Genomic DNA, 72,089 nt, shown 5'->3' on the forward strand with positions numbered 1-72,089 from the left:
TGTGTGTAGATTATAGACAATTGAATAAGGTGACCATTAAGAATAAGTATCCCTTGCCTAGAATAGATGATCTTATGGATCAACTAGTTGGAGCTTGTGTGTTTAGTAAGATAGATTTGAGATCAGGTTACCATCAAATCCGAGTGAAATCCGAGGATATCCCAAAGACTGCTTTTAGGACTCGTTATGGGCACTATGAGTATTTAGTGATGCCTTTTGGTGTGACTAATTCAAAAACTTGTTGAGATTTCCGTTGAAGTACTTTTATTTATAATTATAGATTAAGTTACTTCCCTCAACGGACTCAAACACGGCAAGTGTACCGGCCGTACAAGTAGTAAAAATATCGTATCCACAGGGATTAGAAGGTAATATAAGCATTTATTGACTATTCGTGACTAAAGAATAATTCCAATTTCATAGTTTGTGCAGTGAATGCAAAGTTGTGACTATTGGAATGAAAGCTGTAAATAAATATTGTTTTATGAGTGGAAAAGGTAAGGAATGGTATTGTGGTATTGTGAGGTTGTGGGGGTCAGATTTCACCGAACGTAACACTAATGTATCCTTAATCTCTTGTTACATTCATTGTTCAGTCAACCATAAATTTACTCAGACCTAATTCCTTAGAGAAAGAGCCTAGGTGCAAAATATTGAATATCAATCCCTTGAGTACTCAATACCTCCACCTGCATTACTGGTTAGGGTTTTAAGACTACTAATGGGTCAAGCCCTATCCCTAGATACAATTCCCACTAGGCATATGTTCAAAACTAGTTTCAAGGATATTTTCCAATACTCAATGAAACCTTAAATCATGCAAAGGGTGATCAAGCCAAAGCAAGCATCAAGCATGGAATCATACACAACAAGGAATGAAACAAAACATATATAACATTAAACACAAAAGGATTACAATACAGTTTGTTGGTTACATCAAAACCCCAATACAATGGATAGAACCTCTCAAAACAAAGAGGGGAAAACTAAAATAGAGATGGAAGAGGAAAGGAAGAACCGAAGGAAAGACCCACACACGAACGGCTTCAAGCTCCGAGAATCCCTTCTACAGCTCCCAAAACGCGCCCAATGTGTGAATGAGGGAGAAAACCCTCGACATTTCCCTTTTATGCAGCCCGAGGAGACAAATTAGGGTTATTGCGCCCGGCGCGTTACACTTCGCGCCCGGCGCGGGCTTCCCCTGATGCTCAATGTACTCTCGGCCTTGAATTGAGCCCGGCGCAATTATAAATTGCGCCCGGCGCGAGGTTCCCAAAGACTGAGAGTACTCTATTTTATGCCCGCCCGGCGCGATTAACACTGCGCCTGGCGCGGTTACCTGCTCTGCTCCTAAATTCTTTTGTTTTCCACTCCTTTAACCCTTTTTTTCCTCAATTCTCTACTTGAATACCTGCATATACAAAAGAAACCAAAATGAGAACAATTATATGCAATGATACAAAGAATGGAAGAATTTGATCATTAAATCTTGTATAAGTCTCATCCAAAAAGAGGTAAAATTGAGACTTAACAAGTAAGCTAGATGAGATTCCCTTAGTGAGAGAATTTCCTGAAGTATTTCCTAAGGATGTGTCTAGTTTACCACCCGAGAGAGAGATTGAGTTCAGTATAAACTTAGTGCCAGGTACCGCACCCATATCTATAGCACCCTATAGGATGTCTCCTAAAGAGTTAGTTGAGCTTAAGAAACAAATAGAGGAACTACAAGAGAAACAATTCATTAGGCCTAGTGTTTCACCTTGGGGAGCGCCTGTTTTATTGGTCAAAAAGAAAGATGGAAGTATGAGATTGTGTGTAGATTATAGACAATTGAATAAGGTGACCATTAAGAATAAGTATCCCTTGCCTAGAATAGATGATCTTATGGATCAACTAGTTGGAGCTTGTGTGTTTAGTAAGATAGATTTGAGATCAGGTTACCATCAAATCCGAGTGAAATCCGAGGATATCCCAAAGACTGCTTTTAGGACTCGTTATGGGCACTATGAGTATTTAGTGATGCCTTTTGGTGTGACTAATGCACCTAGTGTTTTCATGGACTACATGAATAGGATCTTTCACCCTTACTTGGATAGATTTGTAGTGGTCTTCATAGATGATATCCTAGTGTATTCTAAGAATAGGGAGGAGCATGCTGAGCACCTTAGGATCGTTCTTCAAACCCTTAAGGAGAAACAGTTGTATGCTAAATTGGCAAAATGTGAATTTTGGTTGGAGAGTGTAAATTTTCTAGGGCATGTGATATCCAAGGATGGGATAGCTGTAGATCCTTCTAAGGTAGAGGCGGTTCTTGAATGGAAAGCACCTAAGTCAGTTTTTGAGATTAGGAGTTTTCTAGGACTAGCTGGGTATTATAGGAGATTTATAGAGGGTTTTTCTAAATTAGCTTTACCTTTGACCAAATTGACTAGGAAAAACCAACCTTTTGTGTGGGACTCTAAGTGTGAAGAGAGTTTTCAAGAACTTAAGAGAAGACTAACTAGTGCCCCTGTGTTAGTATTACCTGACCCTAGCAAGACTTTTGAGGTATTTTGTGATGCTTCCAAATCAGGTTTAGGTGGAGTACTTATGCAGGAGAGAAGGGTAGTAGCCTATGCGTCTAGACAACTTAAAACCCATGAGCAAAACTATCCTACCCATGATCTCGAGTTAGTTGCAATAGTATTTGTGCTTAAGTTGTGGAGACACTACTTGTTTGGATCTAGATTTGAGGTGTTTAGTGATCATAAAAGCCTTAAGTACTTGTTTGACCAAAAAGAATTAAATATGAGACAGAGAAGATGGTTAGAGTTTCTTAAGGATTATGACTTTCAGTTGAACTATCACCCAGGCAAAGCTAATGTGGTAGCTGACGCTTTGAGTAGGAAATCCTTGAGAATTTCTTCTTTAATGATGAGGGAATTGCACATGATTGAGGAATTTAGGGATATGAGTTTAGGGTGTGAACTAACCTCTAAGAGTATTAGGTTGGGAACCTTGAAGGTGACTAATAACTTGATAGATGAAATTAGAAAAGGTCAGAAGGTAGATCCTTTCTTATTGAGTCAAGTTGAGAAGTTAAATCAAGGTGTGGAAAGTGAATTTAAAATTGGAATAGATGGAGTATTGAGGTTTAGAGATAGGTTGTGTATTCCTAGTGTGCCTGAACTTAAGAAAGCAATACTTGAAGAAGGACATAGGAGTAGCCTTAGTATTCATCCAGGAGCCACTAAGATGTACCAAGACCTTAAGAAGATGTTCTGGTGGCCTAAGATGAAAAAGGAAGTGGAGGAATTTGTGTATGCCTGCCTGGTATGTCAGAAAGCTAAGGTAGAACACCAAAAACCTTCAGGTTTCCTGCAACCTTTGGATGTGCCTGTGTGGAAATGGGATAGTATCTCTATGGATTTCGTAGTGGGGTTACCTAAAGCTGCGAAAAACTTAGATGCTATATGGGTCATTGTAGATAGATTGACTAAGTCTGCCCATTTTATTCCCATTAACATTAGATACTCTTTGGAGAGACTAACCAAGTTGTACATAAGTGAAATTGTGAGATTACATGGGGTTCTTACTAGTATAGTTTCTGACAGAGATCCTAGGTTTACTTCTAGATTTTGGGACAGTTTACATGAGGCTCTAGGCACTAAGCTTAGATTGAGTTCAGCCTACCATCCCCAAACAGATGGCCAAACCGAAAGAACTATTCAATCTTTGGAAGACTTGTTGAGAGCTTGCATCTTAGAACATGGGGGTAGTTGGGATAGTTTCCTACCTTTGATAGAGTTTACCTACAACAATAGCTACCATTCCAGTATTGGGATGGCACCTTATGAAGCTCTATATGGTAGGAGATGTAGAACACCTTTGTGTTGGGTAGAACCTGGAGAGAATGCTATCTTAGGACCTGAGATAGTTCAACAAACTACTGAACAAGTTAAGATGATCCAGGAGAGAATGAGAGCAGCTCAGAGTAGGCAGAAGAGTTACAGTGATAAGAGGAGAAGGGACCTTGAGTTTAATGAAGGTGATCATGTATTCCTTAAAGTTACTCCTTGGACAGGAGTGGGCAGAGCACTGAAGTCCCGTAAACTTACTCCACGTTTTATTGGTCCTTATCAAATCCTTAAAAGAATTGGTGAAGTAGCCTATCAAATTGCCTTACCCCCATCTCTTTCAAATCTTCATAATGTCTTTCATGTTTCCCAACTCAGAAAGTATGTCCATGATCCTTCCCATATCATTGAGTCCGACAACATTCAGTTGAAAGATAATCTTACCTATGAAACAGTTCCTTTAAGAATTGATGATACGAGGGTGAAACAACTAAGAGGAAAGGAAATTCCTTTGGTTAAGGTAGTTTGGGGAGGACATTTTGAAGAAAGTGCTACTTGGGAGTTAGAAAGCAAGATGCGTGAAGATTATCCTTTTCTATTTCAGGAAAATTTCGGGGACGAAATTTCTTAAAGGAGGGGAGAAATGTAATATCCCAAAATTTTATTCAAATGAAAAGAGTTATTTATTATGTGAATAAGTATTTTATTCCCGTATTTTACTATTTACGTATACGTATTTTACTATTTACGTATACGTATTTTACTATTTATGTATACATATTTTTACTATTTACATATACGTATTTTACTATTCACGTATACGTATATGTGAACAGTAAATGGCTGCTAAGGAAACCACGAGGGAAGCAAGTTTCAATTTTTTAATTAATTTTAATATTTTAATGAATAGTGCATAGTAACTTATAATATTATTTTAATGAATAGTGCATAGTGCATAGTAACTTCAAAATTTCTATAAATAGGGGCCTAAGGTTTTGAAAATTTAGAATTCTAGAGAGAAGGAAATTCTGGAGAAATAGAGAGAGAAAGTAAGAGAGAGAAGGAGAAAGAAAAGGAGGTTCTGCTCCAGTGCCGTGTTTAAAGAGAAAGAGGAAGAGATTCTGCCCTAATTCCGATTCCTTTTTAAGGAAAGAGAAGAGGAGATTCTGCCCAAGTTTTTAGAGAGTTATTGCGCTAGTTCCAACTCCTACTTATCCAGGTAAGGGGGGAGTGGGAAACCTTGCTTGGGGGTGTGGGAATAATTGTTAAATAGTTTGTTTGTTGGATTGGCTCCCAATCTCTTGCTTGCTATTTATTTCTTTGAATATGTATTATTGATGTGATTTGTTTTATATCCTATTTATTTACATATTAGAATCTATTAATCTATTATTTGAATGGAAGGCTAAGCCTCCTAAGTATTTATAAATTTGTAATCTGTTATTTAAATGGAAGGCTGAGCCTCCTTATTATCTTATATTACCTTTTAAGCTTCCTACTTTACTTAAAAGATCTTAATATATTATTATTAATAAATATGTAATTGATGTTAAAAAAGAATAAGTTTTAGAATAAAAATACCTATGCGAACTTATGAAGATCTTATTATGACTTGAGTATATGAAGTATATATGAGACCTATGCGGACCTATGAGGATATGACTGTATGAAATATGTACTCATGACTTGTGACCTACGATCCATGAATGGACCGTTGAACTGTTGAACTATTGGACCGTTGGACTATTGGACCGTTGGACTATTGGACTGTTGGACTATTGGACTATTAAAGTTGGATTAATAAAATAAATCATAATTATGAAATATGAATCTTATATGTGTAATATGCTAAATGTTGAGTCTATGAATGTATGACATGCATCATATGCATATATTATTCCAGGTGTGCCGCTGAGGCCGCATACCAGTGATGCTAACAAGGTGTATGATCACCAGTGATAGGTGTGCCTTCGGGACACCAGTGATGTAACATGCTAACGAGGTGTATGAACACCAGTGATAGGTGTACCTTTGGGTCACCAGTGATAAATTCTGAAACTTCCGTATGGCGCCACATGCATACATTAGTGAGTCAAGTCAAGAAAATCATTATACATAAGCATATATGTGAGATTGATTATATATGTGAATTATATTGCGTGTGTGTGTGCTATTTAACTTTTATTTCTATACCTGCAACTAAGTGAGAAGTTTCTCACTCCTCTTGTTATTCTTGTATATGTTTATATTTATGTTGCAGGTAATCTTAATCATGAGGATGTTGGTAATGAAGTCTAGAGGCTTAAGTGGGCATGCTCTGATAGGATGTGACATCGGGCTTAGCTAGGCTTCTTTCTGGGATAATAATGTTTTATTTTCTTTCTTTTGAAATTTAAATATATTTGTATGATACAAAAAATTATAAATTGATTCCTAACTAGGAGGCACTGCCACCTTTACTGGGATTAATTTATAATCTTTGTTTTATTATGACTTCTTGAGTTTGGTATAAATGTTAATTACGAATGTGCATCTTCTACCTTATGATATTTATTATTTTATATCACTCTAATATACTTTTTAAATATAGTTAATGCTTATTAAGTAATTATGTTGGGGTAGAGGGTGTCACATTCATATTTTATTATATTTTGAAATGCATATATTACGTCAATTTTATTTTATAAGAATGAAATGTCATATTATCTTGCATTAATAAAAAAATTTGTATATATGATCTAAGAGTAAATAACTTTCAATCTAATAGTTGAATTTATAAAATTCACATTTAATATAAAATTATTGAACGATGTAATACTTAATAAAAGTTACATCAGTGTCGTTTGAACATTTCTCATATTTCTTATTTGAATATGCAAAAATAATTGATAGTGTTATGTATCTCATAAATTACACTATAACTGATATTGCATATATTGTAAGTAGATTGAGCATATACACTCATAATCCAAATGATGATTATTGAAAAAAAAAATTATGCCTTTTAAAAGTATCTAAAGATATTGTGAATTGTAGTTTATCGTTTATTAACTTTTCAACTGTCTAAAAAAGTTTTGTGATACAAATTGAAGTTCAAAAAATGATGAGATAAGTGAGTATATATTCACTTTAAGATGTGGTGTTATATTTTAGAAATCAATAAAACAAATATGTATAACATGATTTACAATGGAATTGAAATTCCTAATGCTTGAACATGCAAGTGAATAAGCATAATAGTTAAAGAAGCCTAATGACTAATATACAATTGTGGGGAGACTTACATCTCTTGTATCCCTTCATTGTGATTAATAAGTTACAATGGTTAATAGTGCTTATAATAAAAAAAGAAAAAGAAAAAAAAAAGATGCATATGTATGAGATAATATCTTGGATATGTAAGGAAATGTGCTAAAAGCCATGAATGGAGAAAGTATGATGGACACCCAATTAGTGGTCAAATGAAGTCATATGAATATTTTTATGCATTTTTTTTTGCTATGGAATGAGATAATGTTTGATATGAGGTTGAGTCATAAGCTCCTAATAAATACATAGTCCTTTATATGAGTCATATTATAGAGACACACTTGATGTTTCTACTTATGTGAGTTTGAAGACATAGGTTACCTTCCATGAAAGACTTAAGCTACTTTTTTAGAGCACTTATGAGCAATCCAAGATACATATATGTATAATAAAAAAAATTGCGAAACTATCACATTTTTAAGGGTAAAAGTGTGTGTTGTGGGGTTTCAACTTAAACTCATTAAATTTAAAAATAATTCACTTTTTTTATGCTTGATAACATAAAGTGTTGTCTCACTACACTATGTTAATTTAATTTTATGGACATTAACACCTAAACACATGAATTTTTTCTTATCTAGAATTTGTTGTATCCCTCTTTCACTTATGTCATTAGTGGAGGATTGTGGAAATAATTGAATATAAATACTAATTATTTCAATATTATTATTGACATATTAATTATTTTATCATTGATATTAAAAACATTTTTTAAATATTTGTTAAATGACTGATTCCCTCTACATTGTATAAAGAGGTAACAAAATGAATCTTAAGATAAAGAGAAGATGATTTCCTCATACTATGATGCTTGGGACATTATTTATAAGACTCTTATGAGTTTCAGTCTCGAGTGCACGTGTTTAGACACAATATTATGTAAACCTTGAAGAATAAAACCAAATTTTAGATTATAGATCCACCAAAATTTACTTTGAAGATAATGACTAGTCTCATAACATAGTCCTCTTTCGTTTTATTTTTCTAGTAATATTTTCTAGCAGTAACTACGTTGTACTCAAGGCCTGAGCCATTTAATGTGTGAATGATAATATCAGCATCATCAAGTGGTGAATTAATGATTGTAAGTTAATATGTTAACGAGTAAGAACTCGATGCCATGGAGATACTCATAGAAACACTTGTTTCTTTTAGTGAATTGGTACAGCCTCTCTTTAAGGTGAATGATCCGAGATCTTGTCTTGCTTCATACTTGCTTTGAATTTTTTTTCATTTCCCGAGTATAGTGATGTTTTTTTTTTTTTTTATCAACAGATTAAATAATTGATCGTGCAAGAAAGGCATTTCAAATTTGATACCATAAAAGAGAAAACTATCGATGGGATTCTCGATTGTTTTAAATTGATACCACGATGTACATTTATAAAGCATGTTTAGTTCTATGTAGATTGATTTATGTTTAGAAAATTTTGTTTTTTATTAAAAAATAATATTTTCAAAGTCGTCACGGTGAACCAGTTGAGGTGCTTTTTCATCATAGAATTTCTCATACTCGAGCTTTATATTTTATATCAAGCTTAAAGTATTCTTTTTATAATATTTTTGGGTGATTCAAACCCAAAAACCATTTTGTATTTAGAAGAAAGAGAGATCGAAGGAATAAGGTTTTTTTTTTTTTTTTTTGAATGTGACTCTTAAAGAATGCAAAACCTGGGTATCTTATTAAATTATGGAATAAGAAGTAAAATGGGCCTTATTTTTATTATTATTAGAGGAGTCAAGGTATCGTGTCTTGATAATTATACACAAACAAATATTAAAAATTAGAATATAAGAATTTTTTTTACGGTCTACTAAAAAGTGGAGATCAAAAAAGTGGTTACTAAAGTGTATCTCCTTTATAATAGGTATAGATTATTATTATTATTATTATTATTATTATTATTTTGATACTGAAAAACGTAGATATCCTATTAAATTTTTTAGAACAAAATGTAAAAGGGCCTTTTATCTTTTGTGTAACACGGGATAGAAAAATAAAAAAGGACAAAAAGAAAATATAGATAAAAAGTATTCTTACTTAATCAAATTTTATTTTTTTAGTCGCAATTATATTTCTTATTTTGAACAATAGATGAGAACATCTTTTGTAAGATAATTTTATATATGATAACATCTTCGTTTGCGAAGTTAAAAGTAAATTTTATACTTTCAAATCATTTTTAATAAGTATTCAACTAATTTGTTTTAAATATTATTAATTCTAACTATTAATTTAGTAAAATAGCATTAAAAATATTATTGAATACAATTTACACACTACTGTCAATAGATAATTAATATCAATTCATTTATTAAATCTTTTAAGGATGACTAAGGTTTCAAACTAATACTAACTAATCATATAAGAATCAACAAAAATTTAATAGTTACTCACGAAAATCAACAAAAAAACAAGTGCAAGTCTAAATAATATAGTACCCAACCTATACCATACACACGTATATTTTGTAATTAATATTTTAAATGTTTTTAAAATTGTTGGATGTTGCACGTGTTATTAATACTTTTTGTTTCACTAATTTTTTTATAATTAAATTAATATTAAAAAAGTTTCTTGTTAGCATTAAGATACACTAAAATAATTCATTTACCTATAATGATAGTAACAAGTCTAAGTATATAATTCATAGACATATAAACAGTGTTAAATCAATAGAATTGTCTTAGTTGTGGAGATTGAGTTAAGATAGAATACATAAGTATTAACTTGACTCTTATTGTCATCTTTATAATTCTTTTACTAAAGAATATAAAAGTGGGATTTCTTGAGCAGTTTGTTCAAAATAAAAAATTAAAAAAAAATACTTTAAAAAGAATAATTCTTTAAGAAATGAGTAGGAAAAAAAAATATAAAAACGATTGTATTTTTTAAAAAGAAAAACATAGTTTAGATAAATACATATAAAATAAAAAATAAAAAAAACTGCTTATTTTGATTTAAAAAATTGTTTTTCCCCAGAAAAACTTAAACTGGTATGGACATGGATACTAACTTATTATTCACATGAAATTTAAAGACAATTTTTTGAATGTAGTTATATTAATACAACTTTGTAAACACTATAAATTAAATTTATAATTTAGCTTTGTAATACAACAGCCTTACGAAGATACATTATAGTTTGTGTTGGATAAAACATCCAAACATAAATCATAACACTTAAAAATTAATTTTAACCCAAATCAATTTGTCAATGCTCATCAAAACACATCAAATGTGTGAATCCTTGAGTCTTGCATTTAGTAGAAATAAAAATCTCCTTTTGTAACAAAAGTAAACAAACATTCATCATATCCTACGCAATCCAATCCACTAACGTATTTTATATGACTTCAAACCAATGCAATCATCACTCCTTATTCTTCTATGCTACACAGTTCTATTCAAATTATATCATCAAAAGCCTAAAGTTGGTTGGCGTGCCTTTTTTGGGAGTGCACAATGACCCATCTAACTTATGATGGTGCATAACAATATGCATATAGACATTAATCGTTTAGTTAGGCATGTTTGAATAAACTTCTCACACAAGAACTTCAAAAAAAAAATTTCTTTCTTTCATGTGAGTTGGTCGAAAGTGAAAATCACTTCTATTTACAGCTCTTAATAACTTGTTTGATGAAATTAGAAGCTTTTAAATTATTTGTGATACCTCTGCATCTTTCTATTCATTTCTGTTTCCTTTTCATATATAGCCAAACATTTTTTCTATTTCCTTCTTTCTATTCTCTCACTCTTTTTTTTGTCATCCTTTATATAAATTTCACTTAATATGAAGAGAAAACAATATGCACTAAGCAATGGTTTTACCTTCAAAAATTACTTAAAAACCATAAAGAGAACACGAGAAATGTTATTAACAATTTAACATACCATCCCACAATAATTTCTATTTTTAGATAAATTTCATATACACTCTACTTATTAACTTGCACTCATTTTTCATTTAGTGACATCTGCATAAAACTTATCTAATAATAAAAAATGTTAAAGGAATCATTTGAACACAGCATTCGGAAAAAGAAAACATAACAGCCCAGCCAAGGCACGGTTACACCTTAGAAGTTGCTTAACTGAGCACCATGAATGTGCATTCCAAAATAAAATTAAACCAAACTATATGCATTGTAGCACGAAGATATGAAGGAAGACAACATATATATATATAACATTAATACCATGCAATTTACGATTTCTGCTGATGCCATTCACATCAGAAGATCAGAAATACAAGGAAGGTGAGACATGATTTCATTATAGAAATATCCTTTGATGCTGTGGTCTTTGATTAATCAGACTGACCTACATAAAATACTGCCAGAAACAAAGGGGGGAGGATCTAGAATCCCAAACTGCTCTATAAAATAACGTCAATGAGTAACCTAAATCAACTAGCAGGAACCAAGATCAAAAGTAGGAATCAAGATAATGATATTGGTGCTTCCTATTATACTGTAGCAAGCTTGCATAAGTCCGATCCCAGATTCCAATATACATACACTCATCATCAGGACTCAGAGAAACCCCAGAAATTTCCCCAAAGAAATCAATCTCTTGACGTTTTCTGTAGTCTGCCTTTGTACTATAAACATGCACAAAATCTGCAGGCTCAGCAACCACCATATATTGGCCATCTGAAGAAAATCGAATAGACCGGGTCGCCCCTAGGTTACCCTTGAGAATGGCGATAGGAGATGACAAGTGTCTAGCATCCCATACTCTGCAAGTCTTGTCCTGATTCCCGGTTGCAAAGGTACGTCCATCCGGATGCCATGCAGAAGCAAACGAGTAATCTCGATGACCGACCATTGTGCCAACAGTCTGAATAATCAAACAAGTCCCAAATATGTTAGTGGAAGTTTCTTCTGGTTTTTGGTAGTGTAAAGCTACAAAGTAACTACATGGTGTTCAATTTCATTGCATTCTTATTTTGCAACTTTATCTCCCTTTACCGACCCTTTTCATATATAGCATGCATTCACCGAATCACTATCCCCCATTGAGATGTTTAATTTAATAGTGACTACCCGTATCACAACATATATGGTCAACTAAAGTTTTGCTCATTTCATATTTTCTCCTTGTATGATCAATTTAAACTTAAGACAGGGAGACCAGCAATACGCGTACAAACAAATTATGTTAATTTACCGGTTTCAATTTGATCAAATTAATTCACAAAATATGGTAACCAAAGGCATGCTTCCAAAAATAACAAAGAGCTAGGGACTTATTTTATCGATTGCTTTCCAGTTTTCTACCAATAATTCAAGATTAAAAGAAAATTTCAAGTTCACAAAAAAAAAAAAAGACTAGTCTTTTTTCTCTAGCAATTGCAATATCTAAAAGCCAAATAGGAAACTTAACCAGCTTCACAACCATATACAATAATCATAGACATAAATTTAGGAGAAACAAAATTAAAGGATTTGATTCATTAGCAAACGCATCAACTAAAAGGCCATCAAAAGATAGTAAAAGAATATTCACCGGGAAATAAAGAAGGAAAAAAATGTACTCGAACAGAAATTTCCAATAAATGCATGACCAGAGGAACTATGTACCTTCCCATTTTGTGGATCCACTAGCAATCCATCTAGGTTATCTCCAACAACAGTCATAAGCTTACGGTCTGGACTGATTGACGTGTGCTGCATCAAGAGCAAATAGTTAGGAATCAGGGCAGTATATATAATAAATTTTTAAAAAGCTAATAAAAAATATCCAATCAAAACTTCATTCTCTTGGATTTAGAAATGACGTAGAAAAAATAATAGTTGATAAAAAATGTTATTGCAATAGCCAAGCTTGAAGCAAGAAAATCAATTTAAGACAATCCAACAGTACAAGTTATTTGAACGATAGAAAAACCAGTCAACTTCAATCCTCTTGGCTTTACTTGATTATGCTCCCTTTTTGTCTAATCAAGACATGGAATTTGGAACCTGGATTGTTCTGATACTTGTCAAATTTTCATGCAAATCTTATTTTCAATTCTCACTCATTCTCCTACAAGGGAACGATTTCCCCTAGATAAGTTAATTTGGAAATCCAAAGCTTCTTCTAAGGTCAATTTTTTTTTTGTGCAGCTTCAAGTCCGACTGCATTGTTAAGCTGTGAGCTACTTCTGAAATCATCTTTTTGGTATTTTTGCAAGAAATGAGTTTGTCCTAGTTGGTTCGATCAGTTTCTTCATGCTCACATTTAAGGATTCGGAAATAAGAATTAAGATGAAAACCAATACAATATGGCCATGTGTGGTTTGTCGGTGTATGCAAAAATTGGGAAGGAATGTTTGTATCTATAAGGTTGCGTCATGTCTTTCAAATTTTCTAGTGTGTGTGGCTTCTCTTTGGAGTTCAGGAATCAGCATCTAAGATATGCAAAGAGATTGTTCTTCTACACTTACTAGTTTTATAGTTATAGGACATCAGTTTTGTGCCTTTGTTTTGATTTTCTTTACCTGTTCTAAGAATTCTTATCTGGCATCTTTTGATACTATTTTCTCTTTCTATCTCTAATACAATATTTTTCTAATCAACAAAATAAATAAATAAATAAACACAGCAGTATAAGAGAGGAAAATTGAAATGAACTGAACCTGAATGGGAAAATAAATAGCCAACAGCAGTAATTGAAAAAGCAAAAGAAAATAAAAATAAATAAATAAATAAACTGCATCAGTTAGATTGCTTAGAGATGCTCACATTCACTGGCCAAGAGAACTGGAAGTTATTCAAAAGCTGAAAACTTTGTGTGTCATATTCTCTCACACCACAATCATTATTGGAAGCAATAAGATGTGTTGCGCCACTGCAAAAGTTTTGATGTTAAGCAATGTTCATGTTCCAAACTGACACAAACAAACTTGGTAAGAAAAATACCTCAAGCTTTCATATATATCAATTGCATTTGTTATAGCATTATCATCATGTGTTGTCCGTGTACAAAAGCTTACTCCCTTCTTATCCAAACGCTGCATTCAATATAGACATTATAAGCTGCATCCAACATAATCCTAATAGGATAAACAATAGAAACAGAGAGAAGTAGAGGCTTGTGTAGCAGCAATAATTCCTACTACATACCCAATAAAATGAATAAACTAATCTATGTGCTAATTAATAAATATATATTGCTGAGCTAGGCGGCAGCAAGACAGCAACAATAGGAGAAAGAGAAGAAAAATCACCAAGGTCATATAATCATGTATGAGGATTCAAGTACGGTAGTACTACATACACAAGAACAACCCATACAAAGACAACCTACATATACTGACGCCATCTTAAGCATTAGCTTGACAGTTCTTATGTAAAGAGCATAAAAAACTAATAAGGCAAGTCCTGTGAATTAAGGAAAATTTGACCCCCAAAATCAAGGGTTATTAACTAGGAATTAACCTTACGTGATTAAGTGGAGCTTGGTTGAGAAGTGTTTGTGATAGAAACAAGAAATAAGAGTAGAAATAAGGGAGAACAAGCTCCCCACAAGCAGAGGTAGCCATTTTTTAAAGTAAAAACAAGGTGATACTTTTGTAATTATTAGTAGAAATAGAGAATGAAAAACAAAATACATTTGTTTGAACCATACAGGCCTTTTGTTTTCCAAGATTCAATCTTAACTCTAGATATTACTCACCAAAGTCAAAGCTTAACAATCTTTAACAGGGAATTTACCAGAAATGAAAATCTAACAAAAATGTCTCCCTCTTTAGTAAATATAAAGATAATATAAAAAAAAAAATAAAGTTTTAATAAGATTAGAGTGAATTTAGACTCAAACTTTTAGTAACTCAAAGCAAAGGAGTAACCCTTCCCAATGCAGGCACAAACATGGGAAAAAAATGGCAGAGAAGACATAATTTCCTCATTTTAAATTATCATACTGGCATGTAAATATAATAACAGCACAAATCATGTGGACTCACCTTACAAGTAAGCTCTCCTTGAAACCCACCAGCAACAAGAAGATTATCCTTGACAGCCAATGTGCTAATCTGGGTCTGTGAAAATCCTTCCAACAAATTTCCTGCATATCTCTACAAGACCAAAGAATGATAGTTATGTAAAGCAAAGGAATTATAAATGCATGCTCAAGTAAAGCATTATTGAAGCAATTTAAGATTGTGTTCTTCTATACAATTAATTATAATTAACAGTTGTAATTGTAACTAAATTGTTTACTCAAATGAACCATGTTATCTTCTCCAATTCATTAACAACACATGCATATTGAACAGCTGTAGATTTCTAACGATAAAATAATGTAGATTCCACATATAAGTCTTGCATTAATAAAGCATGAAAAACACAAATAACACTCATCTTCTATCTTTATAATAGATAAAAAGGATGTGTAAGAGAATGCATTACCTCAGTAGGGGCCACATGCCCTGCAAAATTGATTATCTCGGACAAATTACCACTTAACGATGACCAGTGATTAACTGAGTAGTTGGAGATGAGGTAGACATCATGTTTTGAAGTTGCCCATACTAAGTTTCTCAGCTGCATCCCACAAAACAAATGTCATTAAGCTAGATTTTTCTTCTTCTCTTCAGTAAAAATCTTTAGGGCTGAAAATTAATAAGAAAGCACTCAAACCTATTATGTAAGACCATAAACTATACAGAGAAACATTACTTCTGTGTTCAATGCAAATGGACACATGCTTGTTTTATATACAACAAAACAGCCTCAATCCAACTTCTACAGTATCGTACAGTCAACGGGTTAGACAACAATGTCAAATTGAAGATTCTCCGGTCCAATCTGTTTTCCTCAATTTCCATGAATAAAATTAGTGTATAAGAAGTACAGGCACGCCGTTTTGGTCAAATACATAAGACAGGCAACCACCAAAATAACATACATCCAAGCACACACGAGTTAGCAACTGCTTATTAGCCATACAAAACATACAAAGGAACAAGAAGAAAATAGCTAGGTGCATGAAGCATGTGAAAAGTCAACAAACCTGAAAATGAAGGATGGTAGGCTTAACCATTCTTGTATTATAGAAGAATTCATAGTAATTTCCACCCTTCTCCATTTGCTTGCACTCCTGGGACCCCAAATAGATAAATAAATAAACAAACTTTGAACATCAAAACATTAGTCAAACAAATTCTGATGCTATTTCCCTGCTCCCCAACAACCCCAAATAATTGACACAAAAAAAGAGGCAAAGGTTAACACAAAAGGAAAAAAAAAAAAAAAAAAAAAAACCTTGTCCACAGCTTCCCCAGACGTAAGAATATTCTCAAAATTCCTGTATTGCTCAAGCCTTGTCAACCTGTACCTCTCTCTGGATATGTTCAACCTCTCCCATGGAATTCCCTGAATGTCCTTTCCCTTTCTTGCTTGAGCAGCTGATGTATCAGTCACCTTAGTAAGCTGTTCCAATGACCAAACACAACAAAGACATAAAAAATCCAATTTTTATCAGTTGAATGAATACATAACATAAAACAAGTCAAAAACAAAGCAGACCCTAAAAGAGAAAAGGAAAAGGAACACAACAAACCATCTCATATTCATCAAGAGAAGCATCCCCAACACCCCCACCATGGTTTTGGTCATCTATGTCGTCAAAGAAATCGTCTTCGTCCATGTGATCAAAAGGGTACATGTCATCGTAGGACATGATGGGTTTCGTGCATCAAATTTCAAACCTTGCGTTGATTGCAGCGTGTTGCTTCTGGGATTAGGATTAGGATTAGGAAAGGTGAATGAAGAAAAGAAACGAACACGGTTACCCCTTCTCCTGCATCTTAATTTACCAATAAAATAATCTGAGCCAAAGAAGGAAGGAAGCAATGAATGGAATAATAAAAGCCTTTCTGTAACGTGCGTTTTTTAAATTAAATATCAACATAATAAATATTTTATATCTTAATAAAAAATATTATAAAATATAACATTTATTAATATATATATATATATATATATATATATATATATATATATATACACACCCATTAACAATGTAATTTTTCTTTACATTATAAACAGTTCATAAATAATTCACGTTATAAACAGATTATAACGAAGCCGTTTATAACTTAATAAGAATGTTTAGATTTTATGTTTACTCGCATTTTATTTTATTCTATTCTATTTTAATTTTCATTCACTTTTTTTTTGTATAAATGAAATTATATGAGCTTTCTTTGTTAAAATAACAAGATGATAAATTTGATAATTTTAATAATATCACTTAAAAAAATTTCATAAACATGTTCTGTATAATATTTCAAAACTGAAAATAAAAATTTTATCTATAATTACATAATGTAATTTTTGATATTAAGAATCATATTTAAAGATATTTTAAGTTGATTGTTAATATAAAATATTTTAAATGTATTAATTTAAGTTGATTGATAATATAAAATATTTTAAATCATTAAACTCGCATTAATTTCAAGCAATTAAAAATGTCTAATAAATTATATTATTTTTCTTAATCAATGCCGTTATGATACTATTTTATAAGATCTCAAAAGAAATAATAATATATTTTATTTATCTACACTAAAAATATCTTAATCAATAGACAAAAATTAACTTTTTAATATGTAAATTATTAAAGTAAATTTGGTTTCTCTTACTAAAATATTTTTCTATACATGATCTGTAATTGAATTTGCAACCATATATGTTAAATAATACACGTTGGTTATATTTGATGGATGTGATTAAATAATTGAATTAATTATATATATATATATATAAAAATGGTATGATATGAAATGATGGGTATCTTATAATTACAAAGGGAGGGAGGGTATTATTGCATTGCGAATTGCGAGTAAAGGAACATTGTGTGGACGAAAAAGGAGATGATGACAACCTCGTGGGACACTCGAGTTTCTGTCTCGTCTTCATCTCTTATAATATATACTTTATTATCTTCCACCGCACTACCTAATACCATGTCCCCACTCATCTATTATAACTTTCTTCTTCTCTTCCTACACTATATTATCCAACATTTTTTTTATATAAATAATTATTAGGGAATGACATCACGGTCCAAGACACTAAAGTCTTTGAATTTAAAGACAAATTACCTCTCGAATGTGATATACCATATCTTGTTTTGCTCGAATAATCTCTTTCAGTTTTTTTTCATAACTAAAAAATATAATTTTCTTCCACTTGATGAATCATTGTGGAGATAAAGTGATACCTTTCCTAGGTCGGGACCATATCTCAATCTTTGATTAAATCACTTATAGTTATACCAACACTTTTTATAACTCTTTAGAAAGTTGATAATTACTTGTAGTAAATAGTAATATTTGCAATGAAGCTAAAAACTACTGCTTAGAAATAAATTAAACAATATATTCTCTACAAGTTTTGAAATATAATAATAAATAATTTAATTAAATATTAAAAATAATAAAATAAACAATGTTTATATGAACAATAGAAAAAAATAAACTTCAAATTTAATCTTTTTTTTTTCTTTCTGATTTTATAATCTAATCTAGAAGATAAGCAAATAAATGAATAAGAAAAACTTCACGATCTTGAAGCGGCTAGACCCATTTATCGTAGCCACAAGGGCCCAAAAGAGCTCTCTATCTGCTACCGACAGAGGGGAGTGCGTGGGCTGGTCTCAATAGTAACAAAAAGATTCATATTTTTAATATAGACAAAAACAAAACAATACTGGGCTTTGAATTTAGTCAGGCCCGGTTTGCAGAAAGTCAATAAACTAAACAAAAACAAAAATAAACCTAACCCTAAAAATCATTTTGATCCCTTTTGTAGAAAAGAAATAGACAGATGATAAATAAAATGAAAGGAAATATAAAATATAAATGAAAATAGGTAAAAAAAATTTAAAAAAATGTTAGATTTAAGAAAAATAAAGAGAAAAAAAAGTAAGAAATTGAGAAAAAATAACCGGTACATCGTAGTATTTTAATTAACCTTCTTTTTCATTTCTCGTCCACTAAACATATTTACTTTTCTTTTTTTTTAGTTCTCACATTTAAAAAATTAGTATATTTACCTATGAGATGCACAATATTTGATTTAATATATATTTTATAAATAATAAAATTATTGAAAACATAATTATTTTATTAGTTTCATGTTTTAAAGTATATTTTATTTATATTTTAAAATTATCATTATCTTTATTTTATAAGAATATAAAATGTTCACTATATGACATTTATAAATTAATGTATAAAATAATGAGTTTAATATATTTTTTTACTCTATGATAACTAATGGATACGTTAACAATAATATTATATTTTACATCAAATTATTGATAATAAAAATTATATTTTAAGATTAGATAAAATTGATTATATATATATATATATATATATATATATATATATATATATATATATTATGTGTGTAAATTCTTACACGCTACTTCTAATATTAATTTTATGTTTCATTTCTTTATACTTAATTATGTAATACTGAAAATATCATTTTGATATCTAACATAAGCCTACTAATAAAAACACCAATAATGCTCTCAAGAGGAATAACAATATGGGAAAAGTAAAACAGAAAATCAATTAAGTGGGACTTTATAAGCATGTAGTGTAACATTTGCAATGTGATGAATAACTTTTCATTTTTATTATAATTTAATGTATTAATAAAGGATAATTAAGTTTTATCTTTAAGTATTGTACGGTTTTGATCCCTATAAATTTTTAATTAAATAACTTTAGTTTTCAAATACTATAACTGTGCAATTTTAGTCCCTTTCATTGAAATTTTAATAATTTTAAAATTAATATATATATATATATATATATATATATATATAACTTATATATGTTAACAATTGTATAATTTTAAAACATTATAATTTTTATTCATGTATAAATAATGTATTTTTTGTTAATAAATAATTATATATATATATATATATATATATATATATATATATATATATATATTAGTAGTAGTAAAATATTATTGATAAATTAATATCAATAGTATGTTTCTAGATAAATTTATAATCCTATAAATATAAATTGATATATATTAAAATAATTTATAAAAATATAAACATATTAGGTGAGATGAATATATTTTAAAAAAATAATAAAAATATCAATACATTATGTCACCATTTATCATCACATCAACAAAAATTATTAAATTTTTAATGGGTGAAATTAAAATCACACAATTATAATATTTAAGGGATTCAAATTGCTAAATTAAAAAATGAAGAACCAAAATTACACAATCGCAATATTTAAGAAGTTAAAATTGTTCAATTAAATTTTGAAAGGCTAAACTCGCCTGACTGCAATAGTTAATGGGCCAAAAACACATTTAAATCTTAAATTTATTAAATAGTGTTATATATAAAAAGTTTAATTGCTTAAAAATACTAATAGACATAATTTAAAAAATATACATGTATATGTTATTATAAAAGTTGACATAAACATTTATTAATTATTAGTATAGTGATCAATATAATGTAGTAAGGATATAGTTTAATTTAAAAATAAGTATATTTATTTTATTTATATTATATATAATATATAAAATAAATGATGCATATATTTTTTTAAAAGAATTACAAATGTTTAACATAATCGTTATATTTTAAAATTATAATATAATTTAATTTCACATTAATTATTATTTATAATCTAAATATAAAACTTAAATGTAATTGATAAAAAAACTATTAAATTATAAATTATGCTATAGAAATAATATCATTAATATATCCTTTTACCAAATAATAAAATTAATTTTGATGTTAAAAATTATAAATATTTATATTTATTATTTAATATATTTAAATTTCATCAAATGTAAAGATGTTATAATAATGGAATAATTTGGTCATTTTCATATTTTATAATTACAATTTTATTTAATTTATCTTATATGTTATTGAATTATAATAGGCGCAACTATTTGTTATATTTACGTTTCAAGTTTTTAAAAGATTTAATATTAATAAAACATTTAATATATTCCATATTATAAGTTTTTTTTTTATGTAGGAGCTAAAGAATCAACAAAAGATAAAATTAAAATTGGAGAAAATTTTAATTTAAATATAAATTATCTGTTTGTGAAAATTAATTTTTATATTTTCAATAAATAAATAATATATATATATATATATATTAATATAAGGTTAATCAAATGAAATATCAATTAATTATTATATGATATATGAATAAATTAATTTTTAGTATATTATTTTAATTACATGCATACAATTTAATAGTCATCTTAAGGAGAATTATTGCATGGAGAACATATGAGAAAATTACGAATTTGTTAGTTATCATTTAAGAAAAATTATTACACAGAGAACTCATGGATGTGTTATCCACTTATTATAAGTGAGATAAGATATCTTTAACAAAATATAACGGATAGTAAGAAAATTTGAAAATGAGCTTGGCAGAATCTAAATGTGTAAAAAATTATTTATTTTAAAATTATAAAATATATTTACTAATTTATAAATTATTTATTTATTAAACATAAAATAAAATATATAATATAACAAATTAACAAAAATGTTTTTTTTATTGCTTATAATTAATAATAATTGTACAATATTTACTATTTTTATAACTGATTTTTTAATTAAATTAAATTTCTTAAATATTTTTATTAATATATATAACTAATAATTAATTATGATTTCAAATTATTGGCTACTGAATAAAACTAATTGCAACAATATTATATAATTTTTCATAATTAATGATACTAAAAAAATGATTACAATTATAATTTTATTAAAAAAAATTGATTGGAATTTAGTTATTAAAAAAGTTCAATGTTTAACTGATTATGTCAAAAAGTAATTGATTAAAAAATATACATTTAAAAAATATGATTTAGGTGAGAAGAAAAACAGAAAATCAATTTTTTTATTAAAAAAAAATATTAAGACAATTCCCAACTGTTTTAGACAAAACTATTAAAATAAGTCAACCTGATGCACCATAAATTTGAGTCGGATTAAACTAAAAAAAATTGCAAATTTTAATAATTCAGAAAATTAAACCAACAACACAACTGACCCAAGTTGAGTTACAATTTAAACCTATTAATTCATAAAACACGTGTAGTGCAACATCAGCAGAAACCCACTAAAAAAAGCTAATGGGCCAATTATTGAGTCCAATAATTGATGAGTGGAGGATTAGGGCTTGTTGGGCTTGCAACATGCTCCATCGTGCACTGCCACACTCATTCTGAAATTTTGGATACACGCACGTATACTTCTATTACTTCTCATTCAGATTATTTTATTAGTCCGTCCACAATGACATATTCCTCCGACAAAGAAATTGAAGAGTACTATACCATGATAGGCATTTAGTGATTAATGCTAATCGAGACTTTATATTGAAACAATTAAGTCACATATTTACTTGTTTTTATATTTCACTAAATACATTCAATCATGTTTTATCCAATTATCAAAATCAAGTATGGACCATCCTAGAATTTTTACATATTAATATTCTTTAATACTTTGTTAGTGAAACCAAAAATAAGGGACATATATATTTACAACATGATGAATTGAAAATGCTTGGACCACTTGAACCACTTGTTTGTTTTCCATCTATAAGCTTCCTTATTTCCTACGTACCTTTAATTAGTTTCTCCATTTAAAATACAATTAACCATTTATTATATGAGTTAACCACTTATACAGTGTCTGTATAAAATTTTTTATACTGACAATCAATCAGAATCGTTAATAGTATCTTTTTTATTTTAATTTAATTAAATGAGCAGATGAAAATGCACTATTAACAGTTATTAACAATTCTGATTGGCTGTCAATGTAAAAAGAAATTTACACTGACAATATATAGATGATTAACTCTTATTATATTATGAATAATGTTGGTCAACTTTTCGTATAATATAATTTACAAGTATCATCGGTGCCTGTCTTTGATGGCAACGTCTTGAATAAATTGAACAGCTATCAAATTTGGACTGTTTCCAAATCAATTCACACTAAACTTGTCTTTCTTATTTTTGGATATAATATAAAGTTAGTGAGCCGAATGATATGTTGAATTGTCTCGTCCTTCTCTATATGTTACTGAATTAATGTAGAATCGTGCTTCAATTCTCTCATACCATAATAAATCATGGACGCAATAACACCAACTCTCATTACTAAGAGCTAGTGACCTATACATATTGAAGATGGGAATGGGTCATGTGACCTAACTTAATTATTAAGGCAGGTCATAGACTTTAAAATAAGTACATGAAGGAAATAGTACATGTACACTGACATTGTAAAAATAAATATACGATAAATTAATTAAAATTTAGCATGTGTAAAAAATATAATTAAGTCAGCCATGAGAGGAAACATAGTCTCTCCATGTACAAAGCAAACTTTGGTAAAACATATATATCCCATTGAATATATGGTAGCAGTTATAGGAGAGTTTGAAGAATAACTCATCTTATAGATAATGGAATATCCTTTGTTGATGAGTGCATTAATGAATGTTGCAGAACATGACTTAGAATGAAATGGAAGTGGTCCTAATTCATATTTTAGGACAAGGACGTTTGGTGTGATTAACAACTGTTATCGTTTCAGAAACTGGAGAACACAGTCTGCAAAATCAGTATGGCATTGTCGGAGTCTGTTTGTAGGGCCAGAGGCATTTTAATTAACTTGAGATTTTTAAATGATCAAAATTAGTAAAGAAGTCACGTTTAAGTGATAAACACAACTCTTACAGAAAAAATTAGCTTTCATACATATTCATTATAGAGCATAGATAAAGGTACATTTCAATATATATATATATATATATATATCGGACGGATCACATTACATTAAGAATAATTTTACTAATTAGTAAAACTATTTTATTTAATAATTTATAATGTATTTGAATTTTAATAATTTAATTATTAAACTAAAAATTCTTATTATACATCAATTCTATAATAAACTATCATATAATTTTTCAAGTTTTTTAAAAGTTTATAGACTTTATTTATACATTAAAAATTATTAATTTAATATTATAAATTATTAAATAAAATAAACTTACAAGAGTTATTCTTAAATTAATTTGATCTCTCCTCGTATATACTTACAAAATATATGTGTGGATAGAATTGAAAGAAGAGAAAATAAATTTAAGATGTAATAAAATTACAAGATAGCTAGTAATTTGTTAGAATTAATTAATTAATGATTCAAACTTAACAACAAAAAAATAGTGTTCAAAATTGGAAATAGGATTGTATTATATACATCAAGTTTATGAGTTACATCGAGAAAAGAAAAGTAACAAATTATTTAATAATTTCTAACAATTATGAGAAAAAAAATTGGCATGTAATGAAACGTATCCTATAATGACATTACTTATATTAAAAATAATTTTTATCTATACTATAAATATAATATATGTTAGTAAATTTTAAAATATATAAATATATATTATAATAATACATAATATATATTTTTTTTTTAAATTTTATTTTAAATAAATATTAAAATTATATATAATTATACATTAAATTAATTTACATTTTCATATAATATTTTTATATATTACTAAGCATAAAATTTATTGTGGCCAAAAAATTATATCTCTAATGGAGAGAGAGAGGGAAAGACAAAAAAAATACAGTAGTGACACTGCACATTATTCTTTGGTGATCCTATATATAGAGTATTATTTGTTGACACGGAAATAACATAGCATTTGCATTTGGTAAGTGAGTATGTGAAGAAGAAAAAGATAGAGTTATTAAGAGTTAAACCTTTCTCCTCTCTTGGTTCCATTTTCATGTTTTGTTTTAATATGGAAACGTGGTTAGGGTTCCTTTGACTAGTGATATTAATTATGATTTATTAAAGCTACGTACCAAAATAATCCCATAGGGGGAACAACTGAAAAATCGTATTTATTCTGATATATAAGCAGGAATATTAATTGCATGTGTTTGATGAATGTATTATGTAGGCGTTAACAAGATGAATCGTGTGCTTCTCTCAAGTTGGTTCCATGATTGCAAATCAGTGCCCTTATCACACGTGCAACCACCAGAAAGTAGACCTCACACGGTTGTTGCTTCCGGCAACTCAATCCCGGTGGTGGATCTTGGAGCACTTGATCATGCTCAAACCTTGACACACCTTCTCAAAGCCTCCCACGACTTTGGATTTTTCCATGTTCTTCTTCTAACTTTTCCTTTAATTACTTCTTTCTCATTATCCTAATTTTTAATTACCAATAAAAAAAATGTTACAAGTTTACGGATAACAATAATGCATTTTAAGATTTGAAGACGTGACATATTTAAGGGCAAATTAAGATGATGCATATATATATATATATATATGAAAAATTGAAAATTGTGATGTAGGTTATCAACCATGGAGTTTCGAAGGAGTTAATGGATGATATAATGAATATTTTTAAGGAATTTCATGGCATGCCTGCGGAAGAAAAGTTAAGGGAAAGCTCCAGAGACCCAAATGGAAACGTCTGCAAGCTGTATACAAGCCGTGAGAAAAACAACAAAGATTTCGTTCAGTTTTGGAGAGACACATTCAAACAATTGTGTCCACCTTCTGGACAATTCATCGAATATTGGCCTCAAAACCCACCAAACTATCGGTAAAATAATATCTACATTATTCTATTACTTTCACTTTATCTATTTTTACAATAATACCAATTATTAAGCATCATAAACTAATACCTGTCCTAGCCTCTTCCTAAACAAAAAATTTAGTTGGCAAAATTTTCAAAACTTCCGTAAATGAGAAAACCATTCTTTGAATAATAATTATAAAAAAAAAAAAAAGTGCATTCTGAAGGGTCCTTGTCTTAATTATTATTACCAAAAAGGAGGCACTTCGGACCTGGTTCCTTCTCTTACTTTTTAAAAAATAAAACAAAATAAAAATAGTGAGTGATTAACTGATGAGTATGAGTAGTTTGGGATGAAATTTAAAAAAAAAAAAACTGAAAGAAGAAAAAAATTCCCTCGACCCCCATACAATTAAAATTAATTAAACTCAAAATAAGTGTTATATTAGTTGTACTATTAATTATTATTTTTTCATTTATATCTCTCATAATATTTTTTGAAAAATGATTATTGTGTTACATTTTTTTTTTGTAAAATTAGTATTTTCTATGATTGATTTATTACTTCCTGTATTTTATATTATAAACGAAAAAAATATGTTTTTAATGTATATTAACAAAATTAGTTATTTGTATTAAATTTTACTAATTTCATAATATTTTTATTAATTTGTCTTTATTATAAATATCAAAAGAAGTAATACAATTAAAATGTATGTATTAAAAGAGAGACATTTTAGGGAGAGTATCATTAAATGATGCAAAAGTGGTTAAAATTTGCTTATATTTAAGAATTTTTTTTTTTTTTTTGCTTATACTCTCTATATCTATTCTATATTATAAGTAAAAATAACTAATTTTACATATATTAAAAAAATTGATTATTTGTATTAAATTTTATTACTCTCATAAGATTTTTCTTAAATTATTCTTGTTATAAATGTTAAAAGAAGTAGTAATAATTTGTTAAAAGAAACTAACAATAAAAATAAAAGTGATATAAAATATGCATTTAATAGTGTTATAGATAATAGCTGTGATGAAAAATATAATATTAGCTTAAAGACCATGCATCTGAGAGAAAAATTATTCTTGCGTCAACTAGGAAGGGTATCTTAGTTTAATTAAGTAACACTTTGTGGTGATGATACAATTTTCAGTGAAGTAGTAGCGAAGTACGTAGAAGAAATGAGAAGAGTGGGAAACAAAATATTGGAGCTGTTATGTGAAGGATTAGGGCTTGACCCAAAGTACTGTTGCGGTGAACTGAGCGATAATCCATTATTGATAGCTAATCACTACCCGCCATGTCCAGAACCCAGTTTAACTTTGGGAGCTTCCAAGCACCGGGATCCTACCCTTGTTACCATTCTGCTTCAACAAAATGATATAAGTGCACTTCATGTCCTCAAGGATGGGGAATGGATTGATGTTCACCCTATTCCCTACGCTTTTGTCGTTAACATTGGCCTTATGTTCCAGGTAAAATGCTAAATACATACATATATTTTTACAAAGTAAAAGAATTCTCATATACCTTCTATTTCGTGAGTAAGAGCTCATCTCATACCTTCTGTGAATTTTTTTCTAATAATTTACGACTACCGTTGTAAGATCATTAGCAATGGAAGGGTGATGGGTGCTGAACACCGTGTTGTGACAAATGCTGGCACTGCCAGGACTACAGTTGCATATTTCGTCTGTCCAACAAATGAAAAAATTGTAGAACCTGCAAAGCCTTTGACAATGTCGGGTGCACCACCAATGTACAAGTCCATTAGATATGAAGAGTTTATGAAAATTTTCCTCACAAAGGGTGCTGACATTGAACCACTGTTGCTCTTATAAATTTGGTATGAACTGAAGGTGCACTTTATAGACTCAATTTTCTTGCAAATTATATCTTGTTCAATTGCATGCACATGAAAACTACTCATATATATTTATATGTTTTCCTGCAGGTTTTATCCTTTAATTTGGAAACACCAAAGGCCACTTCTTACAACAGACGTGGATTTAATGGAAATAAAGTTGAAAGGTTTTGGTCATTTGGACTTTATGCTTGCATAAGGAATATATAGTATTTTCAATAAGGAGGTCCCAGGATCTTGATTATGGTATTGTCAAATCAGATAAAGGGTTTTACTTTCTCAGCTTATATGTAATGAGTGGTTAATAAATCCCCTTGAATCAGATAAAGGGTTTTACGTTCTTCTAGTTTACAGAGTTCAACTCTATCATGTATGAAGCTTGATATACATATATAATAGGTTTGTCACCTAATGAATTATTGTTATCCAGTAATTTGAAGAAAGAAATGCTTGTAATTTAATATTTTATGAACTTAAATATATTTTTAGTTATACAAAATAAGTAAGTTTTAATTTTGGTTTCTAAAAATAATTATTTATTTTTCATCCTTCTAAAATTTAGAATTATTGTTTTTGGTCATATTATTATTATATAATAATTTTTAACTACTTATTTGTTTATTGAAAGGTTAAGTAATTATCTCAAATGTTACTCACAATTATTAATGATGTCATATTAGTGTATAATATTTTTTTAAAAATTATAAATTCTTAAAGTAAGTGTTATTTATCTATCTTAAAATTATTGTTAAGGATAAAAATATGATTTTAGACTGTAGAGAAAAAAATAAAAAAATAAATATAAATTTTATAGAAGTTAAAAGCAAAATTTATTATTTTACAAAAGTTAAAAATATTTTACTAGATCAAAAATAATATTTATAAATCTTAAAATAATAGAAAAAATTTTATTAAAAAAATCAAAGTTAAAATTTATTCATTTTACTTAAAATAATCTTATTTACAAATACTAAGAGCGTGTGGTGTTACTATCATTCATATCTCAAACTCCTTTGCCTTGTACACTGCATGTGCTTCTTAATTTGGCATGCCATGGATGGCCCACGCCATTCAACATCACAAGATATTCTTTCTCATGTGATTTTGAAACTTAAACAACCTTACCCCCTAATTTATTAAAATATATTATAAATCATTTTTATTTTATTTGTCTTAAATTTTTTTAAATTTTACGATCAAATATAATTCAAAAATAAAAAACAAACTAAAATTAATAATGAATTAAATGATTCGAAATAGTTCATTAACAAATAAAATAAATTTATCAACATTCAAATAAATCTAGAATACAACCATGAATAAGTTCATTAATAACCTGTAAAAAAAAATTGTATTTACAGCAGTTAAAATTATATTTCCTGACAAATAAAAACTGCTAGAAATGATATTTCAAATTGTTGAACATCAAATTTTTCATATATTATGGATGATACTTTCAAGATACCATGTCTAATCATGTATGCTTTGATAATTTATTTTGTATGGATTTTCAAGACAAATTTGCTAAGCAAATGTGGATCCACATGTAGTCTCTGCAAAGTGATTTTCCCTCGTAAAAACTAGAGTGCTTTCTCTCAACTCTGATATGTTAATTTTCATTCCTAAGTGTCATCTCTAATGACTATTTGGGCGTTTATGTTATAATGGTTATATAATTAGAGATGACACTTAGAAAATTATTTGATGTTTATTTTTATAAAAAAAATACATTTTAAAAATATTAAAAGAAATATTATTTTATTAATAATAAGAAGTATGCTCCTCTCATGATAGCTCTGAACCATATCTTTTCGAACTAAATATCAATTATGCCCAACATGACCTCCATTTTGAAGTTATCGCTGTAAATAGAGGTTTATGTCTGAGTATTGGGAATACTTCTTTTGGTTCAATAGGGAAGTTTTGACCATTTAATTGTTATTAAGTTTTGCGCAACTCTTCCATAAGGCATGACTACATATTCTTAATTGTGGAGCTGAGACAGTTTCATATTCGAATCTTGTTTATCTCATTGTAATCCCTATAAATAAAGGGAAAAAGAATACTCTTCAGTTTTGTTTTACACTTAAAATGGTTATTTAAAGTTGCAACTTTTGAAATCTAAATTGAGAAACAATCATGATAAAAATAAATTATATGATCAACAAAGCAACTAAAAGTACAAAAAATAATTAAAAAAACTATTTTCTAATAAAAAAATGTTTATGAAATAAAATTAATTATTTTTTATTCCTATTTCCATTTGATATTTTTTAATTTAGTAAATCAAAATATAGCTAAGAAAATAATAAAGAGAATATAGATCAAAAAATTAGAAAATAAATAATTAAATACAGAATTAGACAAATAAATTTCAAATTAGTTAACTCGCTGGATTATGTTAAAAGATGAAGAATAATAAATCAACCAAAACTATGTTAACTCTAATAAAATGTCAAATTAGTTCACCGATGAAGAACACTACAAATGAAAATATTTCTCTTCCTTCATTTTCTAAGATACTCTTTGTAAGTATCAATATGCATTAATGTATTAAATTAATTCACAAAATTGATAGGAAAAATATGCCTTGCACGAATGTATATATATATTGAAGAAATTAAGATACACAATATCAGTCTCCCTTAACATACATAATTTAAGACATGATACGGAAGCTCACAATGAAATAATTGAAAGAAGAATTGGCAACAGCAAGCATAATAGGATGATGGAATCTGACCTCAACTCCATCTACTGCTTCATTATAGGAGGCTGATGTATTTCGACCTGGGCTCCAAGATGTCATTAGTTCATAGACTCTATCATCATATACTTCTATTCTAGCAGAGCTCCTATTACTTTTGGAATAGAGCAGTTCCTTTTCTTTCCAAGAGTATGTAAATGAATTATGAACTTCAGCAACGTGAATAACTCGCGATTTGAAAATTTTGCAAGAGCAATAAGCTTCAATGTCTACTGTAATTTTAAGCAACTTGTGACGATTTGTGTAGATCTCTCTACAAAGGTTTCACTTTACAAACCTCAATCATAAATCCACAATCCATAAGAAGCAATAACCATGCTCTCTGCTGCTCTGAGAGTCGGTCCCTAGGGCCTTTCACTTCAACAAGCTTGGCTTCACCACTGTAATCTCCATGGAAACGCCATAGCAGCAAATCTGGCATTCCACTAGACCAGCTCCGATAGTCTTGTGCCAGAAGTTGGCAAAAAGATGCCAAACAAGTACCCCCAACACAAGTAACAACAGCGCGAAGCTCATCTAAGGAATGGCAGTCCCAATTAACTCCTCTGCATGCTGTTCCTACATGTGTTTCCCATGACTTAATAATAAACTCCTCAGCCATGCCATCACGAATTTGTTGCAGATGGGATTCTATGCAACTCTTTCTTGCAGTATAAAAGCCATCGGTGCCAAAATCTAAAGGAGCATTCTGTAAATTCAAAGACACCTAATAAGTAAAATCCAATGAATGAATATAACTGTTTTTAATCAAACACAAAGAACGAGTCTCCTAACATCAAAGATTTATTTTTTGAAGCCTATTAAGTAAAAGGCAAAAGTAAAGATAATCAACATAAAGGGCGGCTGACATAAAAGGATGACATCAGGTGAAGGAAAGTGAATAAATGTAAAAAGGGGTAATTCTATTTGTAGCATAACAATAGTGTCTTAGACAAATGTCGTCGATTAAACTAGAGCAGAGACAATTTGTTAAAAACAAATCAGGTTCAAGGTGGATATGTATTTGTTTCGTAACAAATATGAAGATTCATGGAAAGATTAAAATCCCTATCCCTTAACATCTAAGAAAGTAAGAGTCAGTTAGCATGAACATCACAACAAGTACTTAAAAAGAAGAAAATAAAGTACAAAACAAATCAAGAATCAAAGTTATGTACCTCATCCTTTTAAGAAGTTCCCTCATCTAACACCTCTATAAGTTGAGGAGCATAAGTTAGATTTTAACTTATGAGAAAAGGCTACCTCATTTTATTTACCTCCTTCATCTATTTTATTTCCTTACCTTATAAGTACATGTTAAGAAATTTATCCAAATTGACTCAAAAAACTTTTTTTTAGATGATTGATTTATTTAAAAACAAACATTCAGATTTCATATTTTGGAAACAAGTATTAATTAAAAGACACCTTTTCCTTAAAAATACAAACAAGCGTGCCCCTAATCATCCAGCTTAATGAAGGCTACTGGTTCTTGAAAATGGTATTTTATTTTACTTGGAATCTTATCGATAGTGGCACTTAAATTAGTTTGATGAGAGAGTGCAAAGTGGCAAGGAATGTGATCAATTTCAGTATCTGGTTCATGGTCATTTTTAGTAAGTTTATCTTTATGCATAATAGTAAAAAACATGAAAATTATCTCTGTTGATAGTTTGGTCGTTGTAGTTTCTTCACAACTGAAAATCTTTTATTTCATAACGTTCCATGACACATAATGCAGCACAGTTGAAAGTTGAAACCCAAGAAAAGATGGGAAGCTAATTACTCATTCAATAAAAGGTACCTGAAATCTAGTATAGAAGACATTTGGCACATCGGCATATATGACATCCCACATAAGAAGCCCAAAAATGGTCAACCATATGCCACTCTCTGCATGAATGCCTTGCCATCCACCTCCGGCCCCAGCATAGTAATGCAAAGCAAGCTCTTCCACTCCACATTGCTTCCCCTCTTCATCGTAGTACCTGTTCTTTGCTCCCAATTCAGAATTCAATGGTCTCCCTTGAATAAAAACCTGAATAATTACATAAGCTACAATGAGAAGGCCATAATAATGTTTATGGAAACCAGTAATGTCAATATGACAAGAATAGGACACAAGCAAATCAGAAGTGAGAATCATAAAACAATCATGCAATTTACCTCAGGGATTTTCTGCAGAGCAGATCTAGAAAAACTAGGAACTTTCCATCGCCTTGGTGGTTTGCCCAAGCGAAGAACTCGCCTTTGCAGTGCCATTCTTGAACCAGCACGTATCCATGTATCCAGCAACCCATTTTCAGCTATTTGAAGGCTCTCATCAATGCAGCCCAAGTGTTCCAAGTCAATCGACAACCTCAGTGCCCAATATCCTCTTCGAACATCACAAGTGAAAATATTTAGCAGCAACTTGAGTAAGTTAATTGCATTAGTGTACCTGAGAAACAGACATCAATTCTTCAACATCTGTGGTGCACAAGATAAATAAATTGAAATGATAATACCATGCTTATGTAAGCAGATATATATGTTTCATCTATTCCTAGTTCCTACAGAAATGGAAACCATGCACTATGAGCAAGTCATACAGTTGGATCAGTATGAATGAAGAAATTCACTATTCATTCTAGAAGCTGGACAACTGGCAATAGCATGTCTCACATCCATTTAAAGCATGAGAGACATGCTAGCTTAACATCAAACATAGAATCATATTGGATAAAAACCTTAGAGCAAGAGCTGTATGGAAGCACAACATAATGATTGGAGACCATTCGGTTAAGAGCAGGATCTAGAGCTCATCTTTAATATGTGAAGCTAATTCATTCAGTAAACAGGGATAAAAATTCACAAACAATGCCAAGAGATGAAAGGTGCAAGGGCAAAAGTTGTGTAACACTGGAATCAACAAATCAATGAAAATAGATGGACAAGACTCGAGAGGCAAGCAAAGTAATGACATTATTTGTTTTGGCCTGGATAGCAGCAGAAGAGGATGGTGCGCACAAAGAAGCCTGAAACTGGGTATGCATAGTACTTGTTAGCTGTCACAGCAATCATATGATCAACAGACTTGACCAGGCATTGCTGTGCAGGTGGTTTGTGCAGATGAAGCAGGTAACTTCGAACAATTTTGCTTGATTATTTGGTGTGACCAGTTTCAACACTGCCATCATCAGAACCTCTCCTGCCTCATGAGGCAGGAGCAGCACTCAAATTGGTACTAAGATATTGGTGCCAGTGAGTGCAGGAAAAAAGACCTTTTAAGAAACATTCAACCACCATTCACCAAATCATCAGTAACAAGAAACTGAGCTCCCGTATGACTCATATGGATGCAAGGAAATAGATAAATCTGAAACCCACTAGATACCACATGATCAAATTGTTTCTATTAAAATACTGCCTTTTGATGCTACCGAGTGTTGACTCTATTTCACACATTCATGTAGCTATTTTGACACTTAACACATAGCAATCTTAGTCCCACAAAATGGAGTGTCTTCCACAGCAGGAGTGATTGTGGGTCTCATTGTCAAAGATTTCCATTCTAGGGTTCACAGCATTAGCACAAGTAGCAGCCTCTACTAGCAGTAAAATGAGTTTCATCTTCTACCGTTGAGCTTGCAGTAATTCCAGTTTTTGAAAAGTAGCACATCACAGCTCTACTACAGTGCTCATAGGATGCAGCACATGATTCCAGTTTTGGTCCCTAACTCTAACAACAAAATATGGTTAGGACACGTACATTTGGGTTTGTATTGGTTTTGTTCTTAGTGCTTCTGTAATTGAAGCAACATCTTCCTCCTCTGTCTATGCATTTTACTACAGCTGTAGTAAGAGAATCTCACCAGCTTTTATGTTTGCCTTATTCATTTTATAACAACTATGGTAAGAGGAACTAGCCTAATTATTTTCATATTACAGAAACTCTGTTTATTGAGCAAAATGGACAGAATAGATGGGGAAGAAGGCTCTTGTGTTGGTTGTAATTCAAGAATAAACAAGACTATGTATATATATATATATGTAGCAACCTCGGTCGCGACGGGACGGCGAAAAATAAATTGGAAAAGAGGAGTCGCCACCTATGTTTTTTATGGAAAAACATTAGAAAAACCATAAAATAGAAAATAGTCTACGAAAACCAAATTTTTGAGTTCGGGAGTCGATTACGTATGAGGAAGGTATTAGCACCTCACAACGTTCGTCCTAAGACGATTACCTTTAATTAATTAAACTAATTATTTATAATTTATAAAATATTTATCTCACTAAAATTATCAAATATATTTTATTTAACTAATTTAAATTATGCATTGAAAAAAAAGGTTAAAATTATTATTGTTATATAAAAAGGAGGATAATATATTTTTTATTTTTTGGCTCGACAAGATTTAGTTCTTGCTCCTACGTATCTTCATGTATAATGAAGAATCAGAGTCACGTAGTTCTTTGTAAAAAATATTTGTGTGTTGATATTTTTTAATTAAATTTTATTTTTGTTAAATATAAGATTCTTGAACTGTCTCAGCTCATTCATCTTAAAAATATAAAATTAACTAAGGTGTACACCAAAGTCAATTCAATAAAATTTTAATTATAATTATTGCTAGAGATTGTTATGAGGTTTTAGACGAAATTAAAGATAAATAGAGTAAAGTAGAAAGCTTAAAAGGAAATAACAGAGGATAAGAGAAAATAAGGAGGCTCGGCCTTCCATTTAAATATGATTACAATTCATAAATTAATAGGAGGCTCAGCCTTCCATTCAATGAATATTTTGGAATAATAAACTTGAAATTGATTATTAAAAATGTCTTAGATATTTAAATGGAGAGTATGACAAATAGAACTGTACACAAAAGATGACGAACGTGACTTCCACCACGGATCTCCCTCCCTTTCTCTCTATTTCCTCTTTCTCTCCTCTTTCTCTCTCTAGAATTCCTTTCTCTCCCCCTTATTTTTCTCTTTCAGCTACTAGCCTCTGGATAAACAGAAACTTCGGGCAGAACCTCCTCCTCTCTTAGGGATCGGAACTAGGGCAGAACCTCCTCTCTCTTTTTCTCTCTCTCTCTCTTTCTCTTTTTTTTTTCTCTCTCTCCCTCTCCCTCTCTTTTTTTTTTCCTTCCGCTCCCTCCTCTATTTATAGGAATTACAAAGTTACTATTCAAGTACTATTCACTCACGAAAATACTATTCATGAACAGTAAAAATACAATTCACTCACGAAAATACTATTCACTCACGAAAATACTATTCACTCACAGAAATACTATTCACTCACGAAAATACTATTCACTCACGAAAATACTATTCACTCACGGAAATACTATTCACTCAAGGAAATACTATTCACTCACGAAAATACTATTCACTCACGGAAATAATATTCACACCGAAATTACTGTTCACTCACGGAAATACTATTCACTCACGGAAATACAATTCACTCACGGAAATACTATTCACTCACGGAAATACTATTCACTCACGGAAATACTATTCACACCGAAATTACTGTTCACATTTTTTTTTTTTAAATATACCTTTTTTGCTATATATATATATATATATATATATATTTAGGGTTTATATTATCTAGTAAAATTAAGTAAAGAGGGGCAACTGTAATAACCCAATTTCGTCCGGAAAATGTCAATTTTTGTTTTAAAAAAAAAAAAATATATATATATATATAGCAAAAAAGGTATATTTTAAAAAAAAAAATGTGAACAGTAATTTCGATGTGAATAGTATTTCTGTGAGTGAATAGTATTTCCGTGAGTGAATAGTATTTCCGTGAGTGAATAGTATTTCCGTGAGTGAATAGTATTTCCGTGAGTGAACAGTAATTTCGGTGTGAATAGTATTTCCGTGAGTGAATAGTATTTTCGTGAGTGAATAGTATTTCTGTGAGTGAATAGTATTTCCGCGAGTGAATAGTATTTTCGTGAGTGAATAGTATTTTCGTCAGTGAATAGTATTTCCGTGAGTGAATAGTATTTTCGTGAGTGAATAGTATTTTCGTGAGTGAATTGTATTTTTACTGTTCATAAATAGTATTTTCGTGAGTGAATAGTACCTGAATAGTAACTTTGTAATTCCTATAAATAGAGGAGGGAGCGGAAGGAAAAAAAAAAGAGAGGGAGAGGGAGAGAGAGAAAAAAAAAAGAGAAAGAGAGAGAGAGAGAAAGAGAGAGGAGGTTCTGCCCTAGTTCCGATCCCTAAGAGAGGAGGAGGTTCTGCCCGAAGTTTCTGTTTATCCAGAGGCTAGTAGCTGAAAGAGAAAAATAAGGGGGAGAGAAAGGAATTCTAGAGAGAGAAAGAGGAGAGAAAGAGAGAAAGAGGAAATAGAGAGAAAGGGAGGGAGATCCGTGGTGGAAGTCACGTTAATCATCTTTTGTGTACAGTTCTATTTGTCATACTCTCCATTTAAATATCTAAGACATTTTTAATAATCAATTTCAAGTTTATTATTCCAAAATATTCATTGAATGGAAGGCTGAGCCTCCTATTAATTTATGAATTGTAATCATATTTAAATGGAAGGCCGAGCCTCCTTATTTTCTCTTATCCTCTGTTATTTCCTTTTAAGCTTTCTACTTTACTCTATTTATCTTTAATTTCGCCTAAAACCTCATAACAATCTCTAGCAATAATTATAATTAAAATTTTATTGAATTGACTTTGGTGTACACCTTAGTTAATTTTATATTTTTAAGATGAATGAGCTGAGACAGTTTAAGAATCTTATATTTAACAAAAATAAAATTTAATTAAAAAATATCAACACACAAATATTTTTTACAAAGAACTACGTGACTCTGATTCTTCATTACACATGAAGATACGTAGGAGCAAGAACTAAATCTTGTCGAGCCAAAAAATAAAAAATATATTATCCTCCTTTTTATATAACAATAATAATTTTAACCTTTTTTTTCAATGCATAATTTAAATTAGTTAAATAAAATATATTTGATAATTTTAGTGAGATAAATATTTTATAAATTATAAATAATTAGTTTAATTAATTAAAGGTAATCGTCTTAGGACGAACGTTGTGAGGTGCTAATACCTTCCTCATACGTAATCGACTCCCGAACTCAAAAATTTAGTTTTCGTAGACTATTTTCTATTTTATGGTTTTTCCAATGTTTTTCCATAAAAAACATAGGTGGCGACTCCTCTTTTCCAATTTATTTTTCGCCGTCCCGTCGCGACCGAGGTTGCTATAGATGGCGACTCTGCTGGGGACTATTTTGAGAGTCAAGCCTATAATAATTAGTTAAACTAATTAATAATTTTTTTAAAATGTTTATCTCACTTTTTATTTTATTTTATTTTTTGTTTATGTTCCTTATTTGTTGTTTGTCTTATATGCATGAATTATATAAATATGTGTTGTGGAATTTGAACTTTAGGATAGAAGAATTTTATTTTCTATATCATATGTGATGTGTTTTGTAGATTGGATAGTATAGGATTGCTCCCTTCACACACTTCACTTGCACAATTTCACACACGTTTATGAGTGGGGTCCTATGCCCAGACTTGAGTGCAACTTAGGATAGTAAGAGGTTGAGTAGTAGTAACCTTCTTGATGAACATCTTGTTTGGTTATTATGAAGGCCTCACTTAGAGTTTGATCCTTTCAAGGGTATTATCACCTCTAATAGTTTACCTATTATTGTGACTAATATCCTAAGAAGGGTTATTGGCTCTAGGAATCTATTTTAGAACTATAGCCCCACCCTTTTGAAAGGAACACGTGTTAGTAGTCCATAGAGTTTTCAACTTAAGGATGTCCTTATTAAGTATCACAGGAGCAATATGCTACCTTTACGTTCGAATGACGCAAAAAAAGAAGAAGAGAATTTTATTCCATTTCATAATACACATCATACATTTTTTTGACTTTTATCATATCTCACACATCTTCAATATAACATTCATCACCACAAAACTATTCATGCATGCATGCATTCATCTACATTTCATAATTCATTCATGACATACATTTTACATCTTTGCATAAATTTTTTTTATGAAATCATGCATACAACTTTAAAAGATTGCAATTGTCATCATCATTGACACTTGTTTCTTAAAGAAAATAAATAAAGTTCTCTCTTGCATAATTCAAAGTAAGATCATTATTCCATTTGAGCATTTAGTCTAAAATACATCCCATAACATTCAATATTTTCATAATCTCTCATGACATTCACGCATAAGCGTTATTTAGATTAAGTAATCATGTTAGGTATATTCATCAACATATCCATCGTCTTTTCTTATCATTCTCCATAATTGCATTAATTCTCACTTCATCATCGCGAATCAAATGCATTTGTTTCTCTAAAAACCAAAAAAAAACAAAAAAACAAAAAGAAAAAAAAATATTTTTTTCATTTCAAATTCTTCACTCCAATATTATTCTTTTATACATGCATTTTATAGTAAAATAAAGGTCTAATTATTTACAAAAAAATATACTCTTCTAATTTGATTATTTTATTTTAAAGAAGATGCCAAGCAACAAATTTATGCAATGTCTCAAAAGAAAAAAAAAACAAGAAACAAAGAAAAATGGAGAATAACATGAAATTATTGGTCTCACTTACATTTAATTCTCAACCGAGAAGATGAGTTCTTTGACAATTTAACTTGTCAATTGACATGATTTTAAAACCATTGTTAACCTTTTGAAGTATTTATTTCATTAACTTGCATAACAAGTTGTGTTGTTATCTTCATTGTCATAAATTGTCTTTGTCCCATTACATCTCATAGTTTCCTCATTATTCTTTCAAAAATAAAGAATTTGTCCTCATAAAAAGTCAAGTCTATTAGATGATTCTCAATTAGCAAGTTTGGCAAAAATTTGAAGATTTCTTATCGGGACAAATTTATCATTTTTATGAGTATCTGGCCCACCAACTACCACATTTAATGGAGACAAGTCTTATAAAAAATAAAAAGAGTGAAAAAATGTAAAGTCCGTTAGACTGAAAACCCGAAAGGGCGATCTAAGCAAAAGTTAGGACAATAAAAAAGAAAAAAGAAAAAAAGAAAAGGAGCAACATGGAGTTCATTAAGTTTTGTCTTAGGATTAACCTTTAAAAATAAGCAATTGAGATTTGAAATGATGTATGACTATGTTTCTCTATCTCCAAAAATATACCACTTGCTACCCAAATTTGAGCCTAAAAGTGAAAATTTTCTTCAATTACCTCAAAAATTACCTCAAACAAGGCTCACCCTCAAAACAGGAACAACACAATGGTCCCATTTAATTTAGCTTGTTTATGATACCATCAAAACAATGAAAATGAAAAAGAAGAGAAATGAACCAAAAGCATCAAAAGGCCATTGTTTTATCCGTGTGACAAGCAATGTGGTGGTTAAGTTCATCAAAATTCAACATCACAATCATTCACCATATTATCCTAAGATGAATGGGGCAGTAGAAGCGGGAAATAAGAATATAAAGAAGATTATTCAGAAGATGGTGGTTGCCTGCAGGGATTAGCATGAAATGCTCTCTTTTGCTCTACATGGATATCGCATTTTTGTTTGCACTTCTACTGGGGCAATTTCGTATTCTCCAGTTTATGGTATGGAAGCAGTCATTCCCATTGACGTTGAGGTACCTTCTCTAAGAGTATTGGCCGAAACTAAACTCGAGGAAGCATAATGGGTTCAGGCTCTCTATGATCAGTTGAACCTAATTGAAGAGAAGAGATTAAATGCCTTGTGTCATGGTCAATCATATCAAAAAAGGATCAAGAGAGCTTTTGCCAAAAAGGTTTGCCCGCAAGAGTTTCTAGAAAGAGATGTGGTATTGAAGATCTTACCACCTCAAAAAGATTATAGAGGGAAGTTGACGGGAAGATCTATTGAACCCAATAAACTCTAATGCAGCCAAGAAATTCTATGCAAAATAATAACAAAAATAAAAAGCTCGCTATGCTGAAAACCTGAAAAGGCAGCTTAGGCAAAATTTAGAGCAACCTGCTAGGCTAAAAACTCGAAAAGAGCAGTCTAGGCAAAAGTTAAGGTCTAAAAAAAATGAAAATAAATAAAAGAAACAAGAGCTCGCTAGGCTGAATACCTCAAAAAGGCGGCCTAGGCAAAAGTTAGAGCAACCTGGTAGGATGCAAACTCCAAAAGAAAAAACCTAGGCAAAAGCTGGGGTGAAAAAAAAGAGGGGCGAAGGAAAGAAACCGAAAAAGCATTGAAGCCAACACTATAGCAAAGATCCTTGTTTCGAATAACCTCCAAACACACATTTGGGCCTTTGTATCTTTTCTTTCATATCCATCTCACCGACCAGTGTTACAATCTGATAAAGTCCATACAGATCAAAAATTGGTTGCTTCTTTTTTTAAGTTTAGTCTTAAGACAAAACACTTGAACTCATCTATCGATGTTAACAAGATTGCTCCAAAAAAAAATACAAATGTTCGTAAGACTTGTACATCCATTACATCATGGAGAGAAACAAACATCCAGTGCAAAATCTTCTATTCATCAATGTTCATTCATTACTACACTCAATAATTATGAGAATCATTCAAAATGATAGATTGGGAACAAATCACAAGTCATGCCTTCCTTTAATTCCCCCTTACCCAATTAAATGAGACATTTGTTTTATGTCTTATTTCTCCATCAATTTATACATCAATATTATTTCCTTGAGTCAGAAAAGAAGGCAATCACATTCATCATTGTCTCCTACTCTACCCCTTCCTTTCAAAACTAAATTGGGACAACCACTTCACACTGGGGCGAAGGATCTCATTGTCATTTCATCACCTTAACTTTCAATTGGAATAATTGTCTAGTCCAACTTTGTTCCCTATTTCTTCATAAATTGGGGCAACTCAAAGTACTCCTTTTATACCGGGACAAGTTGTCAACTATCATCACATTTTCATTCCAACCATATGATCCATGTGTCTCAAGTTTAATCAAGTCAATGCCTGTATCATCCATATTCCACCATTCTAAATACGGGTGATCCTTCCCATATGTGTCACTGTTTGATTCTATCCACTCGAGTCTAAAGTGATGTAAATCATTTGCCTCACTTGTTCAAGTCCAAGTTAGTCTACATTCTTCCACCTTTCACTCCATTAATTTGACATCAAACTGGGGCAATTGCTCAATCTCTTATTCCCACCAGGTTCTCAATTTTTGTCATATCTTGGGGTAGTTTGCTCTATTTTCTCTATATCAAAATAAAGTCACGTTCAAATATCCTTTTTGAATAGTCTTCCAAAAAAAATCATGTGTCATTGTTATGCATGTTGATTAAATGATGTTTCAAAGGAAATAACAAGATGGTGATAATCACTTAATTGATAAGTTAGGCCAAATGAGTCTCACTTGATTCTAGGTGGGATAAGTTTGAAAAGATAAATTGTGAGATCATTTTTCGACGATTGACAAAAAAGGAAAGAACAGGATTTCATGGATTTGAAAAGAGGATAAAAAAGGGTGAATAATTGAGACACAAAAAGGGCTTTGCATGAATTTGCTTTCTCTAAAGAAAATAATCATTTTATGGTTTTCTTTGAAAAGAAAAAAAAAACAAAATGAAATTTGTCTATGACACCTCATAAACATCCTAATACCGAATCAAGCATTACATCATTTGTATTAATATGTTTGAAGTGTTCGTTCATGTCCAATCATCACTTGGCATCCACTTTGTTTGCATCAAAGTTTGGTATTTTCCTAATACATGCATTCAAATTCATCACTTGCATATAAAGTCTCGCACTTGTCCGACATCTATATCATCTACGTTTGAGTTTGGCACATGTTTGACATTCATTACATCATAGTTTGATACATCCATTCAAATCCAATACTTGTCCAACACCCACATTGTTCACATTAATGTCTAATACTTTGTTTAACACATTCATTCAAGCCCAATGCATACTTGTCATTTGCATCACCAAAAGTTTGGATCATCCCTAACTCATGCATTCAAGTACAATACATGCTTAGCATCCACAATAGTTGTACCAAAGTTTGGTACTTATCATGCACATGTAATCAAGTAATGTACTTGCATAACACATTCAATGAAGTTTACTATCTACTTGGTATTAACATTGTTTCCATCAAAATTCACACTTTTATGTTTCGGGTCCCCGCGCCCATTTTTTTAATATTTTGGGTCCCTACGCCCATGTTATCAATCTTTCGAGCCCCCGTGCTCACTCTTTTAATGTTTCATGCCTCTATTAATTTTCAAGCCTCTATGCTCACTCTTTTACTTTTCAAGCCTCTACGTTCACTCTTTTAATTTTCAAGCCTCTATGTTCACTCTTTTACTTTTCAAGCCTCTATGTTCACTCTTTTAATTTTCAAGCCTCTATGTCCACTCTTTTAATTTTTCAAGCCTCTATGACCACTCTTTTACTTTTCAAGCCTCTATGTTCACTCTTTTAATTTTCAAGCCTCTATGTCCACTCTTTTAATTTTCAAGCCTCTATGTCCACTCTTTTAATTTTCGAGTCCATGTGCTCACTCTTTTAATTTTCAAGCCTCTATAAATCTTTCAAACCCCCCACGCCCACGTTTTTAATTTTCAAGCCTCTATCAATCTTTTGGGTCCCGTGCTCATGCTTTTAATTTTCAAGCCTCTATCAATCTTTCGGGTCCCCGTGCCCATGCTTTTAATTTTCAAGTCTCTATAAATCTTTCGGGTCCCCGTGCCCATGCTTTTAATTTTCAAGCCTCTATCAATCCTTTGGGTTCCCATACTCACTCTTTTAATCTTTCGAGCCGCTGTGCTCACTCTTTTAAATTTTCAAGCCTCTATGCTCACATACCAATCTTTCAAGCCCCCGTGCTCACTCTTTTAATTTTCAAACCTCTATGCTCACTCTATCAATCTTTTGAGTCCCGTGCTCATTCTTTTAATTTTCAAGCCTCTATGCTCACTCTATCAATCTTTCGAGCCCTCGCGCTCACTTTTTTAATGTTTTGAGCCCCTGTGCTCACTCTCTTTTAATGTTTTAAGCCCCCGCGCTCACCTTTTTAATGTTTTGAGCCCCCGCACCCATGTTGTTTAATGTTTCGAGCCTTCATGCTCACTCTTTTAATGTTGAGTCCCATGTCTTTTAATGTTTTGAACTCTCGCGCTCATGTTTTTTTAATGTTTCGTGTTCCTCGCGCTCATGTTTCTTAATGTTTCAAGCTCAGGGACGAAATTGGTGTTTTCTTTACTTATATTTTACTACGATAATATGGAAACAAGATTTGTTTATATTATCTAGTAAAATTAAGTAAAGAGGGGCAACTGTAGTAACCCAATTTCGTCCGGAAAATGTCAATTTTTGTTTTAAAAAAAAAAATATATATATATATATATATATATATATATATATATTTTTTTTTTAAACAAAAATTGACATTTTCCGGACGAAATTGGGTTACTACATATATATATATATATATATATATATATAATTTATTATAATGTATCTAAGCTATATTACATCTTTATCTTTTAAGTAATTCCTGTATATCCCCGTATCTATGTCATATTAACTATCTGGGCTTCATAGTTCACTATTAAGAAAGCATTATAGTGCAGGATATAATCATCCATGACGAATCTAAGGTATTCCAAACCAGATTAAAGTTAAAATACTATCAACCACTTTTTCAGTCAGGGGTGGTGGAGTTAGGAGGTGAGTCCTTGTCAAGTGATTGGAACAGTGGAGACATTACTGAGGATAATTTGCTTTAATTTCTTTTAATTCAGTTTCCCCACTGATTTGTAGTTTTTTTTCCTAAACTGGAGTCTAATAATACCACACTACACAAGCTCCAAATGGTTCTGCTATAATTTTTCAAGACTTTACTCTTTAACATGATTAGGATATGCCCTATAGGTTTTCACATCATTATGTATTCATTCAATCAAGATTTAAAGTAAGAAGTGAGGGTTTGTCAATTAAACCACAAAACTCCATACCTACGCTCTTGCTCAAGGAAGGAAATCCCTACTGTGACCACTTTGGAGTATACCCATGATGCTGTAAATAAGTGACGAATTGAAGAAACTGATTCAGAAGTTGAGTACTGGATGGGCAAATCAGTAGATATACAGGATTCAGCTATCTTTATGCACCTTAACACCACATCAATTTTGTTTGCATCAAGAGCTTCATCCATAATTTGCGCCACTTCGATGGCCTGAAAACATAATGTCACACATGGAAGAAGGAACAGAACACAATTAACATCTCTGAAGTTAGACATGTACCTCTTCATAAGAGAGCAGATTCCTGCAATTTGAGAAAATTGGTTCTGATATTAAGCAGTTATAAGCTGGATACTTGATTTTTCCCATATCAACAAGTAGAAAGGACGAAAGATCCTGTTCTCCATTTAAGAAGAAAAGTCTCTGCAAAAGGAATATCATTTACATTAGATCTAAATATTACCCAATTTGACCAATTCATTTAATCAACATAAACGGTAGAAGTCAAATAGGCACCTCAATACGCCACATAAGAGATTCAGCTTTTGAAGAAATCATAATACAGGAACCAATTCTATCCAAAATCATAGTTGATAGTTGTGGCCTGCATACAACATGAACAAAGTATGAAATAGAACAATATCCAACTCAACTAATTATAAAAGCACAACTAAAAGTTTAATACCATAGTATGTCAGCATCTGTAGAAAGAGATGAAATCAGATGCTGCTTCTTCATCACATGACCGCCACTCTAGATATTAATAGAATATACTAAATTTAGTAGCTAGCTCATAAGAGAACTGAAAAGGAGAGAGAGAAAATAACACATGAAATGCATAATCATTGAATAACGATTATTTTATTAACATCTATGTTTATAAACAGAAACAAAAAAGAATGTTCAATTGTTTGGCCCGTATCTGTCCACATGGTATGTCTCTTACAATGTAGTCATCGAAAGCCAATGATCAATTTAGGAGCATCTACTATGGATACAACCAAATTTAGAAGGATCCATCCAAAGTGCTCCACTCAATAATGGCAGGAGACACTTATATGATCAGGATGCGCACCTATATAAGGATAACAAATTAAGGAAATAGTAAACCAAAAAAAAAAGGGAGGTGGTGTGTTAAGCATATGTAAGATCTGAAATGTTGACACACTTGCAAAATTGACCAAATAAGTAAAAACCATCTATTCCACAAAAATATTCAATACAAGATAAGGTGTGCTGCTGATCAAATCAACACAAATCAGATCACTCACCATACACACCCAAAATTAATTATTCATCCAAAAAAAAAGCAAATCCTTAAGAATTCATTTTTTTTCTAAAATGAAAAGACAATGATCTAATGTTGTGCATTTTATTTAAAAATGAAGAAAAAACAAAGAGTAATAACCAAATGGGTAGGCACTGAACATCAACTGAATTCATAGCCCAACTTTACTAACTTATCTAGAAGCAAAGTAACAAGCACTGAACTCATAGAACCTTAAATGGACAACAAATTTGTCTATTACAGATTTCACAACAGGAAAATTCATATCACTTCATGCGTATCAAAAGAAACAACTATTATCTAATAACAAGGAAATAGATACCCATGTTATGAATTCATGGAGCATGCAACTTGTACACAATTGAAGACCAACAGCATACTATTAAATATATATATTTACATGTGTGTGTGTAAACAAGAAGAATATTATTCACACAACCAGTGAAATCCATTCATATTTCATAATGAAATTTCATATGAAAAATATATGAGGAGTACTAGCAACCCACTGTAAAACACACTCATTCTCATTGATTAGAATTTATGAAAAACTACAAAATCTGGAGAGAGAGAGAGAGAGAGAGAGAGAGTCATTAAATAGGTTGTGGCCTTGTGGGACTCACCAATTAGTGCTTTTCAATAAATTTCAACCAATTAGAATGTGTGTGTGTCTGTAAAAGAGTGTGTTAGAGAGTTGCTAGCATTTTTCAAATATATATTATTCTAAAGCTACCAATTGCGTCTAACCTTTTTAAGTAAAATGCACCAAATTTCACGCAACTCAGAGACACTGAGGATATTCAAGATATCGTTCACATTGCTATCACATAGTTGATTTGCATCTTCAATAAAATCTATGTATCCTTTCTCTGCAATATGATCATAGCAAAGATACATGTTAAAAAAGTGGAAATAAAGTTTAACAGCAAGAAATCAAGTTATATTTGCAGGGAAAGAAAAAATAAACCTTACTCATTTCATTGAATTACCAGCAAGTCCCTTGACTGCCTTTTGAGTATCCAATATTTCAGGATATGATATACTAGACATGCGAAACCAAGGTCCTACATGAAAGCTCAATATGTAAAATATATCAATTCCAAGACAAAAAACAATTTAAAAAGATAACTAGCTACTTCAGTAAAATCCCAACTCTTAGCAAACTATGGAACTTTGATATGAACAGAAGCACTTTTTTTAGATGCCCAGATGCACTATAGCTAAAAATCTTCAGAGACGAGTGGCACTGCCATGACTAGAAGAATCATGGTATCTACACTTAGGATGTAGGTAATCTGGCACTACAATTTTAGTGCATCATGGCAGACAACAGGAATGAACAATGAATTTGGCAAACAAGTTTTCAAAAATTCAAATAACCTTTTCTAGGGTATAGACGGATAAAAAGCCTCTGACTGTCATTTGAGAGTAAAGTGAATGATTCTGTCCAATCATCCATAGATGAGACATTGTTAGTTTAAAATATTTGATAAAAAATTTAAAAAATAAAAATAAAAGTCACAAGTTTTTGTACCCATATAGGATTTTTCTTCTTCAGTAAGAAGGTGGATATTATTTCTTAACACTTCCTGTAGCATAACACAAAAGTTCAGCTGATACTTTACAGATGAAGGAGGATTCCTGCTTGCAAATTCAACAACACGTTGCGCATTTTTCCATAAGCTTTTAAAGATCTCATCAGCAGACTTGGTTTCACCATCTGATGTTCTGTGGTACATAATCTGTACTGAAACAATATCAAGGGAATGTTTTGGAACAGAAGTGACATGCCCCTGGAACAAATTCCAAAGAGAAAAATGATGAGGATTTGAATTAAGTTGCTTAATTCAATATTTTTGGAGTGATTATAAGAATTATGATTATCAGGCAAACATTTGGTATAAATAGTTTAAATAAGTAGGTTAAAAATTTGAGAAAAATACCATTAATTAATGTCCTTCCATAGTGTTTGGTTGGAGGGAAATGGAAGGAAGGGGAAGGGAGCAAAATCTCTCCTAACCCAACTTTAGCTCCCATTCAATATTGGGGGGATTTGAAGGGGAGGGTAGGAATTTTATATCATTTTAAGTATAATGTCAAAAATATCCTTATTTATATTATTAAATTTAAAATTATAAGTACACAATGTAAATTGATTTTTAAAATCCCTCCCCTTCCCTTACCTACTCAACCAAACAATTTATAACTCCTTCACTCCCCTCCCCTCCCCTCTTTTGAACCAAACGGACCCTTAGTTTTCCTTATAAGCTCAATTGTAGTAGAGAGTCTAATTTCTAAAAAATTAGGATTCAATAAAGAAGTAAAGTCATATTTTTCATAAAAAGATAACATTAAGGAATCGTAGCAACATACTACTCCAGTCTTGATTGCACAATGCAACACAACCTAAGTAGCATGCCTATGTTTATTTCTCGTCCTCTCAATTCTAACCTATTTTCTTCAACTTTATCAACTAACATGGAGTAGAACAAATTTCAGTGTAAAACCTTAGTTGAATCTCCTTTATTTGGTTCAAAACCTGTCAAACCGAAAAACCAATCCTGAAGTACCTTGTTCACAGAACCAAAATAGCCACAAATCTAACCTTATAACACCCTTACTCTCGTACGCATCCAATGAAACTTCAGTCCACCTATTTTCAATGATTGAATTATCCTAGAAAATCACAATCCTTTTTTACTGTATATCATCAATTCAACTTCAAAAAGAAATGCACCTGACAACATAAAACTACAGTGTTGTACAACAAAGATTCGACTAAAAAACAATCAACAAAAATTCCTCTGGCCAAGCAGTAATAACGTGTAACAGTAGACTCATCTAATCAATAAAAAGTAGTTTCTGAACTAAAACAATCACATAATGCACAATTCACCTCTCAATCATCTTCTATTTCAACAATAATACATTGTGATAATGGCTCTAAATACATAAACTACTGATTATTAAGCTAAACTTTTTGAATACCTGAAATTCAAGGCCATAGTTGTCGATAAGAGGAGATAGATGCTGGGCGAGCTCGCGGGGGAGAAAACCCAATGACTTACAGCAAGCAGAATCCGCAGAAACAACCTGAACGAAGAGTAACAATAAGGTCCACTAAACCGCATACAGAAGACATAAATCATGAGCTTATAGTCATAGAGGCAAAAGGAACCAACCTTGATGGCATTGGGGTCCTTAACATTTCGAGGGTCCCTCAAAAGAGCGATCGAGGTGCCAACACGTATTTCTTCTCGGTGATCAGCATATCTCCGGCCAACGATGAAAGTTTCAAGCGTCGTGCCAAGTTCGCGTGGCTCGTAATCATCCTGCACCCCACTGTTCAAGGGCGAGGAAGATGAGGTGGCACTAACAGTAGAATCAAGTTGAGCCTCGTGATTTTCAGTGACTTCATGTTTCAATTCTTCTTCTTCGGAATCGGGAGAAGGCGGCACCGGGGCAGTGTTACCGTCATCACTGAGATTCTCGAATTTAGGTTTGGAATTTGATAGAGTGAAGTTTAGCTGAAGTAGTGTGCGTTGGGAGAGCTTTCGCTTAGTTGCAGTAATTGGTGTCGGTTGGGAGAGACACGCATCTGAAAGTGTAAATTGAGATGAGAGAGTGCAGAGAAACATTGAAACAAGAGAATAGGAGAGTGCATACCGAGATGAGAGTTGATGTGGCGGTTATCGCCGGGAAGGTTGTGGCCGCAAACAGGGCACTGCACGTCGTCGTTTTGAGGCTCCGCGGCCTGAATAGGGTTAGGGTTAGGGTTAGGGTTAGGATCGGAGAGGATGGAGTGGCGATTGGGAAGGAAGCGCCTCCGTTTGCCGATTAATCGAATCAGGCTTTCTCTGCCGGTCAGGACCATTGCCACTGTCACACTGAAGAAGCGGCAAAAAGAGGAATAAATAACAAAACCCTCAAATCTCCCGCTACTTTCACCATTAACGCGCGTTTCGAATTTTCGGAACTGGTTTAATTTATATATATATAATAAGAGTTTTTTTTTTTTTACATAAAAGCTTAGATAGGAGAAAAACATGCTTATGATGTCAAAAAAGATTATCAACATTGATAGAAATTTATAGTGAAATTTTATTTTTTACCAATAAAAAAATATGAGAATTGAACCTAATAAATCATAATTAGTGCGAACAATTTGATTAGATGTGTCAATCTCTATTATTACATAAATGTGGAATTTGTTATTAATATTGTGACTGTCATAGTTTATAAATATTTTTTTTAGATTCAGTTCAATGTTATTTTGTTTTTATAATAGATTTTTTTTTCTGAATCATGTTTTTTAATATGGTTTTTTTATATATTCAAAGAGGAAACACTGATCTATTGAATGTGAAAAGTACAAAGAGCTTAATTATTATTGTTTTTTAAAATATGATTACACTTGATATTATGTATATGTTTGATGTCTCGTATTTAACATTAAATTTCAAACTCATGAAGATATAACAAGTTACTTAAACTCATTACTTCCAATATTTGATTCTCCGTAATTTTGTGTCACTTTTATGCTCTATTTAGATTTGAAATTTGAAATAAAATTTATTTAATTTTTATATTTCTCTAACTATTTACTTTTAAATTGTGTTATTTTTGGTAAGAAATGAGAAATCTAATTTTTTAAAAATCTTCTACACATGAAAAATACATAGTTTGTGTTTAGTTTCAAGTTTATGAGACTTAAATCACGTAAAAAATGTAAAAATAAAAAGTTATAATTTCTTATTTTTGTGTCAAACTCGTCGAAACGTGAATGAGTAACGTAAATCCACACATTCACATAGTTATTTTATATATAATTTTTCAAGAATTATTATATATCATGAACGTCCTTAGACACTTTTATTCGACAAAAAAGTATTTTTAAGAATTTTTGCTAATATATCATTTTCATGTTTACTTTTATTAAAAAAATTAATATTTTAAAAATATCAATAGTTAATTTTTTCGTCACAATAAAAAACATTTATCGTAAATTTAACACTAAATGCATTTTTAACCTTGTAAAATGAATATTTTTTTTGTCACTATAACTTTTTTATTTACTTTTTCATTCTTTAAAACTTGAAATTAGTATTTTTAATTAGTACAAAGTGAACACATTTTTATTATGGTCCCTGTAAATATTTTTATTTAATTTTTCTCACTTTAAAATTTAAACTCATTAATATTTCTTCCTAACATATTCACTATGACATGATTTCACAAATATTTGTTAGTGTCATTTAAGATAGTCACTTGACAGTATGATAAACACAATCATAATTGGAAAGTGTCACATAATAATATAGACTAAAATAGCAATTAAATAAAAAAATAAAGAGATTTTTTTTAAATGGTAAAATCAAAACTTTTTTTTACAAAATTAAAAATATATTTAAACTTAAAATTAAAATATAATTTAATATTCAAAAATTGTTATTTATTTTGGAGTTTAAATTTACCAATAATATAACTTGTTCATTAATTTTTTTATTCATCTCTATATATTAAATACATGTGCAAAAGATTAATATGTCATTAGTATATTAGACTTGGTCCCTTTAAGTAAGGTCTCAAATTTAAGTCTTATGTATGAAAAAACATGTTTGAGAGAAAAAAAATCTCGTTAAAGATAATCAACCTAATTCTCTAATAAAAATTAGTTATCAACAAAGCCAATAAATGTTTCATCCCAATAATATAATTATCAAAAATAAAACACAAACACAAGAATGATTTTAGAAATTTTTCTTCAACAAAAACAATTTTATACATTTTTATTTAACAAGAAAATCTTAAAAGATTATTTTAATCTCTTATCTAATTTAATTTTTATCTAGCATATTTATTTATGAATTAAATCTTACTATCTTAAAAAAAAATCTGTACCACAATTATCATTAATCTAAAACATAATTTACATGTCTAAAATTATTTATCTGTACAAATTTTAAATGTTATTTATATATTGAAATATTATATATATTTGCATGTATAATTTATTATATATTTTAATTACATATTACATACAACAAACATTTACCCTATACCATTCACAAATTAAGGTACTAATTTATAATACATCAGACACAAGTGATACCATAGTTATACAAATTTTAAATTGCATCATTGCTCATTAGAATAAGTATTAGTCGTGTGCTTCATACAAGTTAAAATACTAGTTTTAACCATTTTAAATGTTTAAATCTAATTGACCTAACTCGAACAATCTCATTCATGACCGGATAATTTTGATTTGAATTTGACCAAAAATTAAAAAATAGCGCAAACTCAACCCAACTATAATTTCGATTAGGTTGGATAACAAGTTTAACCAAACTTATAACAAGCTTGCCCATATATGCATTCCGAAAAGAAAAGGTTATTAAAGTGCAGAACTTCTACCCCATAACGTTAGTAACAAGCATTAAATTGCCTTTGCAACATAGCATCTAATTAATAAATAAAAAACTTGGGACGATGTGAAATTTTCTTAACAAGATTTTGTATCTAATTTTCAAAATAATACACGGTGACACGACAATTCAATAGCCACTCTTTCCTTTACCAGCTTTCGCAGTTGAATATTGGAGTAATTTTTATTTTAATTAAATCCTAATGAAACTCGAGAAAAACAGCATCTCTGCAAAATTCACTGCCCAGTCGTTTCTAATCTGGCTAGGGCATGCAAACTATAATTGATGGTGCGTACATCTTCTGAACAATCACCAATTATCTATAATTTTTACTGTGGACCAGAAAAGGAAAAAGAGACCCACCACTGTTAACTAGTCGAACGAGTTTGCTGTACTACTGCATCTGTCGCACTGCGAGTTCTTGTCAGAAATGGGGCATAGACGTTAGGTAACCTCAGCCCAAACAACCCAGAACTAGATCCATTGCTTTTGTCTTCTTTAGGTGAAATGCTTTTCGAATTCACCTGAATACTCTCCTGAAAACAGAGATGCCCGAACATAACAAGGTCAAACAAATATATGAGATGATTTACACAGACAATAAAATAGACCAAATAAAAATTCAAATTACAACTACAGAGACCATTCATACCAAATGGAAAAGATTTTTTATTTCTTGAAAAAAGATCACGTCAATGAAAATATAAATGGGTTTTGTAAGGAAAATATTTCATTTCACAAACACCGAATATAGACTGGTCAATTGTTAGCCACAGTCAAGCATCTCTAAATGAGATATGTTAAAAATAATCATTCCTTTTCACTCTAAATTAATCTGAATTTAGCAAATAAGAAATATTACAAACCTGGTAAGATCCACTAGAATTGGATGGAGATGGTGGATCAGTTGACAATTTCGGTGGCAAAGATCCAGTCTGTTAAGAAAACAAGTGGTCATCAGTAAGATCTAATAATCTGCACACAATAGTGAGACTGCAGTAGAATCTTTCAATTAAAAATTAAGCACAGTTACAAAGGCTTCATATCATTTATGATGGGTTTGGATGAGACGTATGGAGGGGGAAAAGAAAGGGAAGAAAAAAGGGACACACCCTTGGCTAGAAGATTTTGAAGGGGAAGAAAAAAGGGACACACCCTTGGCTAGAAGATTTTTAATGAGGGGGCGGGATGGTAAAGTCTTCATAAGAACAAGTGTGGATGAACAAATGTTCTTATAACCCCACAATTTGGCTATACATGATTTTCTGATTCTTGATGCAGAACTCCAGCTTCACCCTTCCAATTGCATTACTAGGTTCAGAGTTTGCTTGGTCGAGTAAGTGAAAAGGGTAAAGATTGAAAATAGGATGGAATGAAGACACTATGACCATGCACGTCCAGGAAATATAATCATTAACAGACTAGCACATATACATATAGAAGTTACCCTTGATGATGGAGTCGTGGATGGTGGCTCAAGAGATAGCCTAGAGGAACCTGACTGCGACCCCTGTATAATTCAGATAACAGAGTAAACATGGGCACAATCACAAAGAAAACAAGGGAAAACCTTTTTTTCTGGTGGGAGTAGAGCGTACAGTGTAAAACCAAACTTGACAAGTGCAATCATCGTTTGGCTTAGGAAGTTACAATAATATATACTATTTTGACTAAAATGTACAATTATGTCTATTTCTAAATTTCTAATTAATAATATCAATTTGCCCAAGAGGCATAATTTGCAGTTTTGCACTGATAAATGGTAGTGGGGGAAAATGCTTACCCTAGAAGGGGGTGAAACTGGTGGTAGCTCAAGGGCTTGCCTGGATGAAGATGCCTATATAATTAAAAAAAAATGTGTTGGTAAATTATATAACAAATAAAAAAATAAAAAAAAGATAACCAAAGACAGATCTGAAAGTCAGACTGCAAAGCCAACCCAATCCAGAAAACACAAAAAGGTACATTGTAACAAAACTTTGGTTCATGCCTGAATATACTCTGTGGGTTTGCTATTCTCCATAGTCTTGGTAAATTGACACAACATGTTTACTCCTTCCGTTGTGGCCACCTACACATATTTAAGTCAGCACAGATATAAACAAAGTTGAAAACCTCAAAAAAAATGTTTACAATTAAATTTTGTGGTGCCTAAAATCAAATTGACTATACCTGCTTCTCTTCTATTTCTTTAATTTTAGATTCCTGAGAAGCAAAGTAATCAAGCTTAAGTTAAACACTGAACAAAAGAAATTAAAGAAATAACTGAGTCCATGCAATTGATTTACCAGAACATGGACTGCAACACGAACAGACTTGAAATCTCCACTTATCGTATCTGCTTCTTGTTGAATTACAGATACCTGTGACAGGAGATATTCTATTTTTAAACAATAAAAAAGACAACAAAATATAAAATCTTTACTCACCTCCTCCCTTGTACTTTCAGAAAGGGCAGCACATTCATCTAAACTTTTATCCAAACGATTCATTCTTGCAGATAACTTTTTCTTGGTATCCTGAAATTGTTTCAGTTAAGTAAATATTCATTCTCAATTATTCTATGGTAAAACAACTCAGTGTTATTCTTAATGTCCAGAGAAAGAAAGGTTAACTGAGCAGAATGCAAACTTTAAAAGCAACATCTTTTATAGAACACAAAAATCCTTTTTCAAAATTTTGTTTGAAAAATTGGAAAGTTTTGCTTGATGATGGAACCATACCAGTTATCAGTTTTTCACAATGAAAACGATAAATGCAAGTTATGCACTTAACATGGTCACGAAATATTTACATGAATAATATTAGCTTAAAAAGGCTTTAAGGAGAAATCAAGCTCAAAGATTATTTGAATACAGTCATAAAAAAGAGAGTGAACTCAATTAAGTAGCATTTCTTCTCTCAGTGTCAAATTAAAGTTGGACAGATTTACTACCAACATTGCTCATAAAAAATCATATTGTCATTGAAAAATGTCCCACAAAGGAGAAAGGACACAATTGTCATAACACACACTTCTGATGCTTCAGGGGAACCACACATGAGCTAAATATATAGAAATTGAACAAACTAAGATCCATATCAATTTCATATGTTATGTATACTTTCTAGTTCAAAAACATCAGAATAAATAATACATAATTGTATTATAGAAAATATAAACTGATTAGCTCCTTGACATTCTGTTATATAGCTAAACTCTAGCCAACAGATACTTGTCATTAATTGTGATCTCTAACAGAAAATGACTGGTTTTGACACAACCTATATGATAAAAAAGGAAAAATTACCGCAATCGATTCATAAAGCTTTCCCATCTGATTACCAATAGATGTACAAGCATCAGATAAACCACGCCTTGTTGCAAACATCATATCAGGAAGCTTCCATCCCTGCAAAGACACAAGAGTCATAAACTAAAATTCCTGGATTTTCACTCCTTGCAAACCTTCCAACTAATAATCATCAGACAGTATGCAAAGCATAATTATTCTGTCTCCAAATTATGTGGAAATATATCAGTAACAATGAGTTGAGCTCAAACGAAACCAGTAAAGCAAACTCTCAGAAAAATATGATTAAATGTATTTTGTGCTTTGGATATGTTTAACTGAATACTATATCAATTTATCTGTACAAAAAGCAACTGCAACAACTCAAACATGAATGCCATATGAAAAAATCATAATCAAAATTTTAAAAATATATCAAAAAAGACATTACCTTCCACCAAACGTATCCATATCCTACCACGACAATAACAATCACTGTTACATATTTTGTTCCACCTGTCCATTACCCAAACAAGTTAGAAAACAATACAAGTAAAAAATAAGGAAACATTGGTTAGCTTGGGCAATGTATGGAGACACCCCATAATTAAAACCAGTGATCACAGGGTTTGCAAAACAACATGTCAGATTATAAATTGCTGAAGAAATAACAAAAGGCCACTATAATGTGTATAAAAATAAAATTAAAAATTAAAAAAAAGTAGTTAACAAGTACCTGTTCCAGTTGCATTTACAATAGTGATAGATCTATCTCGAGCAAGAAGTTGCAGTTCCTGCCGAAGGCTGCTTACCTGCAAATCAACGGTTAATCAGCATTTTCAATTACGCTCTTATTGCTATATATTTTACAAATATACCATTTGTTTTAGTAGCCAATTCACTTATATGATGCTCTATGTTTCCACTAAGCAAAAGTTTATGAAATACCAGATGACAACCTACTTCAGAATGGTGTAACAGAATCAATGCTATCAATCATAGTACTTCTGTAGAGTTAAGATGGTTCTATTTTGAAACATACACTGAAGCTAATTTGAGTTCTCAAAAAAGTACAGTGTTAATGTTAGCATTTACATTATGCACATTTACATATATAGAACATATTTTCAAAATACAATTTCAGTTGTAATGAACAAGACACATATGAGTACAAAACCATATATGCATATATGCTCAGAACTCGAGTCATGTATAGGATTCACTAAATGATGTTCGGCATGATGCATGAGAATAACCTTAACTAAACAAAGAGTTATCCCTAATTAAAACTAAGTATAATCAATGATGAAAAGGAAACAACATGCAGACCTGAGCCAACAAAGCATCATTATGTGGCTGCTTTTTAACAGTTGGAGCAGGATCATTGTTTTTAATTTGCTTCAAAATAACCTGGCAAAAAAGTCTAGAATCAGTAAAGAACATGCATACTTAACTTCCAAGAATGAATGACAGTTACTATATACTCACTATATTAATGGAAATTGGACCCAATCAAATATATAAAATAATTTTTAGTAAAACTAGTTAGAACAATGTTGTTTTACCATTTTTAATAGTCTTTCTCCTAATAATTTCTAGGTCTTCATCTGCATGTTTATATCAAACTATCTTCCATAAGTTTCATTTGATCCATTTTTATCACTAGACTAGAGCCGCTGTTGGTCTTCTCACATGAATAGACTATCTTAGGAAAGCTTCCATCACCCTCTCCTTAATGTATGCTACTCCAATTGTCTCTCAAAAACTTGAGTTCATATTATCACCTTCCTCATCTACCTCGGTGCTCTTATCTCACCTACTCTCTTTTTTCTCCTTGCTAACTGTACACTTTACTAACCAACATTCACTATCCTTAAAGCTCAATACATTGCCACGATACTGAAATAACGTCATTCAACTTATTATTATATTAACTCCCTTAAAAATGCCCTATATTTGATTCCACGAGAATAAAATATTTGATATAACAAACATACACACACGCAAGCTATTTGCGAGATCTTAACAAGGTTAGTAAAGCCTAAGCTTAGTTCATTAATATTATCGATTATATTATCAAACCTAAGTACAAGCTTGAGCTTGTTTGTTGAGTTAAGCAGACAAGCTTGATCAATTGTTTAACGAGTTGAGCTTGCATAGCTCGTGGATAGCTTCACTCTTTTATGCTCATTAGCATGGGCATAGGCAGAGATCTGAACTTCTCCAGCTCATAACAAAGAAAATCAGGAGGTACAGGCAATTGTTTAGAGATATAAACTTTAATTAGCATCTCGTGTATCATAGTAAATTAGAACTGTTAAAATGGGTCACCCGACCCGGCCCACCATGGGTTAACCATTTGGTGGACCAACCCAACCCGGCTCATTTATTAGTGAACTCAAAAAAATCGAACTCGGCCCAGCCCACCATGGGTTGGTGGGTTAAAAGGGTTGGCTCACCTAAAAAATAATATTTTTTTTTCATCTTTTGTTTTTAATATACAACTAAAGCCCAAAAACTCAAACCTATTTTAAAAATCTGAGATTCTTAATTAAGACATCCATAAATGAATCATTCATCCCAAACATTAAATGATAATTTTAAATACAATCAAATCAAATCTAAATAATCTCAAATAGATAAATATAATTCAAAATCATCTTAAACTTCAAATACAATCCAAAATCATAAAAATTACAAATCACAATCCAACATTAAATCATTATTGTCTCATGTTGGGTTGCACCATGGCCCAATAATTATTGTATTTTTTTTGTATTTTTTTAATCATGGGTTGGTGGGCCAGCCCGACTCACCACGGGTTCAACCCGGATGAGCCGGGTTGTTAGTGAGTCAGGTTCAAAATTGACTTGTATTGAAATTTTCAATTTTTTTTCAACCCAACCCGACTCGAACCCATGGTGGGCCGGGTTGGCTCACCAGGCCAAGCCCACTTTGCCAGCTCTAAGTAAGATATATGGTTATACAGGATTACACAGTTGGAAAAATCATGATGAATCATAATGCATCTATAATTCAGCTGGTGATTGATTATGTAGCCAGTTACTCTTATTTCTTCCTATCGGTTTCTCACAGATTTACAGATTTCTTCATTACAATAAAAATGATTTCTAAGATGGTCATCTCCTTCAACATCTTCTAAAGTTCAGCATTTCTGCCTGAGCCTATCACATGAGTTAGAGCATTATGACATGATATTAAGTATTTTTTATATAATTAAATTTTTGAATTACAATCCCCCATGCTCATGCCCGTACCTTAAGTCTATAAACTTCGTCATGGTTGTGCCCCTATATGATACCAATTAAAACCTCTCCCACACAGTTCCACACAACATAGCTACGGTGTTAGTACAGACTATATTCCCTTGAACTTCTTTTATTTTAATCAGCATCTCAATCATACCACTTCGGAAACTAACAAAACAAGGATAATTGAATCTGATATATGAAACAAGACGAATTCCTAAATCACATTGACGAAAGAACACAAGGGAAAAAATTAAGAAAATCATAAGCAACACTCAGAATCAGCAGCACCGAGAACAATAAGTTGAGCTCTCAAAAACCAACCTTAAAAGCACCGGAAACGAGACCAGAGACATCCGGCAGAGTCCCTTCTTTTGCAATCACTGAACCGACAATACCTAAAACGCAAACGAATTTCAGCAAAGAATTGACCGTTCTTTCTAATCCTAGCGACACCAATGGAAAACGTCTCCAATACGACAGTATTCACATAAACGCAACACGATAACCCTAGGAATGCAAAATTCTTGTTCCGTGGAAAGAAAAAGAAAACCTAAATTGCGGCGGCATAAAATAATTGAAATAAAAAGGAGGAGAGTGTGAACCTGCACCGACGAGAATGGTGAGCTTGCCGAGTGAGAGAGCCATGGCGGGAGTGAGTGTGAGGAGCTAGAGCAGTGTGTCGCGAGGCATTTAGGGTTGGGCGATGTGTGATTGATTGATTTCGTGTTTGTGTGTTTGGGGGTGGTGAGAGTGGATGATCGAACAAACCCTTGGCCTTGTGGATGGGTGTTTCGCTGCTCCTGCTTTTCCTCGGTGGACCTAGTTTTGAACTTGTGGTAAAACTAAATAAATTAAATACTCGTATATTAATAGTATATTCCCTTTCTCCCAACAAACAACAATTACAATTTTATTTTATATAACTAAAAATTAGCTTAAACTATATTTTTTTTTCTTTTATTTTATTTTTAAAAAATTATTTTATTCTTTATTTTTATGCTACTTATTTTAATTTTTTTTCTTTTAAAGTTGAATCGATTTATCTCTTTTAAAACGACAATTTTTTATATAATTTTGGAGCATTTTTTTTTTCATTTAAGACGTAAAATTTGTTTTTATTAAATTTATTTATATGAATTTTATATCAAATTCAAAACATATTTGAACCCATATTTGATTTTTTTTATCTTATTTTGGACAACTATTTTTTGTTCAAATGTTAGTTGTAATGGATGATTTTCATATAAATGAGTTTAATGAAATAAATTTAATTTTGAATAAAAATATTAAATTAAAATTTATCACAAAATTGAAAATTCAATATTTTAGAAAGATTAATTGTGTGTTTATTTTGATGTTTGTGAGAGGTAAACGTTCATTTATTTAAATGTACTTAGATACATACTTTTTCGTATATAAAAATTGAGACGTATACAAATGATTATACATATATATCATAAATTGATTCAAACTTGAAAGATAAATGACCAAAACACACTCTTACATATTAAACACGATAAAATTATATCATATGAGAGAGTTTATAAGTTTTCTCTAAAAATGTTTTTGAGTGTTTTCCTTTGATGATGGATATGACATTGGGCCTAATAGAATCCACCTTTCAATTTTCATGATAGACCTTACAAAAATGTTCTAAGCTATTTCTTTTAGATTTATATTTTTTATTTTGGAGATCTTTGTCTAGTTTTATTTAGGACTTGTATTGTCTTGTTGAGAGTCTAACTAATTTTTTTGTCTCATATATGTTTGTCTTTTGGAATTTTATTTTAAAATAACTTTGGAGAAATGTTTCATTAACCCATTTTATTTTATTTTGAGGCATGTTTTATTCTTTTTATTATTATTTTATATGATGATTTTTATTTTAAATTTTATTTATTATATGTATTAACTAAAGGGTAGAGATTATTACAGATCCAACGATTCAATTTTAACTTTTATATTATCCTGAATGTTTATGTCAAGTTTTGTTAAAATTCAACAATAATAAAAAGGTAATAAAGTTACTTATATTTTAGTAATTTTTAAAAATACATGTTACATCAATTTTAAGTTATATAAGTGTGACATTAGATAATTTTAAATTAATATATTATATAGGTAAAATATATTAAGTAAATTTTGAGAAAATATCATTAAATTAAAAGTTATCAACTGATATAATAGTTTATACAAATTAGACACATGTAATTTGATTCCTCTTCATCAAAATTATGGATACACACATGTATATATTAACAAAATTTTACATAAATATAAAATACGATATGAAATTATAACTCAATTGTTTGATTGACAAAATTCACACACATATATATATAATATAAAATTACTAAACGATATAACAATTGTTAAAAGTTACATTGATATTGTTTAATCTTTTTTTATATATACCATAAAAGTATTATATCGCTATATCTTATACCGAACATTATATCGCTCAATACTTTTACTAAAAAATATATAAACAAAAATTCGACTATTATTACAAAGATAATTATTATCATAATTAATCGTATTATTATTATTATTAAAAACAATAATTTGCACTACAATGAATTCAACTATAATAAAAAAATGTCAACGTATATAGTAATTAAATTAATTTTATTGAATAAGGTAATTTGTATTAAAGTTAATTAGTATTATTGGCATATGAGTGTTATTAGTATATTATTAATAAGAGTAAGTTTATCATAAGTACGAGTTTCATATTATTTTTTTTACAACTTAAAAGGTAACTTTTTTAAAATAGGCAACTTGTATTTCAAATGAGCAATGCTATATAATTCGAACGAAATATCGAATCAGCGTCTGAATAATTAAAATATTAATATTTTTGAATATTTTTTTCTAAAATAATTATTTAATTTTATATTTTATTGTTTAAATCTGTTTTTTTATTAATTCGGATGAAGTTTCGGAATAATTTTTCGGAATTTTTCATTTCAAATTAACTACACAACATGAACAAGTTTCTGGTGAGGATTTCATTGACACTCGAGTGTCAAAAATTCAATAAACAAACTAAGGGGCAAGTTTTTTTTTTTTTTGGTTTCCAATATGAACAACTTTCTGTGTTAAATTTTATATATAAAAAGAAGAAATAAATTATATATATAAAAAAAAAAAACAAACAAACTAAGGAAAAGTTTTTTATTTTTTTCGTTCACAATATTTTCCCCACAAAATCGTCAACCAATAAGAAAGAAAACATCATCCAGCCTAATAGCATTCAGTTTATATTTTTTGGATGTGAGCTACAAAAAATACTTGAGGGACACGGAAAAAGGGTAGATAATAACTCTATGTTACCCTAAAAAAAACATGTTTATTTGGGCTTCATGATAAAATTTAGCCCAAAATAAAAACAAACCGACCAAACCACTACTCTTAATTACTATTGAAAAAAATAATAATGTGAATTTTTATTTATATTTATTTTAAAACTGAAATAATTAATAATTAATTTTTATGATGTTGTAACGATTTACTATATTAATATGTTATTCCTTTTATTTTATAAGAATATTATTTTGAATGAAAATCTTGAGTGAAATTTTTTGAATATTAAAAAATATTAATATTTTTTTATGTGAAACTATGTTTAATTATATTTCTTATATTAACATAATAAATAATCATTTTTATAATTATAAAAAAAAATTTATATTTTGAAGAAAAAAATTTGTTGCAAACCAACATGTACCTCACCCAGTCATGTCTCTAAATGACATCAAATGCACATGAACACATCTCAATAGACATTATATGCAAACACATTGACCAATGTGTCGTCGTCACGTGTAATACCCCAATTTTCAAATAGGTTATTATTATTATTATTATTATTATTATTATTATATGGTATTTTGTCATAATTATTTTAATAATTATAGAAAAATATTATTTTGTACGTTTTAAATAACTATTGTTTTGGACAATTATTTTGTACGTATTAAATAAGTATTTTTATTAGTATTTTTTAAATAAATATTTATATGTTTTAAGAGAATGTTGATTTTATATGATATTTTGTTATTGATATTATATTATTATATTTTGGGGTCAGAAATATATTATTATTATTATAGAGGAAAAATATTTTATAATATACATGTATTTATTTTATTTAATTATTTTGAGAAAAAAGAGAAGTGAGTTAGAAGAAAAGGAAAATGGGTTAGGTTGACCCAGCCCAATGGATTAATTTTAAGAGAGGAATCAGGTAGCGTTAACCCTATCTGCCTCATTTGCGTTTTGAAGGGTTAGGGAAAAAAAGAGGAGAAACAAAGAGCCTGAAAAAGAGTACTCAAGAACGACCTTAGATCACACCAAGACCATTCGTCTTCTGCTCATCCAGGTAAGGGGGAGTGAGAAATCTTGCTCTGGGTGTTGGAATGTATGTTGTGTAGTGGGATTGGCCTCCAATCCTGTGTTTGTTGTATGTTCATGTATGAGGGGTTTTCCCCAATTGTATATATTTCATCTATTGTTCCTCTTGTATGTAATTAATTGTATAAAATGCTTGAATGAATGATTAGTTTCAGTTTTAAAATTGTAATTGTATGATTTGAGATTTCTGTGGGTTCCTACGTGAAACCCTATGAGAAAACGGACAAAATATGAATGTTTTCTGTTTTACCTTCTGATTGTTTTGTTGTGTTCCTTGTTGAATGTGATGCATGAGTATGTGGTTAATTTTGAAAATTAATGTTTTTATATGAATTAAAGTACTTTGTGAAAATTGTGAATATGAAGTGATAATATGATAATGTGATAGGGTGATATGATAATGAGACATGATGATGAGACATGATAATATGATATGGGAATGAGATATGAAAATGTGATATGAGAAAAGCATGGAGTCTTGATTTACATGCATCATGTGCATAAATTTTTTTAAGGGTACGATATGGAATACACAGCCAGAGAAGGCCCCCTAGTGTAAAAGCTTTGGGGATTAATCCTTGGGGATAGCTCGGTTTAGAAGTTCCAGTCTCGCCCATTGTGTGCATGGAATGTATCTTGCGTGGCTTAGCTATCCCGACAAAACTCTGGTAGTATGTCCTTCTAGTGAGAGTGCGCAGAGGGTGATGGCTTCCTCCTTCCATGATTGATGTAGAGTGTGAAGGGGGGAGACCTTGCCCTTGATCTAGGCTCACCAAAGGGTAGACAAAGGGAGAGTTATGGTGAAGAAATGAAGATAGGCGTGAAAAGGAGGTGTTTGGGCGGAAGTGTTTAGAGGGGGTGGTGTATGGTTGCTCAAGTTGGCTCACTCCAAGTGTAGGTGGAGGCCACTATAGGGTTTCACTCTCCAAGAGTGGAGAATGAAGGATGATAGCCGAAACTTCCTAGTGACTAAGGATGGGATTTTGAGGCATAAAATGCTCACTCAATATCATATAATCCAAAGTATTTACAAGTGGTGGGGTGTTGGGTATTTATAGGAGGGGAGGCATCTAGGGTTGCATTTGGGACATGCATGACCGAAATTCATAAGGCAAATGCACTCCAAATGACATGTCAAATGAACCCTAGATGCTACTTGGTGACCAAGTATGGAATCTATGGGTCTAGATTGGCTACAACTAGGTGTATGATAAGTCCATGCAACCTTTGCCCTCCACTTGGGCCTAAGCCTTTCTATCACCAAAAATAGATCCAATGCTCACCAAAAATAGGCGTCACCCTCTAATGAAATACCCTAGCCCAAATTAAAAACCTAATCATCTAAAGCATCCCATAATACAAGGGTAAAATGGGAAATACAAAGAAAATAAATCCAATGACTAAAATACCCCAAAATACAAGGGTAAAATTGGAAAATAAAATAATCCTATACTAATGAGGCTTAGGAGAGAAACTAATACTCTATGATCATGAGGAGAGTGTCCCTTGGTGTGTGAACTCCCTCCTCTTCTTCAACTCTCCTAGCCATGGACCTAGTGATGGGGCCCACATGTGTCTTCAAGGATGGTCCTCCATCATCCCCTCCTTCTTGAGAAGCATCTGTCCTCATATTAGATTCCTCATCCATATCCTCAGCTCCTAAAAATGGTGTGAGATCACAAACATTAAAAGATGAGCTAGTGCCATAATCTGAAGGAAGGTCTAATTTATATGCATTGTCATTTATTTTATGAAGGACTTGGAATGGTCCATCTCCCCTAGGGTTTAGTTTTGACATCCTTTGAGTGGGAAATCTATCCTTCCTCAAATGAAGCCAAACCCAATCCCCAACTTCAAAAGTGATTTTCTTTCTTCCTTTGTTGTTGTATTTGGCATATTTTTGAGTTTGTTGTTCAATTTGACTCTTGATCTTTTCATGATATTTCTTAATGAAATCCGCCCTAGATACTCATTCTTTGTGAAACAAGGAAGGGGTATTAGGGAGGGGTAAAAGATCAAGAGGAGTGATTGGATTAAAGCCATAGACAACTTCAAAGGGGGAAAGATTAGTAGTCTTATGGACTACTCTATTGTATGCAAATTCTAAGTGGGGGAGACAATCATCCCAAGTTTTCTTATTTCCTTTTAGGAGTACCCTTAACAAGGTGGATAGAGATCTATTTACTACTTCGGGTTGTCCATCGGTTTGAGGATGACAAGTAGTAGAATAGAGAAGCTTAGTTCCTAGTTTTTCCCATAAAACTTTCCAAAAGTGACTAAGGAACTTAGCATCCCTATCGGACACAATTGTCTTGGGTAGACCATGCAAACGGACCACTTCCCTAAAGAAAAGTTTAGCTATATAGCTAGCATCATCCACTTTGTGGCATGATATAAAATGAGCCATTTTGCTAAAACGGTCCACTACCACAAAGATGGAGTCAAATCCCCTTTGAGTCCTTAGAAGACCAAGCACAAAGTCCATGCTAATATCTACCCAATGGGAGCTAGCTATAGGATGGGGGGTATAGAGTCCATGAGGCATTACTCTTGATTTAGCTTTCAAACAAGTAATGCACTTGGAACAATGCCTTTGGACATCTATTCTCATGTGTGGCCAATAAAATTGAGCTTTTAAGGAACTTAGGGTTTTATCAACCCCAAAATGGCCCATGAGACCTCCTTCATGACTCTATTTGACCAAAAGTTTTCTAATGGATCCTTGGGGTATGCAAAGTTTGCCCATTCTAAAAAGATACCCCTCAAGAAGATAGAATCCATCAAAAGGCTTTTGGAGACATTTGGCATAAGTGGCTTGGAAGTCTAAATTAAGCTCATACAATTCCTTTACATCATCAAAGCCAAGTATTTGTGTTCCTAAGGTGGAGAGCAAGGTGTGCCTCCTTGAAAGAGCATCGGCTACCACATTGCTCTTTCCCTTCTTATATTTGATGATGTAGGGGAATTGTTCAAGATATTCCACCCACTTTGCATGCCTTTTATTCAACTTCCCTTGCCCTCTAAGATACTTGAGTGACTCATGGTCGATGTGAATAACAAATTCCTTAGTCACCAAGTAGTGCTCCCAAACTTGGAGAGCTCTTATGAGGGCATAGAGTTCCTTGTCATAGGTGGGATAATTCAAGGTGGCCCCATGAAGTTTTTCACTAAAGTAAGCAATGGGGTGACCTCCTTGAAGTAACACAGCACCTATGCCCAAACCGGATGCATCACATTCTAGCTCAAATGTTTGATCAAAATTTGGTAGAGCTAGAATGGGTGCATTGGTGAGTTTCTCTTTTAGGATTTTGAATGCTTTTTCTTGGGCTTCACCCAAAGGAATGGTACATCCTTCTTAACAAGCTCGTTAAGAGGGGATGCAAGTGTGGAGAAGTCATTTACAAACCTTTTATAGAAGCTAGCTAAGCCATGAAAACTTCTAACTTCTCCAACACTCTTTGGGGTGAGCCATTCTTGGATAGCCTTTATTTTCTCGGAGTCAACTTGTACTCCCTCTTTGCCAACAATGAAGCCCAAAAATTTTACTTGCTCTTGACAAAAAGTACATTTTTCAAGGTTGGCGTAGAGGTGATTGACTCTAAGAATTATTAGGAATTGCCTTAGATGTCTAAGATGTTCATCTAAGGTCTTACTATACACAAGGATGTCATCAAAGTAGACAACCACAAATTTTCCTATGCAATCCCTAAGAATATGATTCATTAGGCGCATGAAAGTACTAGGGGCATTAGTGAGGCCAAAAGGCATCACTAACCACTCATATAAACCAAATTTGGTCTTAAAAGCGGTTTTCCACTCATCACCTTCTTTGATTCGAATTTGGTGATAACCACTTTTAAGGTCAATTTTGGAAAAGATGATGGCCCCATGTAATTCATCTAACATATCATCTAGCCTAGGGATTGAGTGCCTATATTTTATTGTTATGTTATTGATGGCTCTACAATCAGTGCACATCCTCCATTTTCCATCTTTCTTAGGCACCAAAAGAACGGGGACGGCACAAGGGCTAAGGCTCTTTTGAACCCAACCCTTCTTCAACAAGTCATCAACTTGAGCTTCTATCTCTTTGGTTTCTTGAGGGTTAATCCTATAGGCGGGCCTATTAGGAAGACTAGAACCCGGTATGAGGTCTATTTGATGCTCTATTCCTCTTAAAGGTGGAAGCCCACTTGGGACTTCTTGAGGAAATAGGTCATCAAACTCTCTTAAAAGTTTTTGAACCTCATGAGGTAGAGACTCAAGCTCATGACTAGTGGCAGCAAGTATCTCTTTGAAGTAGAGAAGGTATAAAGGTTGTTCACACAAAAGAGTTTTCTTGATATCATTTTTGAGGGACAAATGACTTTTGTGTACAACTTCCTTAGAGGAGACACTAGCCTCTAAGCTTGATACCTTCTCTTCCCTTTCTTCATTCAAGGGAGGATTTTTCTTTTGTTTTTGTTTTTGTCTTTTTTTTGTTTTCTCTTCTTCTTCTCTCTTGGCTTTCATTTTTATTTGGTCCTCATTTACTTGAGAAGGTGATAGAGGACACAAAACAATTTTCTTACCTAGGTGATCAAAACTTATCTTATTAGTGAGGCCATCATGCATAGTTTTTTTATCAAATTGCCAAGGCCTCCCAAGTAAGATATGGCTAGCATCCAATGGCACTATATCACATAAAATTTCATCTTTATATTTGTCAATGGAGATAGGAATATTTACTTGTTGGTCAACTACAATCCCTCCTTCCTCATTGATCCATTGCAGCTTGTAAGGTTTAGGATGAGGTAGAGTAGTCAAGGCTAGCTTGTTAACCAATCTAGTACTACAACAATTACAGCTAGATCCACTATCCACAATGAGAGAACAAGTGTTATCTAAAACTTTGCATCTTGTGTGAAACAAGTTCTCTCTTTGGGATGGATCTAACTCACTAGATTGGTTACCAAGGAGCCTTCTTACCATTAATAAGTCTCCTTCACATGGGTAAGTCTCTTCCTCGGATGCTAAAACTTCTTCTTCATCACTTGAAGATGAGGAAGTAGCTTCATCAAGGCTACTATAGTGATCTTGGCCCCTTAAAATCATGGTTTTCTTGGTGGGACATTGTGAAGCAATGTGCCCACGGCCAAGACACTTGAAACACTTGATGTCACTTGTTTTAGTGTCCTTAGAAGGTGCCTTAAGAGAAGATCTTTCTTTTTCTTTGTTGTTGTCATTAGGGAAAGGTGTGGAAGAGGGGCCCTCCTTCTTGAAATTCTTGGAATAAGAGAGAGTGGGATCTTTTCTAAAAGGTTTCCTTTTAAGTTGGTGTTCCACTCTAGAACAAAGTTGAACAAGCTCATTTAAGTCTCTATAGGGTAAGAGTTCAACTTTGTCTCTTATTTCAAGGTTTAGGCCACTTTGAAATCTTGAAATGGTGGTCCTCTCTTCTTCCCTTATCCCAGCCCTCATCATGAGTAACTCCATAGTTTGCCTATATTCTTCCACACTAGATGACCATTGTTTCAATCTTTGTAGCTTATCCATAAGCTCTCGGTCATAGTATGGAGGAATATGCCTCCTTCTTAAGGCACTACGGAGTTCGTTCCAATATTGAATTGGAGGCTCATGGTTTATTCTTCTTTCTTTTTCTAAGGAGGTCCACCAATACATGGCATACCCTTGGAAGCTAAGGGTTGCCAAAGAAACTTTTCTCTCTTCACTCACTCCATGGCAAGAAAATAGTTGTTATACTTTCATTTCCCAATCCAAATAAGTTTCCACATTGTCTTTGCCATGGAATGGGGGAAGAGTGATGTTGGGTTCTCTATTGGAAGACTCCCTATGTCTATGATGCCTTGGGGGTCTTTGATAGTAACCATCATTGTGATGGCTACTAATGAAGGTATCACTTAGAGGTTGGGTGTGATGCCCTTCCTCCTCATGAAAACTTGCATACATATGCCCCTTTCCTCTTGAGGGTTGAGGAGAAGTGACTATTGGTTTTGAACCACTAGCCTCTCCTCCCACAACTAGTCTTTCAAGCAATCGTTTTATTTCTTCATTATTTCTTTCAAACTCCTTTTCTTTTCTTCTTAATTCTTCCTCTCTTTTTATATTTTCCTCTTCTTTTTTTCTTAGGTACTCTTTCAATTTCCTAAGTTCATCCCTAACACTAGACCTAGTACTACGAGAATTATGACCATGGACACTAGAATGATCACTCATCTTTGATCAAGAAAAGGTTTTCACAAATTGTTTTCAAAGGGGTTGGAAAAAAAAGTTTTCACAAAGAGTGAGTGATAAAATGGTTTTCACAAAAAAGGTTTTCAAGGTGTAAGATAGGTAGGAAAAAGGCCTAAGTGTACAAAGTGAACTTTCAAGGGGAGGTGGACTACAAAGAATCACTTAATAACCAAGCCCTATCAAGTAAAAATCACTAAGTCTTTTCTATTTTTCTTACAAAACAATTTGGCACAATGATAAAGTGTGTGTGTGCACGTTACCCCTAGTAGGCAAAAGCAAGCCTTCTAAACGGATTTGGAGACAAAGATAAAAGCCTAAGCAATTATACTACCAAAAACTATAAAACATGCAAAAGGAAAGCACTTAAAACATATTCTAGTCGAGGTCCTAGGTGAAGGTTTTCAAATCACCTTCAACTACACGAACTAAAACCAACTTGAAGAGGTTTAGAAATGGCCAAATTAGAAACCAAAAGAATGAAACCAAGGCCCAAAAACACACTAGGCCGAAAACAGAGAAAAATAAGTGAAATTTATGAAGAACAAAAAATTTAGGTCTTCAAACTCCTCCACTTGGGTTCCTTCATAAAGAGCAAACTTGTTAGTCCTCTCCAAGTGTTTGATCACTCTTTTTAGTGTAGTGAAATCCCTCCAAAGGCTAGGTTTGGATTCGGTTCACTCCTCCACTCAAATCCACCAAAGGTGTGCTAGTTTGCTAGGAGAAGTTCTTCACCTACAAGTAAAATGAAACCAACCTAAGAGCAAGAGTCCAAAAAGATAAAACTGAAAAGGTACAATTAGGAAGGCTAAACTCAAAGAGAATTGATAGAGACAAAACAAAAAAGGCCAAAGAAAGACAAACTAAAATTAAGACTCAATCAAAAAAAGGAAGCACACAAAAGATTAAACCTAGAAAGGCACTAGAATAGATTAGTGTTTAAGCTCACTTGATTAAGTCCTTTAAGGATTCGATCCAGCCAATATTAAGGTCCCAAAATAAGGTCAAAATGTCACAAGTCCAACTCCCAAATGCTTAGGTAAAGGGTCCAAGTCCACAAGTCTAGCAACAAGTCCTTTTTGGTCCAAAATTTTTTTTTTTTATACTATTGTTCACGTCAATTTCTTTTTCCTTTTGAGTCCAATTTCCCTTTTTTTTATAATGTTCAGCCCATTTTGTTGCTTAGGTTTTGCACTTGTGGGTGGTGAAAATTAGGTCAAATTTTAGAAGAGAGAGAGGAGGACAAGTGGCGTGATTTTAGAGGTGTTTTTGGGTATCTTTGAGTGGAAAATGTTTTGTACTAACTAGTACAAGTTGTTTTGCACAAAAATTTTAGCACACCACTTAGATTCTTTTAGGGTTTCTTTAGGCATAGAAAATTGACTAAATCAAGTGAGAATGCAAGGGAAAGTGGGCGGTTATGCATGTGCAAGGAAATGTTTACACATGGAAATCAAAAATCACATAGAACATGCTAGGACTAGGTAGCATGCATGAATGACTCCTAGAATGAAAGCTATATGTCACGCCCACTATATCATGCAATATGGTATATTTTATTCATGTGTTTCATGCTAAGTGTTTGGCACATACATGGAATTTATGTAGACAAAATATAGGAAACAAAAATGACAAAACTTTAGGTGGATTCAAAAATCAAAAAACATGTTCATGGCATGTTCATATGAGACTCAACCAAAAAATTAGAAAAGCATGGCAATAACCTAACAATGGAAACCTAAAATGGCAAGGAAGGTTCACAAGGAATGAGAAAATGAACCACAAGCATTCGGTCATGCAAAGCAAGGCAAAGGAGAGACAAAGACCGAATGGAATAGTTGACACAAAGATAAGGAAGACAACGTTTACCCTTGATGAACCATGGCTCTTGATACCACTTGATGGCTTCCTCCTTCCATGATTGATGTAGAGTGTGAAGGGGGGAGACCTTGCCCTTGATCTAGGCTCACCAAAGGGTAGACAAAGGGAGAGTTATGGTGAAGAAATGAAGATAGGCGTGAAAAGGAGGTGTTTGGGCGGAAGTGTTTAGAGGGGGTGGTGTATGGTTGCTCAAGTTGGCTCACTCCAAGTGTAGGTGGAGGCCACTCTAGGGTTTCACTCTCCAAGGGTGGAGAATGAAGGATGCTAGCCGAAACTTCCTAGTGACTAAGGATGGGATTTTGAGGTATAAAATGCTCACTCAATATCATATAATCCAAAGTATTTACAAGTGGTGGGGTGTTGGGTATTTATAGGAGGGGAGGCATCTAGGGTTGCATTTGGGACATGCATGGCCGAAATTCATAAGGCAAATGCACTCCAAATGACATGCCAAATGAACTCTAGATGCTACTTGGTGACCAAGTATGGAATCTATGGGTCTAGATTGGCTACAACTAAGTGCATGATAAGTCCATGCAACCTTTGCCCTCCACTTGGGTCTAAGCCTTTCTATCACCAAAAATAGATCCAATGCTCACCAAAAATAGGCGTCACCCTTTAATGAAATACCCTAGCCCAAATTAAAAACCTAATCATCTAAAGCACCCCATAATACAAGGGTAAAATGGGAAATACAAAGAAAATAAATCCTATGACTAAAATACCCCAAAATACAAGGGTAAAATTGGAAAATAAAATAATCCTATACTAATGAGGCTTAGGAGAGAAACTAATACTCTATGATCATGAGGAGAGTGTCCCTTGGTGTGTGAACTCCCTCCTCT

At 31.6% G+C, this 72,089-nt stretch overlaps 4 protein-coding genes across 7 annotated transcripts; 1 reads left to right on the forward strand and 3 right to left on the reverse strand.

Moving 5' to 3' along the window:
* Positions 1-11,311: 11,311 nt before the first annotated feature.
* LOC109802177 (putative WD repeat-containing protein C2A9.03) lies at positions 11,312-16,997 on the reverse strand. The gene is made up of 9 exons (XM_020363415.3): positions 16,699-16,997; positions 16,401-16,568; positions 16,150-16,236; positions 15,546-15,680; positions 15,101-15,211; positions 14,055-14,146; positions 13,878-13,983; positions 12,735-12,821; positions 11,312-11,991 (listed from the first exon to the last, which is right to left on the reverse strand). Exons 1-9 carry the CDS (start codon positions 16,816-16,818, stop codon positions 11,578-11,580), a joined length of 1,320 nt encoding a protein of 439 aa, XP_020219004.1. The 5' UTR covers positions 16,819-16,997; the 3' UTR covers positions 11,312-11,577.
* A 7,904-nt stretch (positions 16,998-24,901) lies between these two features.
* LOC109792992 (hyoscyamine 6-dioxygenase) lies at positions 24,902-28,103 on the forward strand. Of its 3 annotated transcripts, none has more exons than XM_083073146.1 (6): positions 24,902-24,970; positions 25,181-25,389; positions 25,584-25,837; positions 26,974-27,295; positions 27,428-27,679; positions 27,775-28,103. In XM_083073146.1, exons 2-5 carry the CDS (start codon positions 25,192-25,194, stop codon positions 27,659-27,661), a joined length of 1,008 nt encoding a protein of 335 aa, XP_082929272.1. In that variant the 5' UTR covers positions 24,902-24,970; positions 25,181-25,191; the 3' UTR covers positions 27,662-27,679; positions 27,775-28,103. The 3 variants fall into 3 exon arrangements, with proteins under 3 accessions (XP_082929272.1, XP_020208039.1, XP_020208040.1); XM_020352450.2 differs by having other exon boundaries at positions 24,903-24,970; positions 27,428-27,666; XM_020352451.3 differs by having other exon boundaries at positions 24,947-25,029; positions 27,428-27,666.
* Positions 28,104-30,255: 2,152 nt separating this feature from the next.
* Positions 30,256-49,711, reverse strand: LOC109792993 (zinc ion binding/nucleic acid binding/hydrolase). 2 transcript variants are annotated; one of them, XM_020352454.3, is made up of 14 exons: positions 49,411-49,711; positions 48,927-49,342; positions 48,733-48,837; positions 47,279-47,537; positions 47,125-47,187; positions 46,734-46,808; positions 46,492-46,613; positions 45,142-45,209; positions 44,973-45,060; positions 44,739-44,879; positions 44,448-44,668; positions 32,597-32,870; positions 32,235-32,468; positions 30,256-31,139 (listed from the first exon to the last, which is right to left on the reverse strand). In XM_020352454.3, the coding sequence occupies exons 1-14, from the start codon at positions 49,616-49,618 to the stop codon at positions 30,705-30,707; spliced, it is 2,709 nt and encodes a 902-aa protein (XP_020208043.1). In that variant the 5' UTR covers positions 49,619-49,711; the 3' UTR covers positions 30,256-30,704. The 2 variants fall into 2 exon arrangements, with proteins under 2 accessions (XP_020208043.1, XP_020208044.1); XM_020352455.3 differs by lacking the exon at positions 47,125-47,187.
* Positions 49,712-52,244: 2,533 nt separating this feature from the next.
* On the reverse strand, positions 52,245-59,553 carry LOC109792990 (bZIP transcription factor, putative (DUF1664)). Its single transcript, XM_083073147.1, has 14 exons — positions 59,319-59,553; positions 59,038-59,111; positions 56,774-56,854; positions 56,181-56,256; positions 55,896-55,960; positions 55,463-55,564; positions 54,602-54,691; positions 54,461-54,535; positions 54,345-54,377; positions 54,163-54,243; positions 53,956-54,009; positions 53,620-53,682; positions 53,039-53,107; positions 52,245-52,708 (listed from the first exon to the last, which is right to left on the reverse strand). The coding sequence occupies exons 1-14, from the start codon at positions 59,359-59,361 to the stop codon at positions 52,541-52,543; spliced, it is 1,074 nt and encodes a 357-aa protein (XP_082929273.1). The 5' UTR covers positions 59,362-59,553; the 3' UTR covers positions 52,245-52,540.
* Between the last annotated feature and the right edge of the window lie 12,536 nt (positions 59,554-72,089).

This window comes from Cajanus cajan, chromosome 4 (genome assembly GCF_000230855.2).
Source record: "Cajanus cajan strain Asha chromosome 4, NIPB_CcT2T_4, whole genome shotgun sequence".
In the NCBI taxonomy this organism is placed as follows: Eukaryota; Viridiplantae; Streptophyta; class Magnoliopsida; order Fabales; family Fabaceae; genus Cajanus; species Cajanus cajan.

Coding starts and splice junctions, on each gene's coding strand:
- LOC109802177 (XM_020363415.3), bottom strand. CDS start 16,818: ATGTCCTACGATGACATGTACCCTTTTGATCACATGGACGAAGACGAT. Junction 16,569..16,698: donor CTCTTGATGAATATGAGATG/GTTTGTTGTGTT, acceptor TCATTGGAACAG/CTTACTAAGGTGACTGATAC. Junction 15,681..16,149: donor CTACCATCCTTCATTTTCAG/GTTTGTTGACTT, acceptor TGTGGGATGCAG/CTGAGAAACTTAGTATGGGC.
- LOC109792992 (XM_083073146.1), top strand. CDS start 25,192: ATGAATCGTGTGCTTCTCTCAAGTTGGTTCCATGATTGCAAATCAGTG. Junction 25,390..25,583: donor ACGACTTTGGATTTTTCCAT/GTTCTTCTTCTA, acceptor ATTGTGATGTAG/GTTATCAACCATGGAGTTTC. Junction 25,838..26,973: donor CAAAACCCACCAAACTATCG/GTAAAATAATAT, acceptor TACAATTTTCAG/TGAAGTAGTAGCGAAGTACG.
- LOC109792993 (XM_020352454.3), bottom strand. CDS start 49,618: ATGGTCCTGACCGGCAGAGAAAGCCTGATTCGATTAATCGGCAAACGG. Junction 44,669..44,738: donor ATCTGCTCTCTTATGAAGAG/GTACATGTCTAA, acceptor TTATGTTTTCAG/GCCATCGAAGTGGCGCAAAT. Junction 32,871..44,447: donor TTCCTTGAGCAAGAGCGTAG/GTATGGAGTTTT, acceptor TCTGTTTCTCAG/GTACACTAATGCAATTAACT.
- LOC109792990 (XM_083073147.1), bottom strand. CDS start 59,361: ATGGCTCTCTCACTCGGCAAGCTCACCATTCTCGTCGGTGCAG. Junction 55,961..56,180: donor TGTAAATGCAACTGGAACAG/GTACTTGTTAAC, acceptor GGTAATGGACAG/GTGGAACAAAATATGTAACA. Junction 54,692..55,462: donor AGCTTTATGAATCGATTGCG/GTAATTTTTCCT, acceptor AAACAATTTCAG/GATACCAAGAAAAAGTTATC.